The following is a 72,089-nucleotide window of genomic DNA, read 5'->3' on the forward strand; positions in this document are numbered from 1 at the left end:
TTGGTGTGGCGGGACGGAGAAACCCGCCCCTCCAGTAATCAGTGAGCTTTTATTCAGATGGGACAATGACAAGTTCAAGTTGGCAGTTGAACTGCTGCTGAAACGCATCCCTGTCTCCTTGGTCAGTTCCCGAAGCACTGGAAAACTCCTGCTGGAGAAGTCACTTTGGAGTGAAGTCAAAATAACCATTTGCAAAGACGTCATTAATGTTAATTAGAACATAGAACATAGAAAGATACAGCGCAGTACAGGCCCATCGGCCCACGATGTTGCACCGACATGGGAAGTCAAAAACTAACGGCCATCTAACCTACACTATGCCATTATCATTCATATGCTTATCCAATAAACTTTTAAATGCCCTCAATGTTTTTTTTTTATAAATTTAGATTACCCAATTATTTTTTCCAATTAAGGGGCAATTTAGCGTGGCCAATCCACCTACTCTGCACATTTTTGGGTTGTGGGGGTGAAACCCACGCAGACACGGGGAGAATGTGCAAACTCCACACGGACAGTGACCCAGAGCCGGGATCGAACCTGGGACCTCAGCGCCGTGAGGCGGTTGTGCTAACCACTAGGCCACCGTGCTGCCCTAAATGCCCTCAATGTTGGCGAGTTCACTACTGTTGCAGGTAGGGCATTCCACGGCCTCACCACTCGTTGAGTAAAAAACCTACCTCTGACCTCTGTCCTATATCTATTACCCCTCAATTTAAGTCTATGTCCCCTCGTGCTAGCCACCTCCATCCTCGGGAGAAGGCTCTCACTGTCCACCCTATCTAACCCTCTGATCATTTTGTATGCCTCTATTAAGTCACCTCTTAACCTTCTTCTCTCTAATGAAAACAACCTCAAGTCCATCAGCCTTTCCTCATAAGATTTTCCCTCCATACCAGGCAACATCCTGGTAAATCTCCTCTGCACCCGTTCCAAAGTTTCCACGTCCTTCCTATAATGAGGCGACCAGAACTGTACACAATACTCCAAATGCGGCCGTACCAGAGTTTTGTACAGCTGCAACATGACCTCATGGCTCCGGAACTCAATCCCTCTACCAATAAAGGCCAACACACCATAGGCCTTCTTCACAACCCTATCAACCTGGGTGGCAACTTTCAGGGACCTATGTACATGGACACCGAGATCCCTCTGCTCATCCACACTACCAAGAATTTTACCATTAAATCGTACCAAGAAGTACGAATCAGTTTGAAAACTTTAATTCCCAACTTCTGTAGATTTATTTTCTAACATCTAAACATGCCCATTTTAAACCTGAAACAGGGGACAGGATTCTCTGAGCCTCCCGACGGCTTGGGGCTACCCAAAATCGTGATCGGCGTGTGGGCGGTGAATGGGTGTTGATGCCGGAATCCGGTGTGACGCCGCACCCGCGATTCCCTGGTCCTTGGAGAATCGCCGCAAATCAGGCGTGTGCAGTCTACACTGCGCGAGTTGGGTGCCGTTGACAGAGGCCCCCATGGCAATTCTCCAAGGGCAACTGGCCGAGTTCCCGATGGTGTGGTTCTAACCACATTTTGCCTGTCAGGAACAGCCGGTGACGAATGCAGACTCAGTCCGCGACCACCCTGGTGGAGGGGCGGGAGATCCTTCAATGGGGGGGCCTCACGGACAGTGAGGCAAGTGATCGGGCGGCACCAATCTCTGTGGGTACGCGCGATCTCGGGGGGGACCTACTTCGTCCATCATGGTCCGCATTGTGAGTCCACCATGTCGCACGGGGCAGCCGCTACAGGCCGAAGCCGTGCACATGCGCAGATTCCCAACCTGAAGTGCATGACCCCGTATCCACAGCCAGAGCTGTGGGAAGCACTCCGTGGCCCTGCAAGCCCCCTGCAAATTGGAGAATCACCTGGACTTTCTTAAGAGAAGTCCAGAGTGAAATGCCCGTGTTTTGACGCTGGCGTGGGGACATAGCTCAATATTGGAGAATCCCGTCCAGGGTGTGTTGGGGCCTGGTTGTACTTCTGCTTTAAAAATCACTGGGTGGGATTCGCCATCAGCCGATGCTGAAATCGGGAAATGTGATTGGGCGAAGAACTGGTTCCGGCATCGAAATTGCGGCGGACGCCGAATACACGCTAAATCGCAATTCTCCGTCTCCTCAACAGCAGCGTCAATGCGTTCTAGAACGCAAGTACAATAAACACCATTGGCATATCACTAGCAGGCCCGACCTGGTAGTCTCCAGGGTGTCTGCGAATCTCCGCCCCCAATGGCCGAATTCCTGATGGCGCGGTTCACCTGTGCTTTTAAAAACTGTGAAACAGGCTCCATGGCTACTGAGGGAGAGAGAGAGTGTATGCAAAGTGTTCATCATTGGCACAGTTTTCTGATATTCGTGCCGCTGGCCAGGGGGCCTCTGCCAGGTCGGGGGGAACGTAATGTTCACTAATTGCGTATCATGATTTCGATGTCAGACAACAGCGAATCCTGCTCATTGCCTTTAACAAGAAGAACGCCCACTCTCACAGCAAGAATACACTTATAACTTGTTTCTTATCAGGTGGTTTCTTACTTGGTAATTTACAACAAGAATTTAAAGTAATATTTTTATTTTGCATTTTAAAGAAAAATTATATTGCTTTGAACTTTTGTGGGCAAAGGAATTAAGGAGCAAAGATGGTTAAATGGGGTTGAGATACAAATCAGCTATAATCTAACTGAATGGCAGCATAGGCTTGCTGAGTTGAATGGCTTTCCTTTTTGAATATTAGATTTAACCTGTAACTGCTTAAGGTTTAAGAATTTTGCTTCAAACTATTTTGAAATTAATCTAGGCTTTTTCAGTCTTTGAACATCATAATGTATCAAACTATAAATCACTACTGCTGAATCAACTCTGATTCTTTCAGTTAAACAGGAATTTATTGCAAAGATGGAATTGTTTGCCCGAGCGTAAAACTGAAAAACTCTAACAAAGCTCTCACCATTAAAATGGATTACTTTTTATGTGCCAGGCTTGCTTCTGCAACCTAATAAGGCTCCATTGCACCTCATTAAATTCTTTAACGTTTTCATGTGCGTAAAACTATGCCTCCACTTTTCGTCATTGCAACAGGGTTTTTTTTAATGATTTTGTCACGCTGCCACATCCTTCCCTTGTTTACTGCTTTTGTGTCACTTGCTGGCAATCTTTCAAGGAAAAGAAAGGAAATGCGATTTCACACCCTACAGAGCTTATTGGCAATTGTGAGTTCTATTCAGCATTTGATAAACGATTATGTCAGTTCTGCAGACCCACTGGTTCCCGCACTTTCATCGGGCTCCATCTCCAGGGGTTAAATCTACAAAGGAATGTTTGAAGTAGCTGAAAATGAGACGCTTGTTTCCCTCGTACCGTTGTTGAGCAGATCATACACATCAGGGCAAAGCTTGATATGATTCTCAAGGCCCACTATTTACTAAACTAACAGCAGAGGATGGCACAACGTGCAAAAGGTCCCATTTCCTTCAACCTCTTAGATGATCTGCAGTCAAGCAGGTACATGTTACTCTTTATTGTGTGTCAGCTTCTCAAATGAATGGCACTAACTGCAGATCAAAACGCAATGCAGTTAATGGGGTTACTTTTGGAGGTAGAGACAGACTTTGGATGATATTGTACAAGGGATGACAGTGAGCTGGCAGCCTACTTAAAATCTCTTGCAATTTTCATTTGGATTCAGGAAAGTGGGAAAAATGTAAGGTGGGCTACTGACTTGCTACCTTTCATTTTAAACAATCACAACATTCAAGGTTATTTTATTTATATACTTCTATATTTTAATCACTCGCAAGTTTTAAATTTAAACATTTATGCAGGAAGGTACAGAAGTTAGAGTCCCAATTGTCTTGCAAATGAGATGCATTGCCAGGGTAGAAGGAACACAATGAATGCAGAGGGGTGAGAAAATCCCACAAATATCTGTGTCCCACCCAGAAAATAAAATCTCTCGCACTTCCTTCTGGCACTCAGTGATAATATTTACTCAGACTTTATAACAAAATGAGGTATGTATGCTTGGGTGTAATATATTGCCTGAGTGGAGTGAAGAAAGTCACAGAGATGAATTACATACTCTCAATAGCCAATACCCAGGGCGGGATTCTCTGTTTCTCTGTTGACGCTGACACAGAATTCTTGGACTTCCACGACAGCTAAACTGATGCCATACCTCGACTGATTCAGCTACTGTTAAGGGGCTAGCACCGGAGCCACGTGGGACACAATCGATTCCAATGACAACAGGTGCCAGATTCGCCGGGTTTGCGATTGACATTCAGGAGGCAAACAAGCTGCAGCCACATATATACACTTCACTCCCCACACACACCACCCCAGCCAACAAGGTGGCAGTAAGATGCACAGCCCCATGTTTCGTGGACGGAGAGCTTGAGACGTTCCTGGATACCATGGAGGAGAGGAAGATGACCTGTACCCAGGCCAGTGAAGGAGGCTTCCAGCCGCTGCCATTCGCTGTGCCTGGGCGCAGATGCCAGATCACGTGAGCGCCATGAGCAACACAGTCCCGACCGACCAGCAGTGCTGAAAACTCTGCATGGCCTCCTCAGGGCAGCCGGGGTGAGTAGGCAGCACTGTTCTCCTGGCACCAACCCCCCCATCCCAAAACACCAGTAACCTGATACCCCCACCACCTGGAGAGTGGCCGAACCCCTACCCTGCACAAAATGCCAGCACCCATACTGCTGACATGGCCGGGTGCCCTTGCCACTGAGAAGACAGGAGGAGGACTGCCAGACCTGTGGCCCCTATCCATGGCACAGCAGAGTACCCTGGATGTGTTCAGTGGCCCGGAGGAAAGGGAGCTGGCCAGAGTGGAGTTTGGCCATGGGCAAGGAAGTGAGACTCCGCTTTGTTGTGGTTCCCCATGACACATGTGTCAACCCCCTCCAACAACACCACTCCATACCACCCTAATCCCTGTCATAATATACATCCAGGTATATAATGGAGTGCAGACAGGCAGCAATTGACACACAGGATGACCAGTAAGCACACAGAACAGAGCAGCCAATCACCAGACAGGACACGACCACTATAAAGCCAGAGGGCACCAGTTTTCCTGCCCTCTCGGGATCCAGCCTCTGAGACAGTCAGAGTTCGTGAGCTAGCCAGTGCAAACACCATGTGGTAGCGAGTAAGTCTGGTCAGGCTAGCATCAGGGGCAAAATTCTCCCCTACCCGGCGGGCAGGGGGTCCCGGCATAGCGGAGTGACGCCAACCACTCCGGCATCGGGCCTCCCCAAAGGTGCGGAATTCTCCGCACCTTTAGGGGCTAGGCCCGCGCCGGAGTGACTCCCGCTCCACCGACTGGCGCCAATGGCTTTTGGCGCCACGCCTCCCGGCGCCAGGGCTGGCTGAAAGGCCTTCGCCGGTCAGCGTGAGTCCGCACATGCGTCGGAGCGTCAGCGGCCGCTGACATCATCACCGGCGCATGCACAGTGGAGGGGGTCTCTTCTGCCTCCGCCATGGTGGAGGCCCTGGCAGCAGCAGAAGAAAAAGAGTGCCCATTGGGAGTAGCACTGAGGGGATGTGATAAGTAAGGTAAAGTCGCCATAGTCCCAGGTGACCATAGGCTACTTCTTCCTTTGAGGGGGGAGCTGACTGATGGTGATTTAACCTGTGGATCACCACATCTCAGGTGAGGGGCAAGGTTGAGAAGGCGGGGCCTTCATGAATAACCTCAGCCAGTGTCGGAATTGAACCCAAGCTGTTGTTCTTGCTCTGCATCACGAACCAGCCATCTAGCCAACAAAGCGAAACCGGCCCCCAATACTTCCGCAGTGATGAGGGGAGCCCCCGACGATTGTCCGGATTGGGAGGGTGGAATCACCAATACTTCTGTGGTGGTGGGTGAGGGGGGAATTCCACTTCAGTGCTGATCGGGAGCCCTTTAAAAAGGTCACCCCGATCTCTGTGAAGCTTGGTGCTGGCTCTATCTGGTCCCACCCCAGGAGAGTGATGGCATAAACCATGCCCACTGATTTTCTTTTTCCCATCAAGGCTCAAGATCAAACTTAAGGAAAAGCCATGGGCAGGATTCTCTGGTCGTCAACGCCGAAATCGAGGTGCTGCCTTCGCGATGCTTCACACCTTCCAAAGCGGCATACTCTCCGAGTACGCCGTGCAACGTATCGACAGTCTCAGGACATTGGCTGAGGCCCACCCCCTGATGTTCCACCCCCCGACCGGCCAAGTTCCCAACTGCGTCGGTCGCGTGTGGTCTCATCTGTCAGGAACTCGGCGTGGTGGCTGCGGACTCAGTCCAGCACCGCCACAGTTGGAGAAGGGCCTATCCACAGGGAGGGGGGGGACTTTATCAGGGGTTGGGAGCACTGTGGAGGGTGATCCGGGGTGCATGAGCTGGCCAAAGGGGCCGGTACCGCAAGTGACCTCTGCCATGTAGCATGGTCTGGCCGCTGTAGGCCACCGCTGTGCGCATGCACGGCCACGGACCCGGCAATTCTCTGGGCCATATAGGCATGCTAGCCATGGAGGACTGGTGGCCGTTTTACACCATTTTCTCTGGCATAAAATGGCACCATTCCCATGCCGGTGTGCGGACATAGCCCCAGAATCGGAGAATCCAGCCCCATATAACCCCGCAAAGGTGAGTGGCAGCTCAGATGATTGGTCAGAATAGAAAGAATGTCGGAGAATGACTAAAAGTTTAATCAGGATAAATAAATTAGAGTATGGAGGGAGTTAGCTAAAAATGCAAAAATAGCAAAACCTACTGCAATCGGAAGAGAGTAGATAAAGTGTGTCCTGGGCCTCGAAAGAGTGAGAATGGGGAATGAGGAACTCTGCCCAGTTTTGGTCCCGTTATTTGAGGAGGGATGTAGTTGCACTGGAGGCAGTTCAGAGGAGGTTCACTGATTCATTCAGAGATGATAGGTTTGTCTTATGAAGAGAGATTGAGCAGATTAGGCCTATACTCTCTCGAGTTCAGAAGAATGAGAAGAGATCAAGTTGAGGTATATAAGATGACAAAAGGTATCGACAAGGTAGTTGGAGAGTGTATGCTTACTCTTGTGGGATAATTGAGAATGAGAGGTCATCGTTTTAGGATAAGGGGTAGCAAATTTAAAATAGATGAGAAGAAATGACTTCTCTCAAAGGGTTGTGGATCTGTGGAATTCACTACCTGTGAGTGCAATGGATGCTGGGACATTTAGTAAGTCTAAGGAGGGGGTTGACAGTTTTTAAATTTTTGAAAATAAATTTTGAGTACCCAATTATGGTTTTCCAATTTAGGGGCAATTTAGTGTGGCCAACTAGCTTGTACATCTTTTGGATTGTGGGGGTGAGACCCACGGAGACACGGGGAGAATGTGAAAAACCACACGGACAGTGACCCGGGGTTGGAATCAAACCCGGGTCCTCAGTGCCGTGAGGCAGCAGTGCTAACCACTGCACCTCTGACAGTTTTTAAATTAGTAATGGATTGAAAGGCTATGGAGAATGGGCAGGAAAGTACAGGTGAGGCTGATGGGAGATCAGCCATGATTGTGTTGAATGGCGGAGCGGGCTCGAGGGGCTGATTGGCCTACTCCTACTCCTATTATCTACTACATTATTAATAGTTACTAGCAGTAATAGCTGTAAATCAAATGGAAGGAAGGAAGGAACTTGATAAAATTACCATCACTGGGGAAGCGGTTCTGAGCAAGACTGATGGAGCTGCTGGCTGACAAGCCTCTGAGTAAGATGGACTTCATCCTTGGGACTTTAAAATGGTGGCTAATGAGGCAGTAGATGCATTGGTGTTAGTTTTCCAAAACTCCCTCGATTCTGGAAATCAAATGATTTGATTTGATTTTGATTTGATTTGATTTTTTGTCACCTGTATCGAAGTACAGTGAAAAGTATTTTTCTGCGGCCGAGGGAATGTACACAGTACGTACATAGTAGACAAAAGAATAATCAACAGAGTGCATTGATAAATGGTACAACGACAAACAGTGATTGGTTACAGTACGGAACAAGGGGCCAAACAAAGCAAATACATGAGCAAGAGCAGCATAGGGCATCGTGAATAGTGTTCTGACAGGGCACAGATCAGTCTGACGGGGAGTCGTTGAGGAGTCTTCTAGCTGTGGGGAAGAAGCTGTTCCTATGTCTGGATGTGCGGGTCTTCAGACTTCTGTACCTTCTGCCTGATGGAAGGGTCTGGAAGAAGGCCATGCCTGGGTGAGTGGCTCTATCAGACTGGAAAATAGCAAATATAATAACTCCTCTATTCAAGAAGGGAGAGAGGCGGTAAACAGGTAACTATAGACCAATTAGCTTAATGTCTGTAATGGGAAGGTGTTAGGCTTGATCACTACGAAGATTATAGCTGGACACTTAAAACAACTCAAGTTCATCAGTAGGAGTCAGCACAGTGATGTGAAAGGGAAATCATGTTTGACCACTCTATTGAAGATTTTTGATGGAGTAACATGCGCTGTGGTTAATGGGGAGTCTTTATTAAGTATTAATAGTTTAGTAGACATTAGCAACATCTAATATTAATTCCCCATTCTCACTCTCTAATGGATGTAGACTCACTTTACCTACTCTATTCTTGTTTAAATACTGGTGGAAACTTGGATTTCCAGAAGATTATTGAAGGAATTATTGTAGGTGGCAACACATTAACCTGGTTAGAGGACTGGCCGGCTGGCAGAAAACAGAGAGTTTGCCTAAATGGGTCTTTGTCTGATCAACAGGATGTGATGAGTGTAGTCTCGCAGGGGGCTGTTCTGGGGCCTCAACCTTCACAATTTACACCAATGACTTAAATGAGGGGTGTATCATTTGAAGATGACATATAGATAGGTGGGTGTGAAGAGGTCATAAGAGTTTGCAGACAATATGAATATATGAGTGAGTGGGCTAAAATCTGGCAGGTGGAGTACAATGTGGGAAAATGTGAAGTTGTTCACTTTGGCAGGAAGAATAAAGAAGCAGAGTATTACTTAAATGGAGAATGGCTGCAGAATTCCAAGGTGCAGAAGGATCTAGACTTTCTAGTGCATGAGTCACAAAACGTGAGTCTGCAGGTGGAGCAAGTAATTAAGAAGGGTAATGAAATGCCATTCTTTATTATGAGAGGAATTGAACATAAAAGTGGCGATGTTATACTTCAGTAATTAGGAGCATTGGTGAGACTACAGGCAGGGTGCTCCATTTGGGAGACTGTTGATGCAGGAACTGAATTGCGTGCGGTTCATGTTCCCATTGGGGGCACTATTTGGTAAGAGATTCAGGATATGCAAATAGGCCAATAGTCTGTGGGAGTGGATTCAGAGCAATTCCTGGTGGAACAGGCATTCTAACCTGCTGGGGAAAATGTTTGCACTCAAGAATCTGGCAGCTGGAACTGTTTTTAAGCGCTCAACATATCACACACTCACTGCAGCCACCAGATGGCTCACAGAAGACCTGACACCCATGGTTGAGAATCCGATGTGGACCTACAGTTCCATGCCAGTGGGGAATGGAGGGAAACCCTCTTCCTCAAAGTGGGCCAGATTCAGGCCTGCCCTCCTGAATATCACCTGGGAGGTGATGGCAGAGGCAGTCAGCGCTGCCAGCCTCACCAGGAGGAGGCAACTGGTGATCCAGAGGCGTGGGGGTCACTGCTGAGGCCTCTGTGCTGAGAGGGCAGAGAACAAGGCAGGGTTCCAAAGGTCACAGTGCCGTTGTCCTCTGGTTGGGGTGAATTCTGCTGATCTCCTGCTTCCTCTGCAGTGAGGCCGCATTCTAAGGAGTGGCAACATCTGGTGGGCACCTGATTGAGCTTGGCCATGCCCATCCCCTTGACACAGTATGAGGGTGTCCAGAGGGGTGGCCTGGGTGGTCTCCCAGATGACCAGAGACTCTTTGTGCATTCAAAGGACACAGGCAGCACTCAGCAGTGTGAGTAGCCACCAAAGTGGTGTGTTTAAAAGATAGGCTGCAGCAATGGAAGTCCAGCCAAGCCACCCCAATTCCAAGGGCTAGCAGGAGCGGGTGTCCTCCTCCTCCACAGGGTGCCATGTCCACGAGGATGTGGCACAGGTCCGGACTGTCTGTCAGCTCATGGAAGAACCACTAACTCCTGTACACTTTGGCACATCACTGGCCTACCACTCTGGCCCCCTCCTCAACCTGATGGGCGGTCAGGTCTTCACAGTGTGCGGATGCCCCTGCACATGTGGTGCTGCCTCCAGCCTGCAATGGCCTTGCTGCCGCCTTGGGCGTTTACCCGCCTCAGCTGTGACAGGCATGGCAAAGGCAGCCTCCGCAGGATCTACGCCAGCAAACATTTGTACCTGGAAGGAATTGGAGAAGAAGAGAGACTGATAATCCATGAGGGCCCTCAAATTCCCCACCCTTACCACGATTGTCCCGCCTTCTCTCACAGAGCCATCCAAAGAGCCAGTTGTGCTGAGAAACCTTACTCTGCACACTCACTCCTGGCCAGATCAGGAACCCTAGACCCCAGACCTCTGCCAGAAATGTTAGGGAGACCGCGCTCAACTGTCCTCCGCTCATCCAGATATTTCAATTTTGGCTGCGCGAAGATCCTCAGTGGTGAAGCCCAGCTTTTTAGTGTTTGATTGCTGCCAGTTGCCGCTATGTTGCTGATGCTGCTCGAGTTCAGGCACACTGTTCAGGGATCACATGTTGCGGGACATCCAGTCCGCTAAGCATCCTCTCAGATATGGCACCTGTTCCTTCGAGGAGGCTCTTTAGAGTGGAGGAGCATGAAGTGCTATCATGACTAATGAGGCAAATCCCTCATTCGAGTTGCCTTCAGCTGCGAAGTTAGAGGCTGCTCACAGTCAAAGGGAGTGAAATTGACTTTCAGGAGAGAAGTTGCAGCAGGGCTCTGTCCTGGAGAGTTTGGTAGGCCAGGCAGACTGCAACTGTAATTGCCCTGTTTTGGGTCGAAAGAATATTTAAAGATGGCTTGAAAGCCTCACAGATGCTAAGCCCTTCACCTCCCCTGGCCCTGGGGCAATCATCGACCTGGACCCCTGCAGCCCCCCAAACAACCTCAACCCCTCTGAAGGCCCCTCATCCCCCTCAGAGCACCGGGGTAGCAGCTCCGGTGCCCTTGAGCTGCAAGCCGGAAAATGGAAAGGGCATCTCACCTCTTTACTGCCCCATGATAGACATTGCTGCAGATCCCCGTTTTTGTAGAGGAGTTTTAAACAACGCCCACGTGACTTCGTGCTGGGCAGTCAGTTGACTCTCAGGAGACTGATACATTTGACTTCAATCTCGCTAATGAGATTGAAATGAATGGAAATTATGCTTACTGAGCTTCTCGTCATTTTTGGGTGAGATCCAGATCTTGCTATCGGGAGTGGGCCGGGTGAATTGGAAAATGGCTCATGCCCTGCGTGAATCTTGATTTTAGCCTTTCCCACGATTTGCCTAAGCACCTTGATTGGCGCTGGGTGCAATGAGATAGTTGAATCGCACCCGTGGTCGCCTTATTTAAGGAAGGATGTAAATGCATTAGAAGTGGTTCAGGGCAGAATTTGGAGATTGATACCTGGAAGGACCAGGTTGTCTTATGAGGACAGGTTGGGCTTGTTTCCACTGGAATTTAGAAGAGTGAAGGGTGACTTGATTGAAGTGTGTAAGATCTTGAACAGCCTTGAAAAAGTGGATGTGGACAGGATGTTTGGTCTTGTGGGTGAGTCCAGGATTAAGGGACACTGTTTTCAAATGAGGGGTTGTCCTCATAAGACAGAAATGAGAATTTATTTCTCTCAAAAGAAACAAATGAATCACCCCCAGGGATCTGTGCATTTTTGCACAGTCAATAGTTACTAATTATTTTGTTTCAAAATATATATTTTTCAGGGGATGCGGGCTTCACTGGATGTCCAGCATTTTTGCCCATTTCTAATTGCCCTTGAGAAGGCGGCACAGTGGCACAGTGGTTAGCACTGCTGCCTCACAGCCCGAGGCTCTCCAGTTCAATTCCAGACTCGGTGACTGTGTGGAGTTTGCACGTTCTCCTGTGTCTGTGTGGGTTTCCTCCGGGTGCTCCGGTTTCCTCCCACAGCCCAAAGATGTGCAGGTTAGGTGGATTGGCCATGCTAAATTGTCCCATAGTGTCCAAAAGGCTAGCTGGGGTTACTGGATTAATGGGATAGGGTGTAGGCGTGAGCTTAAGTAGGGAGATCTTTCCAAGGGCTGGTACAGATTTGATGGGCCAAATCGTCTCCTTCTGCATCGTAAATTATGATTCTATGAAGGTGGTGGTGAGCTGCTTTCTTGGATGATGCAGTTCATGTGGTGTAGATACACCCACAGTGACATAAGGAAGAGAGTTCCAGGAATTTAAGCCAGTCACTGTGAGGAACGATGATATTGGTCCAACTCAGTAGGGAAACTTGTAGATGGTGGTGTTCCCATGTATCTGCTAAAGCACAATTTATTCAATTTCAACATAATTAATATGTTTTCTAACTTTAATACATTAATTTTATCCCTGAAATTATAGACGAATTTCCTTATTTGATGCTCTTTTCATTTCAGTCTAAAAACCAAGCAGTTTTGTGCACATGAGTGACCTTTTCACATTGCCACATAATACTGCAATAAAGGCAATAATTTCATGGAAACAGAAACACAATGTGAGTCTACTGCATCAAAGTTATATTTATATATCAAGTGCTTTTGGAAATATTACTTTCCAATCTTTCTTTAATGATTAGAATAAATGAATGAATCACAACCATGTTCAGCAGAGAAAGAATACAGAGAGCATTCATTAGCCCACCAGGCAATAGCTGAAAAGGTGAAGCTGGCTGGGAAACAGATCTTAAGTGGCCACTAGCTGGCTGCTTGAAGGCCTCAATTGGGGCAAGGAGCAGCTTCTCCTCTGAGGTCTTGCCCTCCCCAACATAAAATCGCTGTGTGGTCGGGGCAAGTGAGAACCTGGAGGGAATCCCATCCCTGCAATTTAATGCTCCCCCCGCCTAAAAAATGAGTTGGTGAGGAAACATAAAGTTCAGGCCTTAATAGGCACGATTTTATGGAAACGTTTCTAACCGTGGTAGCGAGTGGGAACTGCTGCAAGGCTCCCGACGCTTGACCTAGCGAAGCCGTCACCAGTATCAACCGTTAATTGGTCCACTTAACGATGCCCCAAGGCCTTCACACTGCAAATGATGGTCTCGCCGGCTGATTCGCTGGGACCGCACCCGCCAATCCCCGTCAATAAGGGAGCAGTACTTACACTGATCCTGCAGAGCAAACTCCACACAGCTTGCAGCCTTGTTACTGAGGAGAGCGGACCCACGATTCGGGGGTGCCGGCCCGGCCAGATTGTTGGATGCGGTTGAGTCCAGACGGGATGCCCTGTTACACCAAGGGGCTTGGAGGGTCAGCCACAGGGCAGTCAATGTCGCCTGGGAGGAGCAGGCAGCTACCGTCAGCTTGGGGAGTGTCACCAGGAGTACCGGCACCCAGTGCCGAAAGAAATCAACAACATCCTCTGGATCGCATGTTTGGGTTGATACCGACTGCGTCCTCCACTCGTCCCTCCCCCTCCCCAATCCCGATGATGTGCCTCTGGCTCCGCTCCCACACAGCACCATACCACCCCATCCATCCCCTCCAACCCCCCCATACCGTCTATCCCGTCCCCGCGACCCCCTCCCACTCCTCCCATGATGAACAAAGTTTTCTACTCACGATGCTCCCTCTGTGTCCTTGCAGGAGAAATTAGCCCACAACAGATGGGAGAGGAACCCAGATGGGTGGCATGATCCCAGAAATCAGAGTGCTCACCCCCTATTAGGAACGGGCCTTGGAGGTCGCAGGGGTGACCAAGGACAGATCAGTCACTGAAGTAGAGGTTGGCCAACGTGCAGAGGTGAGGATCCACCGACCCCCACCCAGATGACCTGTCACATGTGAGTTGTTAAGACCAGAAGGAATGACCCATTCCTCCCACTGATCACATGTCCATTATCGCACAGGATCTCAATCCGACAGTGCCAGCCCATCCAGGGTGAATCCCCTCTACACCCCTCCTCTTCCCCCCCCCCCCCCCCCCGCCTCCCATGAGAACACCTTAGAGGGGAGTGTAATGTTCTTGTCGGATGGCTTAATTTATATTACAAGAACACTTGTAGCGAAAGCTGTAAACAATTTATGAACATGAACAGTGGGCCAAATATAAACAAAACAGATGAACAGCAGTATGAACATGCACAAGCAACCTCTCTTTTCCAGGTTTTCAGTCAGTCTGATGCCACCTGACTCTAACATTCACTTATATACTAATGAGACGCCTAGTGGACAGTCGATGAATTACAACACAACCATGATATCATTACGTCCCCTTTCCTTTGAAGGAATAAATTAATAGTGTCATGAGTAAACATTAGCCTGTGGCTCTAACAGTATCATTTTTTTTATTTTTAAAAGTGGTTTAACAAATATATATATATGGACACACTGAGAGATCTGGGGCAGCACGGTGGCACAGTGGGTAGCAGTGTTGCTTAACAGCACCAGAGTTCAAGGTTCGATTCCCAGCTTGGGTCACTGTCTGTGCGGAGTCTCCATGATCTCCCCGCGCCTGCGTGGCTTTCCTCCGGGCGCTCCTCCCACAAGTCCCAAAAGACGTGCCATTATGTGAATTGGACATTCTGAATTCTCCCTCTGTGTGCCTGAACAGGTGCCGGAATGTGGTGACTAGGGGATGTTCACAGTAGCTTCATTGCAGTGTTAATGTAAGCCTACTTACGACAATAAAGATTATTTTTATTATTATCCAGGAGCGCAGGTTCACAGATCCTTAAAAGTGGCAGCACAGGTGGAAATGGTGATTAACAAAGCATACAGCATGCTTGCCTTCATCGGATGGGGCATTGAGTATTAAAGTTCGCAAATTATGTTACAGTTATATAGAATGTTGATTAGGCCACATTGGGAATACTGTGCCCAGTTCTGGTCAACACACTAACAGGAGGTCATGGAGGCTTTGGAGAGAGGCTACAGAAAAGGTTTACCAGGATGTTGCCTGGTATGGAGGGTATTAGCTATGAGGAATGATTGAATAAACTGGGACTGTTCTCCCTAGAGAAATGGAGGCTGAGGGGCGACCTGACAGAAGCTTATAATATTATGAGGGGTATAGATAGGGTGAAGAGTTGGATGCTTTTTCCCAGCGCAGAAATACCAATTACAAGGGGGAACAAGTTCAAGGTGAGGGGCGAAAGGTTCACTGGAGATATGCAGGGAAAGTTTTTTACACAGAGGGTGGTAGCGTCCTGGAATGCACTGCCAAATGAGATGGTTGAAGCAGATACGTTAATGACCTATAAGACTTATCTGGATAGGCACATGAACAGACGGGATATAGAAGGATACAGGCGGTTGGTCTAGATAGGACATGTGGTCGGCGCAGGCTTGGTGGGCCGAAGGGCTTGTTCCTGTGCTATACTGTGCTTTTATCTTTGTTTATATATATATATATATATATACACAAGAACAGCGAGCATAGTATGTACAAATAATCCAAATCTACAAATTGAGTCGAACAGTTTTTCTTCTGACTCTGGTTGATCTTCTCAAAGTTTGACCTTGCTGCTCAGAACTTGTAGATTTAATGTTCTCCATGACATTCTCATGCTCAGGAACTGCTGGACTATCTGACACTGCAGCTGATGTTGATTCTGATGTAGATTTCTCATCCATCACAATGTTTTGAAAGTCGCCTCTGGTTTTCAAGAGTGCACAATGATTTCTTTTTACAACCAATCCATCCTCTGTCTGTACATGCTACTTCTTCAAGTACAATGGCTTTTCTCGACCAATTGCCTGAATCATCTACTCTCACAATGTCATCACTACTCAGAGGTGCTAAAGTTCCAGTCACCCTGGGCGGGATTCTCTGACCCTGAGGCTAAGTGTCGACACCGTTGTCAACTCCGTCGGTTTCTCGATGGCGTCAGCACGCCCTCAGGAGCAGTGATTCTGACCCCTACAGGGGGCCAGCACGGCACTGGAGCGACCCACGCCGCTCCAGGGGCCAATCCCTGTCGTCAGATGGGCGTCGTGGGTCTGCGTATGCACACTGGGACCAGCGTCAATGTGCGCATGCGCAGAGGGACCGGCACGATTGCTGCGCATGCGCAGTGGCTTCCTGTTCCACATTGGCCCTGACGCAACATGGCGTAGGGCTACAGGGGCCAGCGCAGAACAAAAGAGGCCCCCAGACCGAGAGGCTGGCCCGCTGATCAGAAGGCCCCGATCGCAGGCCAGGCCACAGAGGAGGCTTCACCTGGGGTCAGACCCCCCTTCCCCCCACCATGCCACTCCCGAATGCATCCAAGCCGAGGTCTCGCCGGGTAAGAGGTGTGAACGGCGCCCGCGGGACTCGGCTTTTTTAGCGTCACCGCTCGGCCCATTTTGGGCAGAGAATCGCCGGGGGGGGGGGGGGTGCCTGTAGAGCGGCCCCCGACCAGCGTCGGGGTGGTATGGTGCGATTCGCGCCCGTCCTGGTGATTCTTCGGCCCGGCCCTGGGGTGAGCGAATCCCGCCCCTTGTCATAGAAGTGTATCTGTTTTGCTTTAATGTTTTGCATTTCCTGAATACAATTAAATTGTCCTCCTTCTTTTCCAAGTATGGAAATGTGGGGCGGGATTCTCCCCTACCCGGCGCGACGGGGGATCCCGGCGCAGGGGAGTGGCGCCAACCACTCCGGGGTCGGGCCTCGGGAGAATTCCCCACCTTTGGGGGGCCAGCCCCACGCCAGAGTGGTTGGCACCAGAAGACTGGCACAAACAACTGGTGCCAGCGGTAGCGGGGCTGGCCGAAAGGCTTTTGTCGGTCGGAGCATGCGCCGGCGGTGACGTCAGCGCCCAGCTGCCACTGACGTCACCACCGGCGCATGCGCGATGTGGGTTTTTCTTCCGCTTCCGCCATGGCGGAGGCCGTGGCGACCGCGGAGGATAAAGAGTGCACCCAGGGCACTGGCCCGGAGTCTGAGCGAGGCGCCCCGATTGCGGGCCAGGCCACTGTGGGGGCACCCCCCGGGGTCCGATCGGCCCACGCCCCCCCGAGGACCCCGGGGCCCGCTCATGCCGCCGATCCCGCCGCCACCAGAGGTGGTTCAAACCTCGGTGGCGGGAGAGGCCTCCCAGCGGTGGGACTTTGTCCCATTGCGGGCCGGAGAATTGCCGCAGGGGCCTCGCCGATCGGAGTGGCGTGATTCCCGCCGCTGCCACTTGGGTCGGAGAATTTCGCCCGTGGTATGCAATCTTCTATTCATGAGTAACTCTGCTGGCGATCTACCATGTGACAATGGTAATGCTTTGTATCATGATTTTGTGAGATATAGATCAGATTGGCTGTTCACTGCTTTCTGTAAAGGTTGTTTTACAATATGTACACTTTTTTTGTAAACATCTTTGGGATCCATACCTATACAAGCATCACTGTTTGATTCACACACACCATAGAATTTATCCCATTGGTAGGTTCTTCTATCTTCTTGATAACTTTTGGTTTCGTATCTCATATGGGTGGAGGGTTGTAGTGGATAGTCGCATTTATATGTTGCTCTTAGATAATTTTATAATAGTGATTTAATAGTTAGTGGTTTTAGTAGTTTTCATATTGTTATTTGACCTAAGTTAATGTTTAACAATAAACATTTAACTAGTCATGAACTAGACATTCTCTAGTGCATTAATTCCATCCACACAGACACCAGAATGTAACACATACCATACTTCATATATTTAGAAATTTAAAACTTTTGAGGGATAAAAATATAAATATATAGACAATATATATATATGATAAAGGCCATTCATTTTACAGTTTTCAGAATAATGGGCAGAAAAGTAGAATTGAATTCACAAAACACCAGCAAACGATGCAGAACACCATTGGTTAAAAAGAGAATTTCACACCTTCACTGTGAATCAATGACATTGCTGCTCCTCAAGGAAAGAATAAACACTCCAACATTTTTGCCATATCTTGCAGCTCACTGCGAGCAACACCAGAGGAGATCAACAAGCCTTTAAATAAATACATCTGCCCAAATTTGAAGTGTTGAGAAATGTTTTTAGCTGGCAAACCTTACTCAAGACTTCCCCTCTTTTATTTCTACAAGCACAAGGGCATATTTAGAAAGACTGTGCTGTTCCTTCGAGCATTTTGTTAACTAACAATGGAGACAGGCACGTTGCCCAGGATTTGCCAGCCGTGACCTTGAATGCTCAGAACACCATGGGCAATGAAAGCCCGAGTTTCTCGTATATGCGTTGTGGACTGTGGTCTCTCCTCTGGTGCTTCTCAACTGTAGTTCATCAACTGCCCTGCCCCCAGCCCATCTGAAGAAGAGAAATAACAATGATGGAAAGTGGGCACTGGGGGGAAGTCTTTCAGATGGAGGTTATAACAGGCGAATAGGGGCAAATGTTTTAAAATGCTGCTGTGTGATTTTATTTTTGCTGAGATATATTACCTATGGTACGTGGAGAACACAAGGTAAAGAATTCAAACTATTATACCTCTGGTGGGTGCCATGCCTTCTTAGATATTTCTGGAGCTGTGTGAAAATTAGGGAAGATTGCAAGTGCTCACCTATCAGCAACATTAAGCTCCAAAAGTAGCCGCATTACATAGAACATACAGTGCAGAAGGAGGCCATTCAGCCCATCGAGTCTGCACCGACCCACTTAAGCCCTCACTTCCACCCTATCCCCATAACCCAATACCCCATCTCACCTTTTTCGACACTAAGGGCAATTTAGCATGGCCAATCCACCTAACCTGCACGTCTTTGGACTGTGGGAGGAAACCGGAGCACCCGGAGGAAACACACGCAGACACGGGGAGAACGTGCAGATTCCGCACAGACAGTGACCCAGCAGGGAATTGAATCTGGGACCCTGGCGCTGTGAAGCCACAGTGCTAGTCACGTGTACTACCATGTTGCCCAAAATTAGCCATCGGCGAGAATGGTGACACGGGCTCAAAATATCGCAAGAGTTAGAGGGTTGGATTCTCCCTGGGGCTAGGTTCTCACACCGGCGTAAAAACGTAGGCGTTGCTCTACCAAGTTTCCTGAAACAAATAGAAGCCGATCCTTACCTATTCTGAATTTTCCCAAAAAGGGGCCATGTCGGTCTCGGACCGCGGAGGCATCGAGAAGATGTAGGCCCCCCCGATCGGCCGTGCACCCGAGGATCCGTCCGGTCCGTTGTCTCCCCTCGCCACCCATAAGGCCTCCCCCGGTTCCCGATTTCCCCGCCCCCCCACCAGGGCGGCCGCAGGCTGAGTTCACAGCCACCACGCGAGAGTCCCGACCGGCCATAGCATGTTCGTTCCACGCCGTCGGAAACTCAGCCAGATGGGGCCGGAGGATCGCTGGGCGAGCCTGTGGCACTGCCCCCCCCCCCCCCCCCCCAGCTGCGCGGAGTAATTCGCGAACGCGCGGATATTCAGGGCCCGGAGGATCGCCAGACCAGCGCTGGGACCCATTTCGTCGGGAAAGTTGATTCTCCGCCGCTGCACCAAACGTAATTTCAGCGCGGGGCTTTGGAGAAGGAAGCACAAAGGGCAAGAACCTTTTGTAATACATTTTATTACATTTACATAAAATGAGAGACACCAGCACTGAATATTCATACCTCACCATGTGATGTCAGCAAGGCTTACAATATCTGTACAGATTCGTCCCTGGTGCGCAAAGGTAAAACTGGACCTGGGGACGGAGGAGATGGGGGGAAGTGAGAAGAGGGACATACCCAGGCAATGCCTTGGCACTACAGGGAGCCATGGCATACCATAAAAGAGATGGATTTAATGAGAGGAAAGGTCCAGGAAAGAATATAGGTACAAATGGTAAAACAATAATTTTGCAGCATGGAAACCAGACTGTTTGGGTATACGCGTCAAAATTGGTGGACACAGATTACAAGTTTGCCGATTCAAAATGGGTGATTGAAAGCGCTGAGCAACCAGCTACTTTTCATACACATATGTTACAGAATTATGAGGATCGGATCGTGGAAATTGAAAGGGTGTCTTAAGAGCAACAGAGTAATTCTGATGAACTGGATGAGGCTATTTATCTCAAAGGGTGGCACTAAAGTGACATACGTGCCAGAAGCGGCCAGTCAGTGAAAGGATGCAACTGGTAGAGCAGGTAAGACCACTGGGAAATATAAAAACTGCTTGAATGTGCAACATAAAGGGGAGGGGTTTAGACCTATGGGTTGGGAACATGAGGTACAAGAATGGAGAGCACAGAAACATAGTGTCATTTTGGACATACCCATAGGAAGAGATCAAGAACTGTTGAATACGAAGATGAGATCACACAGTAGAATACCGGAATAAGATATCAGGCAGGATAACGGGCAAAGCGTAACAACGTTAAGAAATATGGTCCAGACTAGGAGTGCTGCAAGGAGCAGAAGTCCATATGATTGAGAGGTCTTAGTGGCTTCCAACAAATTATATGATAAATTAATAAAAGATGCAAAACAGCAAGAACTGCAAAGTTGGAAAGAATTTGGGGTGTACACTGAGGTCCCAGACAGGGGACAACGCGTTCTATCTCACCCATGGATATGCACGGAAAAGGTGCTTCCTGATGGAAATTATAAGGTCAAAGCCGGGCTGGTGGCACAAGGTTTTAAAGAAAACTTGAGTGACCAAGATGTCAGGATAGATTCATCGATGGCAGGAAAGGTTATTTTGAAGATCTTCTTGACTCTGTTAGCCATGAATGCTTTGAAACGTAAGTCAATAGATATTAAATCTGATTTCTTACAAGGACATTAGCTTCAAAGATATTTTTTTCTTTGTTCTCTGAAAGAGGTGCCAAACACAGAAAGGGTACTCTGGAAGTTAAATAAATGTATACACAGATTGAATGACGCCTTCAGAGTTTGGTATTTCTCAGTGAGGTCGGTTTTAATTAAGTTGGACTGTCTTCAGTTGAAAGCAGACCCTGCAATGTTTTATTGGCACCATGGAGGGAACCTTTCAGATACCTTCAAGGTGCCTGGAGGTAATTTTTTGTGGGATGAGTTTTGTAGAGAATTTGAAAATACAGTTATTAACGGGCTTACAAAATAATTCAAGATTGCAAGTCAGGTCTCTGATGCATTCAAATACATTGGGTTAGAAATTGGGCAAAATGGTTTGCATGTCACTCTACATAGAATCATAGAGTCGTACAGCACAGAAAAGGTACTTTGGCCCATTGAGTCTACACTGACAATAACGTTCCCTAATCTCACGTTAATTCCATTTACCAGCACTTCTCCCATATCTGCTAACCAGCCTACCAACCTTGGTGTCATCTGCAAGCTTACTTATGATTCTCCTCATGTTATTATCTATATCATTTATATATATATAACAAACAATAATGGATCTAGCACTGATCTCTGTGGGATGCTGCTGGTCATGCTTCCAGTTACTCAAACAGCCTTCTACCACCACCTTTTGTGTTCTATTACTAAGCCAGTTTTGGATCCATCTTGCCAAGTTTCCTTGAATTATATGTGCTTCAACCTTCTTAATCAGTTTCCTATGTGAGAGTATCAAAGACTTTTCTAAAATCCAACTACATCAACTGCACTCAGTCACTTCATCATAAAATTCTATCAAATTTGTTAGGCATGGCCTCTCTGTCACAAAGCCATGCTGACTATCACTAATCAATCTATACCTTTCCAAGTGGTGATTAATTCTCACCTCCAGAATTTTCTCCAATAGTTTCTCTACCAGTGACATGTGACTCACCAGTCAGCAGCCTTACTTGGAGAATATTAACCTCACAGCAATTACTCGTCATGGGGCTTCACAAAAGGATATGGCGGCTCTTAAAATGGATAAATGGGAACTCCGTAGTTTAATTGGGCAGCTGAATTGGTTAGCTTGACAAACAAGATCGAACGCCAGTATTGATGTTTTAGAACTAAGCACGAAAATGAACAATCCCAAAGTTGAAGAAATTGTTTGAGGCAACGAAACACAGGAAAGCATAACATTTGAGAATTGTGTTTTGAAATTCTCATCTTTAGGTGATATTAGACAACAGAAACTGATTGCTTATAGTAACGCATCTTATGCTAATCTCTGTGATGGCTTTTCGAGTGCAGGAGTATTTATCATTTTCCTCCTGGGTGAGAAAAGCAAATGTCGCCCTTTGGAATGAGAAACTAAAAAGATATGAAGAGTGGTTAAAAAGTAAATTGGCAGCGGAGACACTTCCCTCATAGAGGAAATAGATATAGCAGGAACCTAACTGAAATTTTGAATGGAATAGGGCATTCGGGAACAGTGGGAGGATTCTCCGACCCTCCGCCGGGTCAGAGAATTGCCGGGGGCCAGCGTCAATCCCGCCCCCGCCGAGTCCCGAATTCTCCGCCACCAGAGATTCGACGGGGGCGAGAATCACGCTGCGCCGGTCAGCGGGCCCCTCCCCTGGCGATTCTCCGGCCCGCGATGGGCCGAAGTCCTGCCGCTGTCAAGCCTCTCCCGCCGGTGTAGATCAAGCCACCTACCTCACCGGCGGGAGCAGGCGGCGCGGATGGGCTCCGGGGTCCTGGGGGGGGCGCGGGGTGATCTGGCCCCGAGGGGTGCCCCTACAGTGGCCTGGCCCGCGATTGGGGCCCACCGACCGGTGGGCAGGCCTATGCCGTGGGGGCATTCTTTTTCTTCCGCGTTCGCCATGGTCTTCACCATTGCAGAGGCGGAAGTAGTGACCCCCTCCCCTGCGCATGCGCTGGGATGACGTCAGCAGCCACTGACGCTCCGGTGCATGTGCGCACTTCCGCCGGCCGGCAAAGTCCCTTGGGCCCCGGCTTGCGTGGCGCCAAAGGCCGTTGCTGCCGGCCGGCAGAGCGTCAACCAATGTGAGGGCTTGGCCCCTAAAGGTGCGGAGACATCTGCACCTTTGGGGCAGCCCAACGCTGGAGTGGTTCGCGCCACTCCATCTCGTTGGGGATCCCCGCCCCGCCGGGTAGGGGAGAATCCCGGCGAGTATCTCTTGAGTGTCACACAGACAGTAGGTCCCTTTGGGAGTATGTCCACTGTATAAAAAGAGTCAATGACAAGAGACCACGAATTAACATAGTGTTATGGGCCACAGTTTAGAGAACAGCAAAGTATATCATGGAGTTCATCTGACCCACGACTTTTAATAGATTTTGGTTATGAGGAACACAAGGGCCCACTTTACAGGTGTGATGCAACAGAGAACTAAAGTATTTTTAAAACAAAACAATTTTTATTCTATGAATCCTGTTAATATTTTATAAACCCACAGCAAACATCTTACCAACTAGCAAAACTGATAACCCCCCAAAAGATACAGTACTCTATAGGTAACCTTTAGTAACTTTCCTAACAACATCCCTAAGCTAAAACATTTTTTAACAAAGACAGTAGGTTTGAATTCTCCACAGAGAACAGTTATCACTTTTAAATTATCAAGTGATCTAAACACTTTGTTTAACATACAGAGATACCAGTATACATCAATTTATTTTGAATGCAGCTCTCCAACTGAAAGTGAAACTACAACACAGAGCCAAAAAGAGTTTCCAGCTTAAAATGAAAGGAAAAAGCAGAATCACATTCCAGCTCCTACCACACAATGACATCACTGCAGCCATTTGATAAAACACACTTTTCTTAAAGGGACTCTCACATGACAATAGAGAACAAAGAACAGAGAACAGGAAGATTGAGAAGATCAATTGGGTTCATAGCAGTTACCAATTATCTGACTGTCAGATGAAAAAAGGGGCTAGCTCAAAGAAGTTATTCGAATTTGTTAAGGAACAGCATCTTTTCTGGTAAGGAAGAGAATACGAAGGTAGATTTTTTTTTATTAAGAAGGGGGAATAAGGTGCACTTATTGTAGAAAAAGAAATATATATATTTTGTATATGGTAATTTATGTCAAACTTCACAATTTTCTTTTCTTTAAGAGGGGGAATCTGTTAGAAATATTACAATCCCAGACCCCAACATTGACTTGGATATTGGACCGAAACCTCAATATTTTAGTTTATTTTGTAAGACTGTCCGGAAAGAATGATTCACTCCAAGAGTGATTGCATGAAAAAATTGGTATTTTTACACAAAACTTTATTATGGATACAATATTAAACTCTTTAACTTCACATCCAAAAAGAACAGTTTACAATTACCCCTTAGCACTATTACTGAATTCCCATTAAACATCAAGAAAAGAAACATACAGCTCTCAATCCAGTTTAAAGCCAGCATGGCATAATGTTATACTTGCTTCACAGAACAGATTTGGGCCCCAGTTTAGAACCCTTACAGACTCTGGCTGAATGTCTTCAATGACTGCTTCAACTTGTCTGTTTCAGCCTCTTTGTCTTCAGGCAAGACTGCTCTGCTTTAAAATATTATTACTCATTTTTAAACTATCCTACTGGGAACAAAAACTTCCTTTACTTGTGGATTTTGTGGAAACCAGATCAGACATCAACTCTTCTCTCCAAAAACGTTATCAAAATGTTTCTCTCTCCATAGCTTCATCCAACACTGAAATCACCTCCCCAAGCTGAAAACAAATTAGTTTCCAGGCAGATTAACTCCTCCGGGACTGTCCCCAGTCAAACCACAGTACATTAGACTGAAAAACACATTCATCGTTCAATTTGGCTGCTAGAATTTCCCACGACCTGCAAAACAGAGTCTTTTTTCTTTAAACAGGACCACTGCAGTCAATCACACTTGAACCCCAGGTGTTTAAGCCTCAAATTGCCCAATACATTCATAATCAAATTTTCAAAATCCTCCATTTGTCACAATGAAAAGTTAATATTCCCCATTGCTCAAGTTAGAATTGGAGCTTTAATTGTTTAATAGACCAAACGTATTGTTTGATGGATGACACACACACACAAATATATATAAATATATATATATACACAAATATAAAGGGAATACAGGTGGCACTGTGGAGTTGTAGGGGAAGTGATTGTTCAACACAATAAAATTGAAGTTGAAGAAGTCAACACCTGCTTCTAGTTCTTATTACAGAGAAACCATTGGAAATTAACAATGCAAATTGGGAAAACTCAATGAAGGTTCTGCCACATAATTTATATTTTAATAGGTGGGATGGAGAATCATCAGAAGGCAGCGTGAATCCCGCACCTGCTGGCCGCCGAATTCTCCAGCACCGGAGATTCGGCGGGGGCGGGAATCGCACCATGCCAGTCGGCGGCCGCTCGCAGGAGCCCCACCGGCAATTCTCCGAACCGCAATGGGCCAAAGTTCCGCCCGTTCTTTGCCAGTGCCGCCAGTGTAAATTAGACTAGGTCCCTTACCGGTGTGACCTGGCGACGTGACCTGGCAGCGCGGGTGGGCTCCGGGGTCCTGGGGGGGGCACGGGGTGATCTGGCCACAGGGGGGTGCCCCCACGGTGGCCTGGCCCGCGATCGGGGCCCACCGATCCACGGGCGGGACTGTGCTGTGTGGGCACTCTTTTCCTACGCGCTGGCCATGTCAGCCTCCGCGATAGCCAACGCGTAGGTGAAACCCCCCTGCGCCAGCGCGGGGATGATGTCAGCAGCTGCTGACGCTCCTGCGCATGCGTGGACCCATGCTGGCCGGCAGAGTCCTTCGTCCCCGGCTGGTGTGGTGCCAAAAGCCTTTCACGCCGGCCGGCGGGGCGCAAACCACTCTGGCGCCGGCCAAGCCCCTGAAGGTGCGGAGGATTCCACACCTTTGGGGCGGGCCGACGCCGAAGTGGTTCATGCTACTCCGTCCCGCCGGGACATCCCTCCCCGCCGGGTACGGGAGAATCCCGCCCAGGACTTTTAACTGGGCTTCTGGGATCTTAACTTCAGCTTTATGATGGATATTTATCACAACTGAACTTTGTTTCTCAGCTCCATAACATTTTACATAGTTTGTTTCTCTTTTTAGCACTCCAGGATTAGAGGAGATTAAAGTGACAGATAGTTATAATATTGAGATCTTTCTGCTCAGTAAAGTTCAGCTACTGTTTGGGTAAATGTGTTGAATCATTGGGAAGACTCAATGCAAGTACTGATGACATCAATATTAGTCTCCTTTAAGATAATGACAAACTAAAAAGCTACTTCCATACTATAGTCGCACACATGCCAGTAAATTAATTCCCATTTTGCCCATAGTGGTCATAGATTTCTGCCAACAATGCCTTGGGCAGCACGGTAGCACGGTGGTTTGCACTTTTGCTTCACAGCACCAAGAATTCCTGACTTGGGTCACTGTCTGTGCGAAGTCTGCACGTTCTCTCTGTGTCTGAGTGGGTTTCCTCCGGCCACTCTGGTTTCCTTCCACAAATCCCGAAAGACGTGTTGTTAGGTGAATTGGACATTCTGAATTCTCCCTCTGTGTACCCGAACAGGTGCCGTGGTGTGGCAACTAGGGGATTTTCACAGTAACTTCATTGTGGTGTTAATATAAGCCTACTTGTGACACAAATAAAGATTATTATTATAATCCAAAGTTGGTACTTATGCCTCTCTCTCACTCAATCATTTAGCAATGAGGATAAAGCAATGGACCAGGTAGGGAATTAACATAAGTTATACATGTTAATACACATGAGGAGCTCAGGAATTCTGAAATGTCTTAAATTACAACTCCAAAATTCTGTGTTTTCAATTTTGTTGACTGGGTCCTCTTTTCGCTTTGTCATAGTCAAATGTTAAGAATTTAATTGGCACGACCTTTTTTTAAAATAAATTTAGTGTACCCAATTCATTTTTTTTCCAATTAAGGGACAATTTACTGTTCAATCCACCTATCCTGCACATCTTTGGGTTGTGGGGGCAAAACCCACGCAAACACGGGGAGAATGTACAAACTCCACATAAACACTGACCCAGAGCCAGGATCGAACCTGGGATCTCGGCGTCGTGAGGCAGCAGGGCGAACTCACTGCGCCATTGTGCTGCCCTCGGCACGACCTTTTTAACTCCAGCTGTGTGAACGATATATCAATTGCCAAAACACTAAGGTGTTTATAGGCAAATCCTTGTTCATTATTAGCATAAAAGATATTGGTCTATTGATTTTAAATAAGCTGAACACTTTGTTAAAATGACAGCCAAGGGAGAATCATGAGGCATTGGCGTGCCAGTCTGCTAATGTATTTGTATGATTTCAGCACATAGGTATTTATAAATGCAAGTTTATAGCTTAATCGTGAAGATTAATGTCTCTGTCACTGTAACAGCGCTAAATCTGTCCTCTGATCCTGCAGGAGAACTTGTCTAGAAAATATTAAACACAGTCAAGCGAGGAGCATGTGTGAGTCGTCATGGCGATCATCAGATATACTTCTTCCATCTCTGTTGGGTCCAAAGAATCACCTGAGGAGCATTAGCAACTCTAGTATATGATTCCAGTTGGTAAACTGGTGGATCAACATTATCAGCATACAGTTGACTTAAATACCGCAATTTTATCTTATTTAAATTCAATTTTCATTTTAATAACTAACAATTTGCTTCAAATTCCACACCATTACAGAATGATAATATTAATTTACCAGCAAAAGCTAGAATGCTAGTGGATATGTCAGGTCTCATTTCGCTTTCTGCTACTAGTGGGTCACATCATCAGGCATGTTTAGTCAGGCATCACTCCCTCTGGCACCATTGTTTTACGATAGAGCATGGCAAATCAAAATATACATTAACACGGAAAGGCTGGGCTCCAGGGACATGTAAATGTCACTCGCCAAATGATTCAATGTCACAGGCTAATGACGTGTTATATCATATTTTTGTTTTGTAATGTGATTATCTCCACGTAACATTACTGAGAGAAAATATGAAAGTATGATGGAAAGAAACAGTGTTACAATGTTCAGCGAGTACCTTTTAGTGAGAAAATGTAATGGGGAATTCCATGATCCTAAGTTCCCTTAAGGTATACAATGCTTAAAGAAGTGCAGGTCAGAGACAGGGCAAAGAAATATTGTAGCTATGGTAGTCTGACCTATGCTCTTGCAAGAGCAGCTGGCAGGCTCACTGGGAGAGAATGATAATGGAAATACCCATTAAAATCTCACAGATGGATCAGTGAGTTTCTCTTACTCACTAGGATGATTCCAGGTTTATCTCAACTCTGCCTAATTAGCTGACCTCAGCTACTGGTACAGCAGAGTTGGCCTTGGTGACTTGGGTTAGGAGGTTGGAATATGGAATCACTGTTGATCACTATCCTATAATTATAAGTAAGTAAAGTTGCCATAGTCCCAGATGACCATAGGCTGCTTTCCCTTTTGAGAGGGAGAGCTGACTGGTGGTGATTTAACCTGAGGATCATCACACCTCAGGTGAAGGGCAAGGTTGAAAAGATGGGGCCTCCATGAATCGCCTCAGCAGGTATGTGAATTTCCCTACAATTGTTCCCTTCGAGTAAAGGCAGGGTTGGCTTTGGTTATGACAAAAAGCCAACTGGCATGCAGTCTCAAGGCCCTCACTGAAATCAATGTCACTTAACCAAAAACACAAAGGGGTATATCCTGCTCATGGAACCATGCCGCAGCAAACTGCTTTCACAAGAGAAACAGAGACCAGCATTTATATAAAAGGAAAAATAGATCTTCAATTTATATAGGGCCTTTCATATCCTCAATACATCTCAAAATGCATTGTAGCCAATAAACAACCTTTTTAAGTATAGACTGGGATTTTCTGGAAAACTCCACCCATAGTATAGTACTTACAAAAGAAACAGCCATTGAACACAATAAAACATCGCAAACAGCAAATAAAGTAAAGGACCAGTTCATCTTTTTTCGATGGTCACTGCAGGAATATTGATCAGGACTCCAGGCTCATTACAATTTGGGACCCTTAACGTCTACCACAGGGGCAGATGGCACGTCGATTTAAAGTTTTGTTCAAAAGACACCACTTGCAAATATGCAAGACACCTTCCAAACTGCACTGAAGTATTCGCTGAGAATATGTGGAGAAGTTTTCTTCAGTGGCGCCTCCCATACCTGTGACATTGACCACCTGGAAGGATCGGGACAGCATTTAGTCAATAAAATGATAATCTCCAACTCCTGCTCCAAGTCACACACCATCCTGACTTGGGCATATTTCGCTATTCTTTCATCGCCTTTTAGTCAAGTTCCTGGAATTCATTACCAACAACATTGGAAGAGCGGGGAGGGGGTTGGAATCTACTTTAAAACATTTTTCTGACCTGTACATAAGAACATAAGAACATAAGAACTAGGAGCAGGAGTAGGCCATCTGGCCCCTCGAACCTGCTCTGCCATTCAATGAGATCATGGCTGATCTTTTGTGGACTCAGCTCCACTTTCCGGCCCGAACACCATAACCCTTAATCCCTTTATTCTTCAAAAAACTATCTATCTTTACCGTAAAAACATGTAATGAAGGAGCCTCAACTGCTTCACTGGGCAAGGAATTCCATAGATTCACAACCCTTTGGGTGAAGAAGTTCCTCCTAAACTCAGTCCTAAATCTACTTCCCCTTATTTTGAGGCTATGTCCCCTAGTTCTGCTTTCACCCGTCAGTGCAAACAACCTGCCCGCATCTATCCTATCTATTCCCTTCATAATTTTAAATGTTTCTATAAGATCCCTCCTCATCCTTCTAAATTCCAACGAGTACAGTCCCAGTCTACTCAACCTCTCCTCGTAATCCAACCCCTTCAGCTCTGGGATTAACCTAGTGAATCTCCTCTGCACACCCTCCAGTGCCAGTACGTCCTTTCTCAAGTAAGGAGACCAAAACTGAACACAATACTCCAGGTGTGACCTCACTAACACCTTATACAATTGCAACATAACCTCCCTAGTCTTAAACTCCATCCCTCTAGCAATGAAGGACAAAATTCCATTTGCCTTCTTAATCACCTGTTGCACCTGTAAACCAACCTTCTGTGACTCATGCACTGGCACACCCAAGTCTCTCTGCACAGCGGCATGCTTTAATATTTTATCTTTTAAATAATAACCCCGTTTGCTGTTATTCCTACCAAAATGGATAACCTCACATTTGTCAACATTGTATTTCATCTACCAGACCCTAGCCCATTCACTTAACCTATCCAAATCCCTCTGCAGACTTCCAGTATCCTCTGCACTTTTCGCTTTACCACTCATCTTAGTGTCATCTGCAAACTTGGACACATTGCCCTTGGTCCCCAACTCCAAATCATCTATGTAAAATGTAGAAATGAGAATTGAAACTTTTCCAGGTTATTTTGTTTTACGAACCCCAGGCTTCCGCTTTGAACAGCTGAACATGATCGCTGCTGTACCTAACTGTGTCATATGAACATACAAACAAACTCACGGCCGAGAGGTCCCAGGTTCGATCCCGGCTCTGGGTCACTGTCCGTGTGGAGTTTGCACATTCTCCGTGTGTTGCCGTGGGTTTCGCCCCCACAACCCAAAGTTGTGCAGGGTAGGTGTATTGGCCACGCTAAATTGCCCCTTAATTGGAAAAAAATAATTGGGTACTCTAAGTTTAAGAAGAAAGAACATACAAACAAAGAGCAGGAGTAGGCCATTCAGCCACTTGAGCCTGCTCTGCCACTCATAGCTGATCTGATAAAACCTCATATCTGTATCTCACCTTCCCCCAGTAACCTATCGTTCCCTTGCTTATCAAATATCTATCCACCTCTGCCTTAAAAATATTCAAACCACCACGTTCCACCACTTTTTCAGGAAGAAAGTTCCAAAGGCTGATGACCCTCTGTGAAAAACAATTGCCTCATCTCCGTTTAAAATGTGAGACCCCTTATTATTAAACAGTGACCCCCACCCCAGTCCTTGATTTTCCCGCAAGAGGAAATGTGCTCTCCACAAGACCCCTCAGGATCTTATATGTTTCAAACTTACCTAGCCATCAGCAGCAATTCCAGGCTAAATGGAGGTGCTTCACTCTGATCTAGGTTATGGCTAATCACCTACATTGGGCAGGCCACATTGTTCACATGCCTGACACAAGACTCCCAAAGCAAGCTTGGAACTCTGAACTTTGTCACAGCAAGCAGTTACCAGGAAAGTAGAAGAAATATTTCAAGGCCATCCTCAAAGCCTCCCTGAGAAATGCAACTTCTTCACCAATACTCAAAAGTCCCTTGCTCGAGACCGCCCAAGCTTGAGAAGAAGCATCCGCGAAGGTGCCAACCATTTCAAACTTCTCAAACAGGCTAGGAGAAGGCCAAGTGCAAAGAGCAGAAGGACCAAATTCTGAGCATCCCACCTTCCCCTCCCCCCCCTCATCAAACACTACCTACCCCTGACCTGTGGCAGAGTATGCGTACCCATTGGACCTTTTAGTCACCTCAGGACCCACAACTAGAGTGGAAGAAAGTCATCCTTGATCCCGAGGAACTGCTTAAGAAGAGTCAAATGAGGCCAGTGGCAGGTCAATGGTGAGCAGTAGGAGAGCAAGGAAGATTGCAGAAGTGGAACAGAACCAGCTCCCACCTGACTTCCCTTCAACGTTTCCTCCCATGTCCAATCATATTCCAGAACGGTAAATTACATAGAAATTCACCTCCTACAATTGCTTAAGAGGTAGAACTGTATATTCAGTCTTTTCATCTTAGTATTCTTAGAGTTGCAATTTCAAACTCCAAGATAATTTACTCTTTCTTCTTTCTTGTTAATTTATTTTTGTCATGTAATCCCAGAGTCTTCAATCAATGCAGGCAACACTATTTTTAACTGTTCTTGGTGTGGTTTAATTTTGTTAAAACCACATTTTATGTTATGGAAGTAATGGATTGCAGTGAGAGTAAGGTTGTCATTTAATCTCATTGTTAAGATGATTTCCATAAGCCATTCAATGTTTGTTCTCATAGTTTGTGACAACATCTGATTAATTTGATTCAACATCAATCTTTTTACTCACTTTCAATCATCCAAAATGCTACTCCTTTCATCAATACAGGGCTAAAACTAATTGTGAGTTTGTTTAAAGCTCTCAGCATATTTTCTTCCTGTACATCTGTAAAATATAAAAATAATCAAACTCCTAGTGGTCATTGTGGTGTTCTTTGTGATTCTTGTTCTCAGGATGGATGTTGTAGTGTTCACAAAGACCATCGAAGCTAAGCTCAGTAACAAAGCTAACATTTATTTACACTACTGAAATTAAGTTTGACCACTTACTCCTAAAGTAAACAATATGCTAAACTATAATCTATACTCGACTACACTAGTCTCAACACTATCTAATACTGTGCTGCACTCTCTATCACTGCCCTCTCTGGCTATCCTCTTCAGCTCTCTCACAGAGAGTATGGGCAGCACGGTAGCACAGTGGTTAACACAGTTGCTTCACAGCTCCAGGGTACCATGTTCCATTCCCGGCTTGGGTCACTGTCTGTGTGGAGTCTGCACGTTCTCCCCGTGTCTGTGTGGGTTTCCTCCGGGTGCTCCGGTTTCCTCCCATAGTTCAAAGACGTGCAGGTTAGGTGGATTAGCCATGATAAATTGCCCTCAGTGTTCAAAAAAGGTTAGCTGGGGTTACTGGGGAAAGGATGGAGCTGTGGGCTTAAGTAGGGTGCTCTTTCCATGAGCCGGTGCAGACTCGATGGGCCGAATGGCCTCCTACTGCGCTGCAAATCCTATGATACTAGATCTGTGAGTCACTGCTTTCTATAGTTCTGTATCTAGCTCCATCTAGTGGTTATCTACATCATTACATTAACCCTTTGTTATCTGTACATTTCCTCTCATGTCACAGTCATTTTATTTAATCCTTGCTTCTTTTAAATCTCAAGATCTTCAATATAGAGGTTCAAGATAAGAGGGGTAAGTTTTTCACGCAGAGAGTGCTGGGCACCTGGAATGTGCTGCCAGAGGATGTGGTGGAAGCACGCACTTTAGCAACATTTAAAAGGCATCTGGATGGGTACATGAATAGGGAGGAAATAGTGGGATACGGTCCGAGAAAGGGAAGAATGTTTTTTCAGTTAGGTCATCATGATCGGCACAGGTTTGATGGGCCGAAGGGCCTGTCCCTGTGCTGTACTATTCATGGTTCTTTGTTCTACTTGTGTAATTACTAATATTGAAATATTGAGGAACTTAACACGATTATTCATTGCAATTTTGAATGTATGTATAGTGTTCAATGATAGATCATTTGCTTTCTGTCTCTATATTAACATCATTTCATTGCTCAGACTAAAGCATGTTACATGCACCACTCACATTTAACATAATGCCAGAATACCCCTCAACAATAATCATTGCCATAAAAAAGAACAACAATCATTGACTTCAATAGAAGTAAAAATGGGGATATATGTTTCACGAGCCTCTGATCTCTCCCATTTTACATTATTGTAGAAAGTCAAAAATATGCAGAATAAATCAAAATTAAGAGAGGTAATTCCCTCTGGTTACTATCTTAAGCAAAATCAAATACATGGCCCCCAAGTGCGTGGGATCCCAGTCCATTGTTAGATCGTATGGCAAACCTGTGGTCACAGCCCCAACTCAATCCCAGGGTTGAGATTGTTTAACATTTCCAGCATTACTGGTTTGGTTTGGGGATGGGCACAACACCCATGTTTCAGGACCTGTTGGTCCAGCTCAAATAACAATAATTAAAGTTGTAAAAAAAAGAGTAACGGATTTAAGTTGCCCCTTGGATCAATTTCCATCGGTAAGCCACATTAGGGGCGAGATTCTCCGGACTCACGACGGTTCGGAGAATAGCGGGCGTCGGAAATTATCACGGCTACGCTGTTCCGACGCCCTCCCGCTATTCTCCGAACCCCGCAAAATGTCGGAGTCGCCATTCCCGACAAACGCCTCCTTCCCGCCCCTGACACGACCAGAATCGCCACTGATAGCCCCCCCCCCGCTATTCACCGGCCCGGATGGGCCGAAGTCCCGACGTCATGGCGCCCTGTTTGCACGTCGTGAAACACACCTGATTTTTAAATTCGTCAACCAGTCGGCCTGGCTCACGACAGCTTGGAGGAGGTCAGGGCACCACTCTGCGCACCGCTCAGCGCACCGCTCAGCGCACCGCTCGAGTCTGGCCACAACGGGGAAGGCATCCCTGAGAACGGGAGGGGGTCCAGAGCGGGGGGAGTGTGGGGCGACGGGGGAGGCAGTGGGGGCGACGGGGGAGGCAGTGGGGGAGACGGAGGGGGCAGTGGGGGCAACGGGGGAGGCAGTGGGGGAGACGGGGGAGGCAGTGGGGGAGACGGGGAGGCAGTGGGGGGCGACGGGGGAGGCAGTGGGGGAGACGGGGGAGGCAGTGGGGGGCGACGGGGGAGGCAGTGGGGGGCGACGGAGGGGGGGGGGGTTAGGTAGAGAGTGAGCCGTCCAACCCCGTAACAAAATGTCTGCCAGCGTGCCATGGTGTGCCGGTCACGAGGACACGGCCGCTGGTTCCCCTGTGGCTTCCGGCCACAGGCCACTGACGCACCCGTGAGGAGGCCATAGTTTACTGGCCGTTGGATGCAGAAAGTGACCAGGGGTTAGGCTGACCGCGTGTCAGCAGCGCGACCAGGCCACCGGGACACACTGGTATCCCATGGCTGGCGGCTGCCGAGGTGTCGACTAACCTCCGTCTAACATGTCCCGTTTCTCTGCCCCCCACCACCCTTCTGTAGGTTAGCACGATGTATGGGAACAGAACGGCGATGTTCTGCGCAGTGGTTGGGGCCGCACTACTGGATTTGGAGATGCAGCAGAATCCACACCCACAACCCGCAGTGGCTGCAGGGCCAGCTGCAGCAGCAGAGGGAAGGGCCGAGGAGTTGCCAGTCGTCGAGCAGCATGGGGGGGGGGGGGGGGGGGAGGAGGAGGAGGAAGAGGAGAGAGTGAGTGTGCAGCCACGGCGCCAGAGGCGACGGCCAAAGCCGAGGGTGTACCGTGTCCGGGTCTCTTTCCTAACAATGCCGGACATCACCTGCAGGAGAAGACTCCGGCTGAGTAGGCAGACGGTGATACATATCTGCCAACTCCTGTCGCACCTCGCCCCACGTGGAACGCGGGGAGGACACGCGATCCCGGTTGCCATCAAGGTGACAGTCACTCTTAACTTCTATGCTACCGGCTCCTTCCAGTCTCCGAGCGGGGACGTCTCCGGGATCTCCCAGTCATCGGTGCACAGGTGCATCCGGGATGTGACCGACGCCCTCTATGCCATCGACGATCGCTACATCACCTTTCCCGAGGACCAAGCAAGTCAAGACTCACGAGCCCGTGGATTTGCCAGTGTGTTCACGTCCCCATGCGCCCGCCTGCTGTGGACAAGGAAGTGTTCACAAACAGGAGGGGGACATACTCCATTAATGTCCAGGTGGTATGCGACCCCCACATGAGGTTCATGAACGTCTGTGCAAGGTTCCCAGGGAGTGTGCATGACTCCTACATACTAGCGCAGTCGTTCATCCCTGCGATGTTTGAGGGACGTCCCCCCTGGCTGAGGGGCTGGTTGCCAGGCGACGGGGGTTATCCGCTGAGGTCTTGGCTGATGACGCCTATACGGAGGCCTCAGACCAATGCGGAAACACGATACAACGAGGCCCATGCAGCAACCAGGGGTGTGGTGGAGCGCTGCCTTGGCCTCCTGAAGATGAGATTCAGGTGCCTGGACCGCTCCGGAGGGGCCCTGCAGTACCAGGCCGACAGGGTCGCTCGCATTGTAGTGGTCTGCTGTGCGCTGCACAACATCGCGATGCAGAGGGGAGATGACCTGCTGCAGGAGGCGGAGGGAGAAGCTAGTGGCAGTGGTGCCAGCACAGAGGGAGGAGGAGGAGGAGGAGGCGAGGGAGGAGGAGGAGGAGGAGGAGGAGGAGCCTGGCGGAGTGGCGGGCGCAGAACGCAGACACAACCCAGGTGCTGGTGATGTCCAGGAGGCGGCACGACGGACCCGGCAAGGACGGCGGGCACGCGACGCCCTGGTGGCAGCACGGTTCACGCATCGCATGTGACGTCCCCGATGAACACCAAACCACCACCTGCATCGCTAGTCATGCAGAGGGTCACCACACAACTGCCACCACCACAACCCCCCCCCCCCCCCCCCCTCAGTGTACACTGCTCCACTTCGACATGACGCTTATCACTGGGTACAGACGGAATGGCACAACACTGATGGCTGTGTCAGAGGGTGTGATAAGTGCCATGTGGAATGATGACAGCCCGCTCTGCGAAGAGCTGTGAGCTCAGAATCGTTAGAGAGAGTCTGACCCATGGCAATAGCTGAACCAACCACCTTGGTGGCCGCTGAGTTCGTCACTGACACTCCATCACGTGCCCGCGTGGGCTAGCTGTGGGAGGGGGTAGGGGCAGGGACTGCACACCCGGCACCGAGGTTTCACCACCCGTCACCCCCAGCGACACTCGGTCACCATCACGATTCCTGTGGCTGTGGAACAATCACACGGTATTACAAGTAAGGTGGAACAGTGCGTTTAATATTAACAATTATTTACAGGTGCCCTAGCCCCTACAACTAAACTGTGCCCTTCACCCGTGCCAACTTACTCAGTGTCTATCTTAGTTGCCTTACGGGCCCTACCACTACGTCTAAGTGACTCCCCAGATGATACAGCAGGAGTGGAGGAGGATTGCTGCGAATCGCCCCCCTCGACTCGTTTCTCCTTGGCTAAGCGTTTCCTGGGGCGACCAGGCCTTGATGGGCCAGGCTGCTCTGCGGGCGTCTCGGGTGACATTGTGCCACCCTGCTCTGCCTGCTGCCCACCCGATGAACCAGGGATGGGACGGGGGGAGGCCGAGAATTCCGGGACGTCCCGTGATGGAGTTAATGGGACGGGCCCCGAAACCTCCTCCTCCCTCGGGGAGCCCGGTGGCCCCCGGGCCTCACTTTGGGACAGAGGTGCGAGCGGGGAGGTGCCCCGTCGCACCACCGACACCTGGCGCTGCCAGTCCTGGAGGCCTGCAACGGTATCCACCAGGATCCGAAGGTTTGCAGAGACGGAGTCCAGGGAGTTAAACATTCCCACCAGGGACTGTGCGACCTCAACCTGTGTGTGCACGACGCCATCCAGCACATGTGTCAGGCGGTTGATGGTCTCCGCGACCGACTGCTGCGACTGTGCTATCGACTGCTGGGACTGTGCTATCGACTGCTGGGACTGTGCTATCGACTGCTGCGACTGTGCTATCGACTGCTGGGACTGTGTCATGGCGTGCTGGGACTGGGCCATGACCTGCTGAGACTGGGCCATGACCTGCTGAGACTCGGCCATGGCCCGCAGGGCGCCGGCAATGTCGTTTTGGCTCTGGCACATTGCTGCCTGTGAGAGGGCAACCCTGTCCAGGGCCGAGGATGACGCGTGCACATTAACCCCAACGTCTTGCATAACCTGACCCATTGCCTCCACCGTGGATGCCACCCGTGCAGTGTCGGACTGGGTCTCTGCCATGAGCGGCACCACTCCCTGCTCTTGGACGCGGTTCGACTCCTCTAACAGCGTCTGCAGAGCCAGGAAGGCAGCCCTCCTCCCGCCATTGTTTCCCTGGGTTTCCTGAGCATCGGCTGTGCGGGTGGGTTGATAAACTCCAGGAACTCAGAAAACGTCTGGGAGCCAGCTGCATCCTGGGCCTGGTCTGGCCTCCGCGAGTCCGGGCCCTCTGTTGCTCCGACCTCCACCTGCTGTACCTGCTCAGCTGTGATGTGCCAACCAGACTGTGCCCCAGGAGACTCATCACTAAATAGGCCCGCCGGGGTGTGTGTCTCTGGGATGATGGATGTGGTGGGAGAAAGCAGTGCCGCAAGCCCGACGCTCTCAATGTTTAGGGCCTCCTCCAGGGTGTGGGGCTGCTCAGCGACAGGAGGGTTGTCCCTGGCCATTTCTGGTGGTGGTGGACTTCGAACCCTCTGTGCGTCCTGGTCCGCAGATTGGGTTGGGGCGGATAGGGCTGCCCGCTGATCGGGCACCCTCTGTTGTGAGGCCCCGGGTGAGGTGGCGGCAGATTCCTGTCTCCGTCTGCAGCCAGACGGCCCTGGTCGTTCGGCATCACGTCCTAGGGAAGAGAATGAGACGGGTTATTTCGATTTGCTCGGCAGGCCGCTGGACGGTCCCAGTGGGCAGGGTTTGTGAAGGGACAGAGGATGGGGGAGGTGTCCCAGTGGGCAGGGTGTGTGAAGGGACAGAGGATGGGGGAGGTGTCCCAGTGGGCAGGGTGTGTGAAGGGACAGAGGATGGGGGAGGTGTCCCAGTGGGCAGGGTGTGTGAAGGGACAGAGGATGGGGGAGGTGTCCCAGTGGGCAGGGTGTGTGAAGGGACAGAGGATGGGGGAGGTGTCCCAGTGGGCAGGGTGTGTGAAGGGACAGAGGATGGGGGAAGGGTGAGTGTTTGTCAGGGAGGGTTGTCTCACTTGCTGCAGTTCCGCCAACCTCGCATTGCGCGATATCGGGTGGCAGACCCCCCAACAAGGTCCAGGGCCCTCTGTTCAAAGGTGCTGAGGGGGTGCAGGTTGGGCGAACCCCCTCCAGTCTTGTGCCGCTCACGGTGGTTATGAGCGGCCTTGGCCTGTTGGGGGAGGGAACATAGGTAGATCATTACAAAACGGTAGGTATCAGCAGTCCGTTCAGATACTGGCACAGTTTGGGGGGGGCAAGTTGTCATAAGACGATTGCATCTCTCCTCGGGGCCAGAGCGCTGGGTCTGCGACAACTTTGTGAACCATCCTCAAATAACTCTGCCCCAATCCCTCTCCCCCCCCCCCCCCTCTCCCGTGCCGGGGGGGCGGGGGGGGGGGTGCTTAAGTTAAGGGGGAGGGATGGTTGTGACTAGGGGGCACCCTCATGGCACTTACCCTGGCAGACCTGGTGAGGTCGTGTAGCTTCTTCCTACATTGCTCAGCTGAGCGAGGGGTCTGCCCCACAGCACTGACTTTCTCTGACCTACGACTTTCCGCGGGTGCGGAGAATTTCGCCCTAGGTGCATTTAGATGTAGTTCTGCCAGGATCTCATCTTCGTACACTCCATCTGATCATACATACTACTGGGGGCAGGCGGGTGGGATGGGGTGGGGGAGGGGGGGGAGCGCGGCGAGGCAGTAGAACTGACAAGATTTCTGACGGACAATGTTGTACTGTCGGTCCCTTCATCTAACACCGGAACAGGAAGTTGGTGGTGGGACGGGTGGTTGGGTGAGGACGAGAGGAGTCAGTGAATTTGAGAAGTGCCTACAAACTAACTTCCAGCTGAACTCTACTTCATGAGGAATTAGATACATTGCAGAACTACTGGGTGCCACCTCAGATTCGGGCCTTTCCATTGTGGCTGTATTGCTGCAACAGTCCCATTCCCTCTCTTACAAACAATAGTAGCAAACATCTTCCCACTATGTTTAAAATGCCACTAACACATAGAAGCAAGAAGATATTCCACTACATTATTAATGTCACAGCATATCTAAAAGTAGCACCGCAGTTTTGATTTCAAATATACTTGAGGTATTCACTTTTAACATGATACTTGGAACTTGATATTCTACAATAAATGTATTATTTTGTTTGTCATTTTTCAATATTGGGTATTGCATACAGGACGGAATTCTAAAAATTAATGAGGTACTTGTTGCTATTATTCTCTCGTGTATTAACCTGCACCCTCTGTTCTGAAACTGAGCCTTGGTATTAGTTGGTATTTCTTCCTGTTTTCTTTTCTCAATGAGAGTAAATAATGTGTTGGCTGGCAATATCCCCTCTCCTCCTTCACATCAGTGAATTTGACAGCTGCACACAGTCATAAATACAGGTATTTCACAAAATAACCTGAGGTGATAGAAGGAAACTTATTTACACAGCGAGTTGTAATCTAGAATCTCTGCCTGAAAGAGTAGTGGAAACTGATTCAATATCATCTTACAAAAGAGAACTGGATAAATACCTGAAGTGAAACATGTAAGGGACTATGAGAGCAGGGTAGTGGGATGAATTTAGATAATTCTCCCAAAGAACCAGCTCACACAAGATTGCCAAATCCTTTCATGTTGTATCATCCTATGATTTCATGGCCTATAACGTCTCATCACCGATGAGAGTCATATCCAGGAGATACCCCGGGATATGCGCTGGGGAACTCACCCCCCCCCCACCCACTTCCCTCCAAACCCTCCAACTATACACCCTACCCACCGACTACCCTCCACACACCCCTGGCTAAAAACCGCCTCCACAACTATCTTCTCGCCCCAGACGAACCTTTCTCTCTCTGACTATTGCCAACTATGCTTTGGCCCCTCCCCATAGCTGCCCTCCTGAAATCCTGGCTACCATCCACCCTGCCCACCTGACTACCCCCATTTCTAACCCCCCCCATCCAACCCCCACTTGAATGACCACCCAAACCCTCTGCCCTCACCCCAATCCACCAACCATTCCACCCTCAGCCGACCACCTGACCCCCTTCCCTTATCATTTACTTTACACATTTATCTTCTCCCTGGATTCTCAAAGTGGCTGAGACCTTTAAATTACCTGCTTCACTGAAGCTAGTCCTGTAAAAAGTGGATGTGTCTTCCATTCGTCCAACTCTGCTGCACTTGACTGAAGGTCTGGGGAGCCTGCTGCATTACACTATTCCCTCCTGACGCAAGTCAAAAGGCCGGATGAGAATGGTGCAGCTGCATTTCAGTGTAAGTAAGTCTACACAACTGTAGAGTACTGGGCACCCTATGGTGCAACACATCCCATGTCTTATAGATGTCCAGTGCAACATAAAAATTGGTATCCATAAAACTCCTAGAATCATAGAATTCCTTGTGCAGAAGGAGGCCATTCAACACATTGAGTCTGCACCGACCCTCTGAAAGAGCACTCGACTTAGGCCCACTACCCTCCCCTATCCCCATGACCCTCATAATCCCATCTAACCTACACATCATCTTGGGTACCCTCCAATCAACTAAACCCCCCTGGCTACCAGTCCTGAGTAACATCCTACCCCCTCACATAAACAGAAGGTTTATCTCAACCCAAGCCTGCTGCTGCACAAGAAGATGACCAATCCATCTTCTGCTCACCTCCCATCATGCCGGACTGTAAGGCTAAGACCACTGTACCAAGGAATAACAGCAGACATCCAATGGAATGGAACCAAAATGCTTTCATCACAGATCCCACAGCCAAAACATGCCATGTCAGCATTGGACTGTCCTCAACCATTTCCTCACTGGACAAGACCTTTGTGCAGCAAATCGGCACAAGTGGGGCCTTGCAGGGAACCGAGACTGTAGCTGTGGTGCACCCCTATTAATTTTTTTTTTTTTTTTAATTTAGATTAGCCAATTATTTTTTCCAATTAAGGGGCAATTTAGCGTGGCCAATCCACCTACTCTGCACATTTTTGGGTTGTGGGGGCGAAACCCACGCAGACACGGGGAGAACGTGCAAACTCCACACGGACAGTGACCCAGAGCCGGGATCGAACCTGGGACCTCAGCGCCGTGAGGCGGTTGTGCTAACCACTAGGCCACCGTGCTGCCCTGTGCACCCCTATTAATGACTCACATCATTGAAGGCTGTCCCCTGACAAAATTCAGCGGAGGGTTCAGAGAGCTTCATTTAGCCACTGCGGAAGTTATTGGCTGATTTGATGATTACTGCACATTCTAAAAGAAAAGTGTAAATAAAGTGTAAGTAAAAAGGAGCACAGTGGCAATCCAATAGGGATTTTTGAATATTGCTGAAAAGAGAGATACGTTTCCAAAACTTTTCATCGGGACAAATATAAATATGTCAAATTTCAAACTCTCACCACAATTTATGCTTGAGGAGTAAAGGGTGCTGATTAGTTGGCAAATCGACTCTAATTGCCTTGGAGAAAGTGTTAGCCTTCAACAATAACGTCTGCGTGAATCAAACTCCAATGCTTTACTGAAGAACAATCTTGATATATTGACTCAACAGTTTATAATACAACTGTCTGTAGATTACATTCAAGGGCAAACATGCAAATGACATGCAATTAATATAACCTGGTCCCTAGATTACTGAGTAACCCATTTTGACTTGTCTGATTGTCTATGGAATTTCAACCACCCCCAGAGTTCTAACTTTCAAAAGAGGTAAGCCCTATCTTTGAACTCAGCGGCTTTAGATTGCATGTTCTCATCTGCTGTTTTATCTTCTAGTCATAGATTATCCCATAGCTCTCCTCTTCTTTAGCTGACAGCTGATGTTGTGGCTTTTTCTCTTATCCTGGCTAAAGGCACAATCTGTACCCATCATGAATGTGCAAAAAAACTGTCATGGAAAGTATCATAGAAAGTGCTGGTTACCTTATGACTGTCAAATCCCAGTGAAAGCAGTTTCCCATATTAGGTGTTTTAGTCTCCGAGCAACTAAACAATTTATCTAGCTCAAAGTCAACTTTTGACACAGCACTTACAACCAAGGGAAACATCAGCATTCTGTTTCTCAGCTTTCTCTGTTCGCAAGCATCAAGATTCCAACACAACCCAAATCCTTCGTATTGATCTCTGGCGAGTGCAAAGTCTGCTGGGATACTTAGTCATTTAACCTGCTTTAAAATATTCTATAATACCTTCTTTTGAGCGTGAGTGGAGCCATTCAATTTTCATCTGGGAAATTTCACTTTCTCCCTTAACCTTCTTTCTGGCTTTGCCTTATATCAAATTGAATTGTCCAAACAAACATATTTCCCCAGTGTTTCCTTTTCATTTCATATCATTTGTTGATATTCATCCATGAGCTCCCCATGTATTCCACACTTGGGAAATCTCTCTGCTGACCTAACCTCTTGATTTCCTCTTTAAGTTTGCAAGGGCTTGTTCAAGCAATGCATATGTGATAAATAGTCAAAGTTTTATTTGGCCATCATCTTGATAACTGTAGTAATCCACGGGAGGCAGGAGTTCCGTCACCACACCAATATTTATTTACAATAACGATATTACAGGAGCAGCTACAAACAGTGCTGCTAGCAGTCCAGTCAACTTAAGACTGCTCACAAAGCCTACACAGGTGATTATATGGGCCCCCTCAATGAGCTATCATTGAGGGAGCTCATACTCCAATTGGCCAACCAACAAAGCCAATTGGAGTTCATTACAATAACAGACCGAAACATTATGAATACAACAAACAGAAAGCTACAGTGTACCTTATTGACAGTAAATCATGGACTTAACAGATTCTCCAACTCCATTTTAGTCTTTATCATTTTTTGTTAATTCTTGTTAATTATTATTTTTCCATAGCCACAATTGCATTCTTAATTCAAAGCAATGCAAACCTGAACTGGAGAGCTTTGCTCACCTGTCCTTGCCTAAGCCTGATGTCTCAGGAAGTGGTTATCAACAACAACTTATATTTATATATTGCCTTCAGGATAATAAAATGTTCTAAGGTTCTTCACAGAAGCATAATACAAGATAAGGACTCATGGAGTTGGGCTCATGGAGTTGGGGGTTAATATATGAGCATGAATGGAGGATTGGGTAACAAGCAGCAAGCTAAGAGAATGGATAAATGGGGCATTTTTCAGTTGGCAGGCTGTTAGCAATGGATAACTGCTGGAGCGTCAGATATTTACAATGTGGATACCGGACTAATCGATCAGAAGGTGACAAAATTGAGGGAGAACTGGGAAATAGGGCCACTATGGCTCTGAGGAAGAGCAGACAGGGAGATGTTGCTGAAAACAGCAGGACTGGTGGCCTGAAGTGCATATGTTTTAATGTAAGAAGTATAGCAGGTAAGGCAGATGAACTTAGAGCTTGGATTAGTACTTGGAACTATGATGTTGTTGCCATTACAGAGACCTGGTTGAGGAAAGGACAGGATTGACAGCTAAACATTCCAGGATTTAGATGTTTCCAGCGGGATAGAGGGGGATGTAAAAGGGGTGAAGGAATTGCGCTTCTGGTTAGGGAGAATATCACAGCTATACTGCGGGGGACACCTCAGAGAGCAGCGAGGCTATATGGGTAGAGATCAGGAATAAGAAGGGTGCAGTCACAATGTGGGGGGATTACTACAGGCCTCCCAACAGCCAGCGGGAGATAGAGGAGCAGATAGGTAGACAAAGTTTGGAAAGGAGTAAAAGCAACAGGGATTTTGTGATGGGAGACTTTAACTTCCCCAATATTGACTGGGACTCACTTTGTGGTAGGGGCTTGGACGAGGCAAAATTTGTAAGGAGTATCCAGGAGGGCTTCTTAAAATAATATGTAGATAGTCCAACTAGGGAAGGGGCTGTACTGGACCTGGTATTGGGGAATGAGCACGGCCAGGTAGCAGAAGTTTCAGTAGGGGAGCATTCGGGAACAGTTACCACAAGTTTTAAAGTGCTGGTGGAAAAGGATAAGAGTGGTCCTAGGGTGAATGTGCTAAATTAGGGGAAGGCTAATTATAACAATATTAGATGGGAACTGAAGAACATAGATTGGGGCGGATATTTGAGGGTAAATCAACATCTGACATGAGGGAGGCTTTCAAATGTCAGTTGAAAGGAATTCAGGACCGGCATGTTCCTGTGCGGAAGAAGGATAAATATGGCAAATTTCGGGATCCTTAGATAACGAGAAATATTGTAGGCCTCGTCAAAAGAAAAGGAGGCATTTGCCAGGGCTAGAAGGCTGGGAACAGATGAAGCCTGTGTGGAATATAAGGAAAGTAGGAAGAAATTTAAGCATGGAGTCAGAAGGGCGAAAAGGGGTCACGAAAAGTCATTGGCAAATAAATTAAATGAAATGAAAATCGCTTGTTGTCACAAGGAGGCTTCAAATGAAGTTACTGTGAAAAGCCCCTGGTCGCCACATTCCGGCGCCTGTTCAGGGAGGCTGGTACGGGTTAAGGAAAATCCCAAGGCTTTTTAAATGTACATAAAAAGCAAGAGGGTAGCCAGGGAAAGGGTTGGCCCATTGAAGGACAGGGGAGGGAATCTATGTGTGGAGCCAGAGGAAATGGGTGAGGTACTAAATGAATACTTTGCATCAGTATTCACCAAAGAGAAGGAATTGTTAGATGTTGAGCCTGGAGAAGTGTGTCTAGAGAGCCTGGGTCACATTGAGATCCAAGAAGACGAGATGTTGGGCGTCTTGAAAAATATTAAGGTGCATATGTCCCCAGGGCCTGATGGGATATATCCCAGAATACTGAAGGAGGCAAGAGAGGAAAATGCTGAGGCCTTGACAGAAATCTTTGACTCTTCCCTGTCTACAGGTGATGTCCCTGAGGACTGGAGAATAGCCAATGTCGTTCCTTTGTTTAAGAAGGGTAGCAAGGATAATCCAGGAAACTACAGTGCCTTACGTCAGTGGTAGGGAAATTATTGGAGAGAATTCTTTGAGATAGGATCTACTCCCATTTGGAAGCAAGTGGTCGTATTAGTGAGAGGCAGCACGGTTTTGTGAACGGGAGGTCGTGTCTCACTAATTTGATAGAGTTTTTCGAGGAGGTCACAAAGATGATTGATGCAGGTAGGGGAGAGGATGTTGTCTATATAGACGACTTCTGTAAGGCCTTTGATAAGCTCCCTCATGGCAGACTGGTACAAAAGGTGAAGTCACATGGGATCAAAGGTGAACTGGCAAGATGGATACAGAACTGGCTAGGTCATAGAAGGCAGAGAGTAGCAATGGAAGGGTGCTTTTCTGATTGGAGGGCTGTGACTAGCGGTGTCCCGCAGGGATCAGTGCTGGGACCTTTGCTCTTCGTAGTATATATAAATGATTTGAGGAAAATGTAACTGGTCCGATTAGCAAGTTTGCGGACGACACAAATGTTGGTGGAATTGTGGATAGCGATGAGGACTGTCAGAGTATACAGCAAGATTTAGATCCTTTGGCGACCTGGGCCACGAGATGGCAGATGGAGTTTAATCTGGACAAATGTGAGGTAATGTATTTTGGAAGGTCTAATACAGGTAGGGAATATATAGTGAATGGTAGAACCCTCAAGAGCATCGACAGTCAGAGAGATCTTGGTGTACAGGTCCACAGGTCACTGAAAGGGGCAACACGGTGGAGAAGGTAGTCAAGAAGGCATACGGCATGCCTGCCTTCATTGGACGGGACATTGAGTATAAAAATTGGCAAGTCATGTTGCAGCTGTATAGAACCTTAGTTAGGCCACACTTGGAGTATAATGCTCAATTCTGGTTGCCACACTGTCAGAAGGATGTGGAGGCTTTAGAAAGGGTGCAGAAGAAATTTACAAGGATGTTGCCTGGTATGGAGGGAATTAGCTATGAGGAGAGGTTGAATAAACTTGGATTGTTCTCACTGGAACGAAGGAGGTTGGGGGGCGACCTGATAGAGGTCTACAAAATTATGAGGGGCATGGACAGAGTGGATAGTCAGAGACTTTTTCCCAGGGTAGAGGGGTCAATTACTAGGGGGCATAGGTTTAAGGTGCGAGGGGCAAGGTTTAGAAGAGATGAGGTAAGTATTTTACACAGAGGGTAGTGGGTGCCTGGAACTCGCTGCCAGAGAAGGTGGTGGAAGCAGGGACGATAGTGACGTTTAAGGGGCATCTTGACAAATACATAAATAGGATGGGAATACAGACCCCGGAAGAGTAGACGATTTTAGTTTAGACGGGCAGCATGGTCGGCGCAGGCTTGGAGGGCCAAAGGGCCTGTTCCTGTGCTGTACTTTTCTTTGTTCTTTGTTCTTTATGTCTTAGACAAGGAAATAGAGAGTAATGCATATAAGGTTTGCTGACAGTACTACGTTAGGTGGAAATCCAAGCTGTGAGGATAACACAGAGGCTGCCAAGAGATTTAGACAGGTTATGTAAGTGGGCATTAAGGTGACAAATGTGGGTGGCATGGTAGCACAGTGGTTAGCACTGTTGCCTCACAGTGCCAGGGTCCTAGGTTCAATTCCCGGCTTGGGTCACTGTGCGGAGTCTGCACATTCTTCCCGTGTCTTCATGGGTATCCTCCGGGTGCTCCCGTTTCCTCCCACAGGTCCCGAAATGCATGCTATTAGGTAATTTGGACATTCTGAATTCTTCTTCTGTGTACCCGAACAGGTGCCAGAATGTGGTGACTAGGGGCTTTTCACAGTAACTTCATTACAGTGTTAATGTGAGCCTACTTGTGACAATAAAGATTATTATTATTATTAGATGTGTGATGTGTGAAGTTATTCACTTTGGTGGTAAGAATGGAACAGCAAAATCATTTTTAAAAGGCAAGAAACTTTTAAATGTTGGTGTTCAGAGGGATTTGGGCCCATTTGGAGAAGGAACACAAGTTAGCATGCAGATTCAGAAAACAATTAGAAATGCAAATGGATGTTGACCATTATTGCAAGGGATTTCGAAATCAGGAATAAAGAAATATTGGCCAAAATTCTCTGACCATTCACACCGGCGGGATTCTCTTGCCCCACCGGCAGCACATTCCCGCCCATGGGTTTCCCGTCGTCGTGAGGTAGCTTCAATGGGAATTCCCACTGATAGCAGTGGGAGCAGGGAATCCCACTGCCATCGAATGGCATGCTGCCTCCCGTCGCCGAGAGGCCGGAGAATCCCGCCCATTATTACAATTGTACAGGGCTTTGGTGAGACCACACCTGGAATATGTGCAATTTTCAGCTCCATATTTAAGGAAGGATGTACTTCCATTGGAGGCAATACTGTGAAGGTTCACTCGATTTGTCCCTGTTAAGAGAGGGTTACCCTCTGCTGAGAGACTGAGTAAATGGGTTTATATTCTCTGCAGTTTAGAAGATTGAGACGTGATCTCATTTAAACATACACATTTATGAAGTGGTACGTCAGGATAAATACTGAGAGGTTGTTGCCCCTGGTTGGGGAATCCAGAACATGGTGGCACAGTCTCAGGATAAGGTGATGATCGTTTAAGACTGGGATGAAGAGAAATTCTTTCAATTAAATTGTCTATCCCAGAGGCTTAAGGATGTCCCATCATTGAATATATTTATTGTTGGGATAGACAGCTTCTTGATCTCTCAGGGAATCAAAGGATATGGGGAGCGGACAAGAAAGTGGAGCTGAAGCCGAAACTCAACCATGATCGTATTGAAAGGTTGAGCAGGCCCAATGGGCCACATGGTCTACTTCTGCTCCTATTTCTTATATTCCTATGTTCTTATTATAAGAAGGAAGCATGGTGGCACAGTGGATAACACTGCTGTCTCATGGTGCCAGGGGCTCAGGTTCAAATCCAGCCTCGGGTGACTGTGTGGAGTTTGCACTTTCTTCCCGTGTCTGTGTGAGTTTCCTCCGGGTGCTCCGGTTTCCTCCCACAGTCCAAAGATGTACCGCTTAGGTGGATTGGCCATGCTAAATTGTGCCTTAGTATCAAAAAGGTTAGGTGGGGTTGCTGGGTTACAGGGATATGATGGGGCATGGGCCAAGGTAGGCTGCTCTTTCCAAGGGGCAGTGTAGACTCAATGAGCCAAATGGTCTCCTTCTCCACTGTAAGCATTCTATAAAAACTAAAACTATTACCGAGCCACAGAAGGAGATATAAGCTCAGGTGACCAAAGAGGCAGGGTTGAAGAGTGTCCTAAAGGAGGGATGCGGGTGGAGAGGTGGAGAGGTGCAGGGAGGGTATTACAGCCAAGAACCTAGGCAGTTGAAGGCACAGCCATCAATGGTGGAACAAGTAAAAGAGAGGATGCATAAGGGAGGATTAGATGAGTCCAGGTATCTCCGATGAAGGGGACGAGGCCATGTAGGAATTTAAAACAAGGGTGCAAATTTTAAAATCAGGATATTGCATAACCGGGAGCTAGTGTCAGCCAGTGAGTTCAGGGATGATAAGTGGCTGGATAATGATATCACATTCTGGTTACAGACTGTTAACACTTGAAGAGAAATCCAAACACCTTGTTTTAACCAACAGAACTATACAAGATTTCACTTTTTCTTTAACATAGCAAAGTTTTATTGTACATGGAACAGATTAGTTAAAATGAGCACTATTAAATTAACAATATGGTTTACACTGCATTGGTTATGCACTCTGCTTTACTCCTTACCTCCCCCAACAATTCTCTTGTAAGACATATCAATCTAAAAGTTATTTACTTCTGCAGAGAAGAAGTATGAGTATGCCACATGAGTATGAGGTTCCCTGCTCACGAGCGTGAATGGCAGGAGCTGAAGGCCAAGCTTTCCACGGCCCCAGTGTTGGCTTTTTTCGATCCGACAAAAGGGACCAAAATCTTTGCTGATGCCAGTCAGTCGGGCATTGGTGCCGTGCTCCTGCAACGAGATGAGGCCTCGTCATGGGCCCCCGTTGCGTATGCGTCGCGGGCGATGACTCCAACAGAGCAGTGCTATGCACAAATCGAGAAAGAGTGTCTCGGCCTTCTCACAGGAGTCGTGAAGTTCCACGACTACGTCTATGGGCTTCTGCAGTTCATGGTTGAATCAGACCACCACCTCCTTGTAAATATTATCAAGAAGGACCTGAATGATATGACGCCTTGCCTCCAGCGTATCTTACTCAAGCTGCGCAGGTACGACTTTCAACTGATCTATACCCCGGGCAGAGACCTTGCCATTGCCGATGCTCTCTCAAGGTCGATCACAACTCCATGTGATCATGACGGCTTCATTTGACAAATAGACGCTCACGTCCAGTTTGCAGCCTCTCATTTACCAGCTACGGATGCACGTCTGATGCAAATTCGCCGCGAGACAGCAGCTGATCCACTTCTGCAGCTGGTGATGCGCTTAATGTCGGACGGGTTGCTCAAGGGCCAATGCCCGCAATTTTACAACGTCCGTGATGACCTGGCGGTTGTTCTGATATTCCTTTTATTTAAAACAAACCAAACGCCCTCTGATTTTCTCACTTGAACAAATAAACCTAAATGACTATAAACCCAGTGCAACATCTTTAATGCAAAACGCAAATCCCCAAATTTTCCCCCAATTCTGGGTGCACAAACATAAATGGAAATGGACACTCTCAACATTTTTATACTTTCATACAACTTAAAAATATTAATCTCTGTAGTGGGTTTAAGTCAAAGTGACAAATAGTACACAATATTCTGAGGTCATGTGTATAAGTAATAATCATGTTGTTTAAACCTGTACAAAATCAAAAATGTGACTCACAATAACTCGCAAATAAAATTGATATTTTAACTGTGTAATTGAATGGGTAGTTAAATGAGTTACAATCTTGGCTATACATACATTAGAAAATACATCATACATCAGAAAATCCATCAAAGACAAAACTACAGATGTGAAACACTTATAGTTGTTAAACATTCATAGATAAATACACTTCCACACATTCACACCCACTTTAACACATAGGAACCCAGGGAATGTAATAGAACCCAATCAGGGCTTGTCGTATCCCTTTTACTACTTGGATAGGCCTCTTTGGTTCTTGAGGAGATTGATTTATGCCAGGCCGGCCTGATTCTGGATCCTAATCTGCCTGCTGAAAGGAGAGGTCTACCTTTATACTATTCAGGTCCCTTCAGCTGAGCGTATTCACCCTTTGTTCTTATCTCTAGTCCTAAATTGTCTCATTATTCTAGTTCTGATTCAGCTAACTGCTGATGCTGTGAATTATTCTTTAGGGATGCATCCCTCAGGAACAATTATCTTGTTATATTTATGGCCGTCAAATCCTATAAGTGAGAGCAGTTTCCCATGTTGGACATGTGGGTTGACTTACAGCCAAAGGAAACTCCAGCATAAGCTTCCTATGTACACAAGAACCGGCTGCAAGATTCCATCTCTCCTCTCTCTTTCCGCATACTGCTCTCTGGCTAGATTGTGAAATGCAAAGTCCACTGGGATATTTGGCCATTTACCCCACTTTAAACTATTCTAATAATGCAGTTCGAAACAACTTTCCACCCATAGGACAGTAAACAAATGCAATAGACACACGGTAAAAATTGTTGATCTGAATTCAACTGATAACTTTAAAAGGCAGCTCGAGCGTTTAGTACAAAACAAGGTCATTTGGCCGCTAGATTAATTTAAATTTATCTCTCTGCCCACTTGTAATTTCATTTGCTTCAAATCTTAATTCAGTTTTCCCTTAAAAGTTGCAGTACTCTGTGTTAACCATTCCCTGTAGCAAAACATTCCTGTCTCCAAGAACTGGTGCGTGAATAAATATATCCTCATCTCTCCTCACCCTCCTACCTATCCAATCATACTCAGAAATTTTCCACAGTTGTTTCTCTTCCCACTCAAAGCACACAGGCGGGATTCTCCATCGGCCGATGCCGGAAGAGGGAAATGCAATTGAGCGGACAATCGGTTCCGATGCCGGAATCTTGGCGTGTTCCGGTTTCACGCCAAATCGCAATTGTCCAGCACCTCGATAGCGGCGCCAATGCGTTCCAGAACGCACCTACTGTAAACAGCCCTGGCATATCATTAGTGCCATGATCCAATATTCCCCGCAGCCTCCACGATTTTCCATCTTCACCAGGGTGAATTCCCAATGGAATTTTGTGCAGTGTCCCACAACACCATCCCTGTACACCAGCCCCCACCCTACCACCTCCCTGCACCCCATCTCCCACCCTACCACCTCCCGCACCCCACCCTCCATCCCACCACCCCCGCAACACGCCCTCCGCCATACCACCCCCTCCAACCAGCCGACACCAGTCGCGGGACATCAACCGGCCACCAAGGGCAACGGCCACTGTAGCCCCTACGGGGGGTGGGGTATCATTTGGGGGCAGTAAAGTGTACCCCTGGCAAGAGCAGTGCCAGCCGATGGTACCCTGGCAGCAGGGATATGCACCAGGGCCAGAGGCTCCCGTGGCTCCAGCCACCGATGGGGCCAGGGGTGCGGTGCGGAGAGGAGTAGGGGAGGAGGACATGCTGGGGGCAGAGCCTGTAGTGCCAACTGGTGGCACCATGTAGCCACTGGACCTGGCTGAGCACAGGGGTACACACCATGCTAACATGTCGGCCTTTCACCCCCTGAGACAATGGATATTGGAATTCAACCAGCAATGGTGGCATTCGTCCTAGTCACCGCAGCCCTGGGTCGTGCCCTGCGGCTGTATGAGCTGGAGCTGCTCGAGGAGGATGAGGAAGCTGTGGCAGTGGAGCGTGCAGCAGCAGAACAGGAGGCACTGCTGAGGATGAAGAGCCAGCAGCCCAACAGGCTGAGGTGGAGGAGGTGCAAAGGAGGCACAGCATGAGGCCTGTCATTCGAGGATCTGCCAGGCCGAGCATACCGTCGAAGACTCCAGCTGAGCAGAGGGACAGTGTGACATATCTGCCAGATCATGGTGTACCTGGCACCGTGGGGGAAAGGGGGAGGACACCCGCTCCTGGTTTCTGTCGCTGTGACGGTTGTCCTGAACTTTTATTACATGGGTCTTTCACAGCGCTGAGTAGGGATTTGTCCAGATTCCACGCCATCATGGAGGCCCTATATGCCCAGTTGGCACAAATATCTCCACTTCAATGTTGACCGAGCCAACCAGGATGCTCGGGCAGGGGGTTTCACTGCCATCGCCGACATGCCCGGGTCCAGTGAGTGATCAATGGGATGTATGTCGCCCGACGAGCATAAACTGAAATGGGTTCCACTCGATGAATATGCAGCTGGTGTGTGACCATGAGCTGCATATCATACATGTCTGCGTCGGATATCCGGGCAGTGTGGCTTCATCCTGGCACACTTGACGATTCCTGAACTCTTCGAGACGCCCCCCCTCCAGCTGGGGGGTTAGCTCCTGGGCGACAGGGATTACCCACTGCGGTCATGGCTAATGACACATATCCGACAGCCACAGAGCGAGTCCGGGACCTGCTCCAACGTTGTCCGTGCCGCAACCAAGGGTATGATTAAACAGTGGTTTGGTATCCTAAAGATGCGGTTCAGGTGCCTGGACTGGTCTGGGGGGGGGGGGGGGGGGGGGGCCTCCAGTATGACGCTTGTGTGGAGGTCCATTGCGAGGTGTCAGCACTGTGGCGTTGCCTCCATGGGTGGTGGAGCAGGGCACCACCAGCTTTTGCAATTTGGTGGTAGCTCAAATTGTTGCCACTCAGAATTGGTTCCACATTGGAGATGTTGGTGGAACGCATGAATGGACTGAAGAAGATGACCAGGTAGATAGACTGGATCAGTGAGCCTCAGCAACAGGGGCATTACTGAATTCCTTGGGTGGAATTCTCCAATAATGGGGCTATGTCCCCATGCCCGCAAAAAAACCCATGCGAATCACTCCGGACTTTCCTGGAGAAAGGGTGACTTTCCGATTTGCAGGGGGTGATCAGGGCCCCGGAGTAGTCCTCACAGCTCCGGTTGCCGGTACGGGGCACTGGACTTCCGGCTGGGGGTCCCCGCATGCGCACGGCAGCGGCCTGCATCGGCCACCCCGAGAGACATGGCTGACCCACACCGTGGACCGACACCAAGAAGATAGCCCCAGCAGCCCCCCCCCTCCCCCCACCAGATCATGTGTGCCCGCTGATCAGAGGCCATCAATCAGTAGCCTGGCCATCCTGGAGCCCCCCCCCCCTCCCCCCCCCGCCACCGTGAATGGTAAGAATGTTTCTGGAGTGTAGAGTGAGAAAGGAGTCATCAGAGGATTTCCTTGGTTTTTAATTGCTACCATGCAAGAACAGAATGCTGTTAATGGCTTCTCAAAAGATATCGTGAAAGACATGAGGGTATATTTGAAATAAAGTGAATTGTCTCCTTTCGAGAGAAGGAATGAGAGTCCCAGGGAAGGGAAGAGTTCAGAGTGCTGCTAAAATGAGAAGACAGAGCTGATTCTAGTGTTATACAGAGATAGAGAAATGAAGTTGCACACTGTCCCTTTTTACCCTGATCAGATCAATTCAATCTTTTTCTGCGTTGATTGTTTTCTTTATATTTTTCATGCAATGTGGGTGTCACTAGCATTTGTTGCCCATCACTAATTGCCCTTGAACTGAGTGGCATGTTGGACCATTTCAGAGGGTAGTTAAGAGACATCCACATGGCTGTGGATCTGGAGTCATGTGTCAGACAGATCAGGTGAGGCTGGCAGATTTCCTTCCATAAAGGTTTTCGCAAACAACTGGTGATAATTATCTTGTTCATTATTACCGAGACTAGCTTCCAATTCCACATTTATTAATTGAATTTAAATTTCGCAAACAGCCTTGGCAGGATTTGAACCCATTACCCCAGAGCATTGGCCTGGATCACTGGATTACTAGACATTACCACTTTGCCACCATTTCCCCTTGGAAACGTTGGAAATCTGAGATTGCAAAATGTTCAGCATGCATTCGCGTTTCTCTATTAGTAGAACAGTGTTCTTTGAACTGATAAGCACAGACATCTGTGTCCAAGTCCGTTGGATGCTTAGTTTAAGAATCTTCTTCCCCGCACTGCATAGTGGCACAGTGGTTAGCACTGCTGCCTCACAGCTCTGAGGTCCCAGGTTCGATCCCGGTCCTGGGTCACTGTCCGTGTGGAGTTTTCACATTCTCCCCATGTCTGTGTGGGTCTCACCCCCACAACCCAGGGTATATTGATTGGCCATGCTAAATTGCCCCTCAATTGGAAAAATAAAATAAAAAATTAAGAAGAATCTTCTTCCCATTAGTGGCAGAGAAAATGTCTTTCCTTACTTCTTCTATTATGCCCTTGGAGGAATCAAAGAGCTTGTAGACTTACTTCTTTTCAACAATCATTGCCTCGTAGCAGTACAACACAGCAATCTTCAATAAGTGTATGCAACTTCTCTCCATGAGGTGCAGTCACACATAAAGTGAATTTCTGGAGCCCTGCCAGATATCCTGTCCTACAAGTGGACAGAGTGCCAGTTTCTGACACAATCAAGTGAGCCATCTACCCATCATTACATGTAATTGAGGCCCAATGGTCAAAATCAACCCAGACCTCACATTGTTGGTGTTGGACAGACTGATCACTCAGTCACCTTCCAACCCATTACCCAATCAAAATCGATTGTTAGTTGACATTCCTCCTTCAGTGTATGTTTCCTGTTCTGATATTGATTAAATATTGAAAGGACCAAAGCTATTGTTTTCAGGTTCCTGCTCTAAACTCCATTCCCTAGCTGTCGGCACCATCCTTCTCCTTGACTACAGTCTGGAATTAAGCCAGTCTATCACATTAGATCGTGAAGTGAGCTTTCAACCTCATACTCACTTCATCATTAAGACCATCTATTTCTCCTCTATAACATCGTCTGACTTCACCCTTGTCTCAGCTCGCCTGTTCATCCTGAACCATCCGTTCATTCCTTCATTACCAACAGAGCCAACAATTCAAATGCACTCCTTGCTGGTCTCCCACATTCTACTCTCTGGAAACTTTAGGTCTTCCAAAACTGTGCTGTCCACATCTTGAATTGCAGCAGAACATGTTCCCCTGTCACCTTGACACTAACTGACCAAATTAGTTCCCTGTCAAGCAATGCCTAGATTAAAAATTCTCAACCTTGTTGGAAATCTCTCCGTTGCCTCATCCCTCTCTATAATCTCCTTCAGTCCCACAACCGTCTGAGATATCTCTGCCCCTCTAATTTATGAATTCCCAATTTAATTTGCACCGACATTGGTGGTTGTCCCTTCAGTTGTCGAGGCACCAAATTCCAGAATATCCTCACTACACCTGTCTAGCTCAATTTCCTGCTTCAAGACACTTCTTAAAATCTACCTCTTTGACCTAGATTTGGGTAATCTGATCTAATTCTGCCTTCTGTGCCTTTGGTGTCATACATAGCTTCATAAGGTGAACTGACTTGGTACATTTCATTACATTAAAAGCACTCTATGAATGTAAATTGTTGGTGTTGATTTCTGCTTTTCCCAGCCAGACAGATGGAAGCCTGTGTTCTACATTCCCTGCAGAGCATTTGGGGCCTATGGATTCTCAACACAACAGGTATGACAATTTAGTGATTTACAAGACAGACTAACAAAATTGTTGATTGCTTTCAGTCTTTGAGAAGTAACTTCAATGTCGAATACATTAATTAATATGTTAATCACCAATCATCTCAATGTTTTTCTTAAATTTGCACAAAATTGCTTTATATTTAAATGTAATACTTTCCCAAATCTTATCAGCCGTACACAGGTGAATTTAATGACGGATTGGGGATATTTCAGAAATTTACATCCTGACATAGTCTGCCTCTGAGCGCTCTTGCTAGAGGAGGGATCTGACTATGGTCTATCCACCTAATAGGACCGGCCCCTCCTACCTTGCCCTCTCCTCATCTAAGACTGAAGTTCAACAAGTGCCTGGAGGTCTCCTTTAAATTTTGGCATGTTTCCTAGAGCTCCAGGTGCTCGAGGGCCCCAGCTGTGTCAACAGGCCACCCTATGGTAGGGGTCCCTCTGCAGAACTGATGGCCTGGCAGCTGTGGACACACTTAATTTTCAAACATTTAGAAGTGCTCAGGTGACCTTGCAGTTTCTCTCCTACAGCCGCAGCACTCTCCTCTCAAACTGAGGCTGTTGGTTGTCCGTAACCTTGGGTCCTCCAATTGGATCTCCAAACCAGCATCATGACTTTACGCCATTCCGCTAACTTTTCCCCCTTCCCTTGCACATTGTTTCTATTCAGGTATTAATCTAATACCTTCTTGAATACCTCGATTGAACCTGCCTCCACCACACTTCCAGACAATGCATTCACACAAAGTGTGACAAAGTTTTTTTTCACATCACATTTTCGTATTTTGCAAATCACATTAACTCCGTGCATTCTCATTCTTAATCCTTTCACGGGTGGGAACAGTTTCTCTCTATCTGCTGTGTCTAGCCGCCTCATGATTTTGAACATCTCTGTCAAATTTATTCCTCGCCTTCTTCTCTTCTTGGAGAATAATAACAATAATAATAATAATCTATATTGGTGTCACAAGTCGGCTTACATTAACACTGCAATGGAGTTACTGTGAAAATCCCCTAGTTTCCACACTCTGGCGTCTGTTCGGGTGCATTGAAGGAGAATTCAGAATGTCCAATTCACCTCACGGCAAGTCTTTCGGGACTTGTGGGAGGAAACCGGAGCACCCGAAGGAAATCCTCGCTGACATGGGCAGAACGTGCACAGACAGTGATCCAAGCCAGGAATCAAACCTGGGACCCTGGCACTGTGAAGCAACAGTGATAACCACTGTGCTACCATGCTACAGTCCCAACCTCTCCAATCTATCCTCATAGCGGAAGTTTCTCATCTCTGGAACCATTCTTGTAAACCTCTTCTGCACTCTCTCCAATGGTTCACATTTTTCCAATTGTGTGAAACCCAGAACTGTACACAACATTCCAGCTGAAGCCTAACAAGTGTTTGTTTAAATTCAGCATAGCCTCCTTGCTCCTGTACTCTAGCCCCCCATTAATAAAGCCCAGAATGCCATATTCTTTATCAACTGTGCTCTCCATCTGTCCTGCCACCTTCAATTATGTATTCATGTATACCCCCAGGCCCCTCTGCTCCTGCACCCCTTTAAAAACTTTACCCCATCTTTTATATTGTGTCTCCAGGTTCTTCCTACCAAAATGCATCACCTCATACTTCTCCACCCTGAACATCATCTGCCACATATCTGGCCACTTGCTGGTACGGTGGCACAGTGGTTAGCACTGCTGCCTCACAGCGCCAGGGACCCATGTGACTATCTGTGTGGAGTCTGCACATTCTTCCTGTGTCTGCGTTGGTTTCCTCTGGGTGCTCCGGTTTCCTCCCACAGTTCAAAGATGTGCAGGTTAGGTGGATTGGCCATGCTAAATTGACCCTAGGTGTGGTTACAGGGTTAGGGTGGGGGAATTAGGCCTAGGTAGTGTGCACTTTCAGAGGGTCAGTGCAGACTTGATGGGACAAAGGGCCTCCTTCTACACTGTAGGGATACTATGATTCTATGATTCACCGACTTGTGCTGGGTGAAAATAACTTTTCACCCAGCACAACACATGTACGGAGAACTAATGGGCTGGTAGACACGAGTAATGATAATCTGCCTCCAGAGCAGATTATACAGCTGTCTGTGGTAAATTAGAGGCTGAAGCTCGAGTTGTTGCCTTGTGTGTGAGGGAATCAAGGTAGTTGCTGAAAGCCCAGTTACAAAGCGAGCAAATGTGAAACCTCCAATAGTAAAAAAATGGTGCGCGGTTTTGATATTGTGGGACCCATTGATGAAAATGTAGAGCGAAGGAGCTCCTATGTCGAGTCTTTTGACTCTTTGTGCTGGCAAAGAAAACAGCTGAATATATTATGGTGCTCACTTTCCTGATTGTGAGGGAAGTAAAAATGTTTTGTCTCCTCTGTAGTTTAGTGGAATCTGCAAAGCCAGACATTAAGACATACAAGCAGATCCTAGATATGTGGCAAGCACATTTTTAGCCAAAACACTTGGTTATTACAGAGCACTTTAGATTCCATCAAGAAACCAAGAAGAGGGGGAGTCAATCGCACAATTTGTGGCTGTGCTTAAAAGATTTGCTGAATATTGTGCGTTTGGAGATGTGCTGAATGATACTATTTAGGACAGACTGGTTTGTGATCTACGCAGCAAACACTGCCTTGACTCAACATTGACTGGTTTAGCAAACATGATATGGGCCCCGAAGGTCAACAATAAAGCTCGTAAATAAAACAGCCATAAATCTTAAGTTAGTGATATTAAAATCTTGATTTATAATTGGCTTAAATGCAATTCAATTATTTGATGCAAGTTTATTCAAATTCAAAGTACACTATTAGAAACAAGTTAATCAATGTTGATGAATGCTGTCCTGAGTCAAGGCAGTGTTTGCGATCGGGGAGTACTGTATTCAGCTTTCACATTTATAGTAGAAATCTAGTGCTAGGAAACATACAGTTAACAGTAACCTTTTTAAAAACTTTTTAATTTAATTTACTAATTAATTGACACAATGTCAATTAGAGGGGTGCAGTGCTCTGACTGTGAGATGTGGCAGGTCCGGGAGGCTTCCAACGTCCCGGGTGGCTTCGTCTGCAGAAAGTGCACTCAACTGGAGCTCCTCACAGACTGCATGGTTCGGTTGGAGCAGCAGTTGGATGCACTTAGGAGCATGTAGGTGGCGGACAGCGTCATAGATAGCAGTTATATAAATGTGGTCACACCCAAGGTGCAGGCAGAGAAATGGGTGACCACCAGAAGTGGCAGGCAGTCAGTGCAGGAATCCCCTGCGGTTGTCCCCCTCTCGAACAGGTATACCCCTTTGGATACTGTCGGGGGTGATAGCCTATCAGGGGAAAACAGCAGCAGCCACAGCAGTGACACCACGGCTGGCTCTGATGTTCAGAAGGGAGGGTAAAAGCGCAGAAGAGCAATAGTCATAGGGGAGTTTATAGTCAGGGGCATAGATAGGCACTTCTGTGGACGTGAAAGAGACTTCAGGATGGTATGTGGCCTCCCTGGTGTCAGGGTCCAGGATGTCTCCGAACTGGTAGTGGGCATCCTGAAGGGGGAGGGCAAACAGGCAGAGGTCATTGTATATATTGGTACTAATGACATAGGCAGGAAGGGGCATGAGGTCCTGCAACAGGAGTTCAGGGACCTAGGCAGAAAGTTAAAAGACAGGACCTCTAGGGTTGTAATCACAGGATTACTCCCTGTGCCACGTGCCAATGAGGCTAGAAATAGGAAGATAGAGCAACTAAACACGTGGCTAAACAGCTGGTGTAGGAGGGAGGGTTTCCGTTATCTGGACCACTGGGAGTCTTCTGTATAAGAAGGACGGGTTGCATCTAAACTGGAGGGGCATAAATATCCTGGCCGCGAGGTTTGCCAGTGTCACACGGGAGGGTTAAAACTAGTGTGGCAGGGGGATGGGCACCGGAGCAATAGGTCAGATGGTGAAAGCATTGAGGGAGAACTAGGGAATAGGGCCAGTATTGCTCTGAAGCAGAGCAGACAGGGAGATGTTGCTGAACACAGCGGGTCTGGTGGCCTGAAGTGCATATGTTTTAATGAAAGAAGTATTACGGGTAAGGCAGATGAACTTAGAGCTTGGATTGGTACTTGGAACTATGATGTTGTTGCCATTACAGAGACCTGGTTGAGGGAAGGACAGGATTGGCAGCTAAACGTTCCAGGATTTAGATGTTTCAGGCGGGCTAGAGGGGCATGTTAAAGGGGTGGTGGAGTTGCGCTACTGGTTAGGGAGAATATCACAGCTGGACTACGGGAGGACATCTCAGAGGGCAGTGAGGCTATATGGGGAGAGATCAGGAATAAGAAGGGTGCAGTCATAATGTTGGGGGTTTACTACATGCCTCCCAACAGCCAGCGGGAGATAGAGGAGCAGATAGGTAGACAAATTTTGGAAAAGAGTAAAAACAACAGGGTGGTTGTAATGGGAGACTTCAACTTCCCCAATATTGACTGGGGCTCACTTAGTGCTAGGGGCTTAGATGGGGCAGAGTTTGTAAGGATCATCCAGGAGGGCTTCTTAAAACAATATGTAAACAGTGCAACTAGGGAAGGGGCTGTACTGGACCTGGTATTGGGGAATGAGCCCGGCCAGGTGGTAGAAGTTTCAGTAGGGGAGCATTTCGGGAACAGCGACCACAATTCAGTAAGTTTTAAAGTGCTGGTGGACAAGGATAAGAGTGGTCCTAGGGTGAATGTGCTAAATTGGGGGAAGGCTAATTATAACAATATTAGGTGGCAACTGAAGAACCTAGATTGCGGGCCGATGTTTGAGGGTAAATCAACATCTGACATGTGGGAGGCTTTCAAGTGTCAGTTGAAAGGAATTCAGGACCGGCATGTTCCTGTGAGGAAAAAGAGGCATTTGTCAGGGCTAGAAGGCTGGGAACAGATGAAGCCTGTGTGGAATATAAGGAAAGTAGGAAGGAACTTAAGCAAGGAGTCAGGATGGCTAGAAGGGGTCATGAGAAGTCATTGGCAAATAGGGTTAAGGAAAATCCCAAGGCTTTTTACACATACATAAAAAGCAAGAGGGTAGCCAGGGAAAGGGTTGGCCCACTGAAGGACAGGCAAGGGAATCTATGTGTGGAGCCAGAGGAAATGGGCGAGGTACTAAATGAATACTTTGCATCGGAATTCACCAAAGAGAAGGAATTGGTGGATGTTGAGTCTGGAGAAGGGTGTGTAGATAGCCTGGGTCATATTAAGATCCAAAAAGACGAGGTGTTGGGCGTCTTGAAAAATATTAAGGTAGGTAAGTCCCCAGGGCCTGATGGGATCTACCCCAGAATACTGAAGGAGGCGAGAGAGGAAATTGCCTTGACAAAAATCTTTGGATCCTCTCTGTCTTCAGGTGATGTCCCGGAGAACTGAAGAATAGCCAATTTTGTTCCTTTGTTTAAGAAGGGTAGCAAGGATAATCCAGGGAATTACAGGCCGGTGAGCCTTACGTCAGTGGTAGGGAAATTACTGGAGAGAATTCTTCGAGACAGGATCTACTCCCATTTGGAAGCAAATGGATGTATTAGTGAGAGGCAGCACAGTTTTGTGACTGGGAGGTTGTGTCTCACTTGATAGAGTTTTTCGAAGAGGTCACAAAGATGATTGATGCAGGTAGGGCAGTAGATGTTGTCAAAATGGACTTCAGTAAGGCCTTTGACAAGGTCCCTCATGGTAGACTGGTACAAAAGGTGAAGTCACACGGGATCAGGGGTGAGCTGGCAAGGTGGATACAGAACTGGCTAGGTCATAGAAGGCAGAGAGTAGCAATGGAAGGGTGCTTTTCTAATTGGAGAGCTGTGACTAGTGGTGTTCCGCAGGGATCAGTGCTGGGACCTTTGCCGTAGTATATATAAATGATTTGGAGGAAAATGTAACTTGTCTGAATAGTAAGTTTGCAGACGACACAAAGGTTGGTGGAATTGCGGATAGTGGTGAGGACTTTCAGAGGATACAGCAGGATTTAGGTCGTTTGGAGACTTGGGCGGGAGATGGCAGATGGAGTTTAATCTGAAAAAATGTGAGGTAATGCATTTTGGAAGGTCTAATACAGGTAGGGAATATACAGTGAATGGTAGAACTCTAAAGAGTATTGAAAGTCAGAGAGATCTAGGTGTACAGGTCTACAGGTCATTGAAAGGGGCAACACAGGTGGAGAAGGTAGTCAAGAAGGCATACGGCGTGCTTGCCTTCATTGGCCGGGGCATTGAGCATACAAATTGGCAAGTCATATTGCAGCTGTATAGAACCTTAGTTAGGTCACACTTGGAGTATAGTGTTCAATTCTGGTCGCCACACTACCAGAAGGATGTGGAGGATTTAGGGAGGGTGCAGGAGACATTTGCCAGGATGTTGCCTCATATGGAGGGCATTAGCTATGGGGAGCGATTGAATAAACTCGGTTTGTTCTCACTGGAATGACGGAGTTTGAGAGGCGACCTGATAGAGGTCTACAAAATTATGAGGGGCATGGATAGAGTGGATCGTCAGAGGCTTTTCCCCAGGGTAGAGGGGTCAATTACTAGGGGGCATAGGTTTAAGGTGCGAGGGGCAAAGTTTAGAGTAGATGTACGAGGCAAATGTTTTACACAGAGGGTAGTGGGTGCCTGGAACTCGCTGCCGGAGGAGGTGGTGGAAGCAGGGACGATAGTGACGTTTAAAGGGCAGCTTGACAAATACATGAATAGGACGGGAATAGAGGGATACAGACCCAGGAAGTGTGGAAGATTGTAGTTTAGTCGGGCAGCATGGTCGGCGCAGGCTTGGAGGGCCGAAGGGCCTGTTCCTGCGCTGTACTTTTCTTTGTTCTTTGTTTGTTATTTAATTTTTTTCAGCACTAGGGAGCTGAACTCTGAGAACAGCCACCATTTTGAAAGTGAGCTTATGGGTCCGTCTCCCCCAACCTCATCCATGGGCAATGTCACCCTCCATGCACATGGGCATATCTCACACCTCCCAAGTGAGGACAGACTACTACAGGGTCTCTAGAGTTCCCTGTGGGCCCCACTCTTCAGGAATCCCATGTCCCTTTATCATCCTCCCCAACCTCCCAGAGGCCCCTTCTTACCTGCCCCTTCCCCCACCCTTCATATCCTCCTCCACCCTCCTTTCATTGGCATGGCCTCCCTTAGGTCCTGACCCTTGGCAGTGCCAGGCACCAATGCACTGCCACCCTTGCAGTGCCAAGATGCCTGTGACACACACACACACCATACACGGTTTCTGAAGTGGAGCCACCACCGGGAAGGGGGTGGTGGTGCTGGGTTGGGGGGGGGGGGGGGGGGGGGGGGGGGGGGAGCCTGCACAAGGCATGCAAGAAATCCATCAAATATTTGCTCCCTCTAGAGGACTGAATTGATATTTTAGGCAGGGGTTTCCCTGCAGGCTTCTGAATGCTGACGTTGGAAACTTTGCGTTAGCAGCTGATGGATGCAGAACACCGTGACCCTTAACTTCACAATCTTTCTGACACCTGCCCAAGACCCACCCATGTGTCATGAACAGCACTTTGAAAAATCCTGTTCCAACATACAAAATAGCTGCTGAATCAACACTCCGAAATCTTGAGATTCATACTTCTTACAGATGTGCAAAGTTCTGTTGCTGAATGTTAGTGTAAAGAAATGGTATGTTGAAGCTGCAGAGTAATTCTGAAGGAAGATAAATCAAGCTGCAAGTACCAATATGAAGCAAGAACAAACCAAGACAGTATTTAAACAACTAAAAGGAGGAATGAACTCAGAGCTTTAGCTTTGACAAAGGATCATCTGGACTCAAAACGTTAGCTCTTTTCTCTCCCAACAGATGCTGCCAGACCTGCTGAGATTTTCCAGAATTTTCTCTTGGGTTTCAGATTCCAGCATCTGCAGTAATTTGATTTTAAAAGGAGGAATGTCAATGCTGCAAAACAAAGCGACTCACAGTCAGAGGAGGAATTGCCACTGAATGTGCTAGCCAATGTGCTGGTAATGTATACTGATACTGGTTCACTCCACTGCTGGATGGACAGCCAGTAAGGATGCAAGTTGCCACTGGGGCAGCAATCTCAAGGGTGCCAGAGTCTGTCAACAAGGAGAAACGTAAACATCCCTTAAGGCCGTTAAGGATGGTGAAGACATCATGAGCGAAGTGGTTCCACTGAAGAGTCGCATTGAAGTAGCTGTGCAACTTAATGGGCATACAGAAGTTCGTAAAGGGAAACTATCCAGTGTTGATGGGTTGATCATGGTTGGAGAAGATTCGACTGAGCTGGGTCGAAGTCAACATGGTGACCAATGGAGAATCCGGCTCGTGAAAATTTTAAAGAAGCCCACTGCTGTGTTCGATGGGGAATTAGGAAGCATGAAAGATTTTACAGTTAAACTTAAAATAAAAGAAGGAAGCCAAGCAAAGTGCTTAAAGGCATAGTATGTACCATTTACCTTTAGGCCAATGGTGGAGGTTAATTTAGAGAAACTTGTGAAGTCTGGAGTCTTGGAACCTGTCAGTGTCAGTGAATGGACCAGGCTGATAGTTCCAGTATCAAAAAAGATGATCTGTAAGGATTTGTGAGGTCTTCAATGACACCATAAATCCAGTGTTATGTGCTGAACATTACCTATTCCCTCACATTGATGATTTGTTTGTGGGATTGGCAGTAGGCGAACATTTCAGCAAAATTGATCTGAGCCAAGATTACTTACAGATGAATGTGGACAAGATGTCACAGGAACCTCTGGCAATTGTGACACATAAAGACTTGTTTTGGTGCAGAAGATTGCTGTTTGGTATCACATCAGCTCCTGCATTGTTTCAAAGAGCAAATGATGAATGGACTGAGCAGTGTCCAGTGCTGTCTGGATGACACCCTAGTCACTGGAAGAGATGAAGAGGAACACTTTCAAAATCTGGATGCCACTTTGCAGAGATTGGAGGACTATGGTCTCAGATATAATAAGGTCAAGTGTGGGTTCTTCCAATCCACCATTGAGTATTTGGAACATATAATTGACGTCATTGGCCTCCCGCTGCCTCAGGAAGGCAGACAGCATTGTCAGAGACCCCTCACACCCAGCCTTTGTCCTCTTAAGACCCTTCCATCAGGTAGAAGATAAAGAGGTCTGAAGACCCGCACATCCAGACATAGGAACAGCTTCTTCCCCACAGCTACTAGACTCCTCAATGACTCTCCCTCAGACTGATCTGTTCCCTGGAAGAATACTATTCACCACACCCTATGCTGCTCCTGCTCATGTATTTGCTTTGTTTGGCACTTGTTCTGCACTGTAACCAATCACTATTTGTTAATGTACTATTTGTCAATGTACTCTGTTGATTATTCTTTTTGTCTGCTATGTACATACTGTGTACGTTCCCTTGGCTGAAGAAAAATACTTCTCACTGTACTTCGGTACATGTGACAATAAATCAATCAATCACAAAACTCCTTCATTAGTAAAAGCAATGACAGAGGCATCTTCACCTCAAAATATTAACCAGTTATGTTCCTTCCTGGATTGTTGAACTACTATGAAAGATTTGTCCCAAACTTGGCAACAATTCTGGAACCACTGCATAAACACTTGTGGCAGAACAAAGAAGTGGAATTGGTCGGATCGATGCAATAATGCTTTTGTCCAAACCATCAAGTGTTACTTAAATCTGAAGTTCTCACAAAGTTTGATCCTACGCTAACCTTACAGTTAACTTGCGATGCATCTCCCCATGGTGTAGGAGCACATCATGTCATCGGGTGAAGAAAAATCCATTGCTTTTGCTTCTCGAATCTTGAGCAAAGCTGAAAGTCACTATGTCAAGATTGAAGGAGAGGCATTAGGGATCATTTTTGGAATAAAGAAATTCCGTCAATTCCCGTACGGGAGAAAGTTCACATTGTTAACGGATGATCGTCCATTAACTACCATTTTTGGATCACAGACTGGAATTCCATCACTTACCATAGGTAGAATGCAAAGATGGGTATTGCTTTTGTCTACATATACTTATACCATTAACTACTGTTACGCAAGGGGGATATTAGGTATTTGGGTCCAGAAATTAGATCCAAGGTGTAGTGGACAATTTAGCGGTTAAATAGACTGAGGGGAAAAAAACATGCTAGCATGGAGTCAGAGGGACATGGCCACACCTTCAGGACATTCCTGTCTGACCAGCCATTAGCCTATTACGGAGTCTGATAGCCTCTTTGTCCGTCAATGGGAGGTTAGTTGCATATCAATAGCATGGCTCTGTTATATTGTCTAAACGGGAATGGGCCATCCAACAGCCAAGATAATGAGTCAAGTCTGAAAATCACAGAGACCCTTTGATTGAGGGGCTGGGTAGAGCTTAGAAAGAGTGAAAAATAATTATGTTTTGAACAGATAGAGGAGAAGTCTTTGGAAAGCAACCAAGTTCATGAAAGTTGCGACCGAGGCAGCTTTGGAAAATGGTATTGTAAGAATTTCCCTGACAGAAGAAAAGAGGCTTCATAAATGCAAGTATAGCCTTTGTCTCTCTGTGTAAGTGGCCTGAGAGCTGCATGTTCTGTTAAAGTGATGATTAATGGGAACTAGTGAGAAAAGGGGCGGGATTTTCCCGTACCCAGTGGGGCGGGGGGTCCCTGCGAGACGGAGTGGCGTGAACCATGCTGGCGTCGGCCCACCCCAAAGGTGCGGAATCCTCCGCACCTTCAGGGGCTAGGTCGGCGCCGGAGCGATTTGCACCCAGCCGGCTGGCGTGGAAGGCCTTTGGTGCCACGCCAGCCGGGGGAAGGGACTCCGCCGGCCGGCAAGGGTCCGCACATGCGCGGGTGCGTCAGCGGCGGCTGCCGTCATCCCCGCGCATGCGCAGGGCGGGAGTCACCTACGCTTCGGCCATCACGGACGCCTCATGGCCGACGCGCGGGAAAAGAGTGCCCCCATGGCACAGGCCCGCCCGTGGATCTATGGGCCCTAATCCCGGGCCAGGCCACCGTTGTGGCACCCCCCCCGGGGCAAGTTCGCCCTACGCCCCCCCCCCCCCCCCCCCCCCCACCCAGGACCCCGGAGCCCGTCCACGCCGCCAGGTCCGGCTGGTAAGGGACCTAGTCTGATCCACGCCAGCGGGATCGGCAAAAAACCAGCGGGCCTTTGGCCCATTGTGGGCCAGAGAATTCGGGCAGCCCCGGGGCCCATTGAGTCACACCGGTCCCCGCCATTCTCCGGCGGGGGGTCTGCATGTAATCTGTTATTGTTAGGGTTGAAGTTTAAAATTTGAAATATTGTTTTCTTTTCTTTTGTTTCGATAAAGTTTGTCTATAAAATAACCATGCCATATTTCTTATATTAGCAGTCCTGGAATGAATCAATCTTCCTGCACTGCCTTAAAGCTTAAAAACGTTGCGGCTCTGATCTAGTCTATTAGCCACTGTTTTTTAAAAAATAAATTTAGAGTACCCAATTAATTTTTTCCAATTAAGGGGCAATGTAATGTGGCCAATTCACCTACCCTGCGCATCTTAGAATCGTGGGGGCGAAACCCACGCAAACACAGGGAGAATGTGTAAACTCCACACGGACAGTGACCCAGAGCCGGGATCGAACCTAGGACATCGGCGCCGTGAGGCAGCAATGCTAACTACTGCACCACCGTTCTGCCCCTCTTAGCCACTGCTGAGAGCTGACCAGGTGTCCAAAACACTACCAACAGTCGGGTCTACATGGTAATGAAGATGGACTTTCAAGATGACCATGGCCAGGTAGTTAGTCAGGCTGCTCAAATGGAAATATCTCCTACTTAGGCAACACACCAATCACATCTAAACAAGTGAGGAGACGCACATTCTCAGAAATGTTTCATCCAAACTGTGAAACAAACCTTGAGGGCAACCAGGGAACAAGATTCACTGATCAAATGTCTTATGTTCCTTCTGGTGTATAGGAACATTGCACATTCCATAACCAAGATCTTTCCTGCATTACTAATGATGAAAAGACAATTATGTTCCGTGCTCGATCTTCTGAAAACTATAGAAACTATTGAAACTTCTGAAAATTAAAGAGATTGTGCAACAGCAAGCACAAATGAAATGGTGAGAAAGCAAGGCAGAGTAGACAGTTTTCTACCAAAGACAAATAGTGTTTGCTCAGAATTACTCCACAGGGGAGAAATGGGTGCCTGCCACAATCCTTGCACCGACTGGACCTGTCTCTTATATGTCATAATATACACACAGGTATATGATGGTGCACAGACAGGCAGTGATTGACACACAGGACGACCAGTGAACACACAGAACACAGCAGCCAATCACCAGACAGGACACGGCCACTATAAAGCCAGAGGGCACTAGTTTTCCCGCTCTCTCGGGATCCAGCCTCTGAGACAGTCAGAGCCCATGAGCAGCAACTAGAACATACACCATGTGGTAGTAAGATAGTCTGGTCAGGTTAGCCTCAGGTCTCCAGTCAAGTCAGTATCGTGTCAACCCACAGTTCAAGTATGTATAATAGTTAAGAGTTCAATAAAATCGAGTTGCATTTCTTCAAGTGTTGGAAGTCTGTCTCTCTCACTACTGCAGTAAACGCAGTCCTCGCAGACTCAGCTTACCCAACACATCATGGTACTAGTGAGTCATGCTCTAGTTTGACGGACCTACCTTGAGATAATCTACCTTTGACCAGCGATCAGCCATCTGGTAACATGGACAGCGTCCGCCCTCCCCCGCAGCTCCGCATCGCCGGCAACCTCGGTGCAAACTGGAAGGTTTTCAAGCAGAAGTTCCAACTATATCTTGAAGCCACCGACCTCGAAGCCGCGTCGGATGCCAGGAATATCGCCCTCTTCCTCTCTACAGCAGGGGACCACGCTATCCACATCTTTAACTCCCTAACCTTTGCTGAAGGCGAGGAGAAGACAAAGTTTAAAATAGTCCTGCTGAAGTTCGACAGCCACCGTGACATCAAAGTCAATGAGAGCTTTGAGCGCTATGTGTTCCAGCAGAGGCTTCAGGGTAAGGATGAACCTTTTCAGTCCTTTTTAACCCATCTCCGCATCCTCGCGCAATCCTGCAACTACGGCTCCATTTCCGATTCCATGATCCGCGGCCAGATCGTATTTGGGGTCCGCTCCGATCCCCTTCGCCAGCAGCTCCTTAAAGTTAAGCAGCTCACCCTTACCATTGCCATCAAAACCTGCATTCGCCACGAGCACGCTAACAACCGGTACTCCCATATCAAGGTGGCAGAAACGGCATGGCAAAACCCCCACGATGCGGAACGGGTGCAGGCCATCAAACAGCTCCAGGGCCTGAGTCTGGGTGAGGGCAGCCATTTCGCACGCTTTTCCCGGGTTCCTGCGCATACGCGCCACGACCAAGGGGATGGCGAAGCCAACGACCGCACTGTGCGTGCGCGGTGGCGCATGGAGTGTCCTGACGTTGGCGCCATGACGTGCAACAACTGCGGCTCTGCCCATTTAAAGCAGCAATGTCCCGCAAAATCTCGACGCTGTCTCCAGTGTGGCAAGCTTGGCCACTATGCAGCCCTCTGAAGACTCCGACATGCTTCCAGATCCCAACACCGAGGGCCTCATATCCCCATTACGGGTGGGCATCATTACCACGCACACGCTGCCTTTAGCAAAGATGGTGAAACAACTCCCAGTGATGAGCATTGATCCAGATGATGCGTGGTGTGCCACCCTTATGGTCAACAAGGCTTGCGTACGCTTCAGGCTGGACACCGGCGCTTCAGCAAACCACATTTCAAAGTCTGACCTTGACACCGTCAAGCCAAGCATTCTTCCATCGGCCTGCCAGCTCCTCGACTATAATGGCAATGCCATTGCTGCCAGTGGCTCATGCTAACTTGCGGTGTCCCATCGTTCTTCAAAAGCGACGCCGCGTTTTGAAATTGTTGGAACCAACAGAGCTTCCCTGCTCAGTGCTCGGGCCTGCAAAATCCTGAACCTTGTGCAGCGGGTTCACACCATGTCGTCCGCAGAGGCAACGGCCTCGCCAGATGCCAACTTCCAAGCCCAACATGATGACATCATAGCATAATACCACAGCATCTTCGAAGGCATGGACACGCTCTCTTACCGATACAAGATACTGCTGAAACCGAATGCCACACCTGTGGTCCATGCACTGCGTCGGGTGCCGGCACCCCTTAAGGACCGCAGAAGCAGCAGCTGCAAGACCTCCAGGACCAGGGCGTCATTTTTAAGGTCACGGAACCCACGGACTGGGTTAGCTCCATGGTTTGTGTCAAAAAACCGTCATGTCAGGGGAATTTCACATTTGTATCAACCCCGTAACATCATGAGGGAACACCACCCTGTACCTAAAAGAGAAGAGCTAACCAGCGAAATGGCTCATGCCAAGTTTTTCACGAAGCTGGATGCCTCCAAGGGGTTTTGGCAAATACAGCTGGACGCGAAAGCTGTGCACATTTAACACCCCGTTCGGTCGCTACTGGCATCATCTCCGCCTCAGAGGTGTTTTACCGCATAATGGAGCAAAGGATGGAGGGCATCGAGGGGGTGCGAGTGCATGTCGATGATATAATTATCTGGTCCACAACTCCTCAGGAGCACATCAATCGCCTTAAGCGACTGTTCCACAGGACCCACGAGCATGACCTCTGACTCAATAGAGCCAAAGGCTCGTTCGGTCAATCAGAAATCAAGTTCCTTGACGACCATATTTGGCAGTGTGCAGCCAGATGCAGACAAGGTGTCAGCGATCAATGCCATGAAGACCGCGGAGGACAAGAATGCGGTCCTCTGCTTCCTATGGATGGTCAACTTCCTTGGACAGTTTATCCCCAACCTTGCATCACACACCACAGCTCTCCGCAATCTCGTTAAAAGAACTACGGACTTCCAGTGGCTCTCTGCTCATGAGCAACAGTGGCGTGAGCTCAGGGCGAAACTCACCATGGCCCCGGTACTGGTGTTTTTCGACCCCGCCAAGGAGACAAAGATCTCCACCGATGCGAGCCAGGATGGCATTGGGGCAGTACTCCTCCAGCAGGACGATTCCTCCCCTGGGCCCCAGTCGCATATGCCTCTAGAGCCATGACACCCACTGAGCAACGATACGCTCAGATTGAAAAAGAATGCCTGGGCCTCCTCACAGGGATTGACAAATTCCATGAATACATGTATGGACTCCACAGATTCACGGTCGAGATGGACCACAGGCCATTGATTCACATCATCCAAAAAGACCTCAATGACATGATGCCACGGCTACACGTATGCTCCTCAAACTCCACAGCTATGATTTCGACCTGGTGTACACCCCGGACAAAGAGCTCATTGTGGCCGACGCATTCTCTAGATCCACCACCATGCCATGTGAGCAGTCGGACTTTGTCTGTCAGATAGACACTCAGGTGAAGTTTTGTGCCTCCAACTTTCCGGACACTGATGAAAGGGTCGTGCAAATTCGTCAGGAGACGGCCAGGGATCCTTTACTCCAGTGGGTCATGCGACATCTCACGGATGGTTGTAAAAAGGGGCAGTGCCCCCAATTTTATAATGTAAAGGACGATCTAGCGGTAGTGGACAGCATACTAATGAAGCTGGTCAGGATAGTAATCCCACAGAGCATGCGAGAGCTGGTCCACGGCCAAATCCACAAGGGTCATCTGGGGGTCGAAAAGTGTCGCCGTCGAACCCGAGAGGCAGTATATTGGCCAGGCATCAGCCAAGATATCGGCAACACGGTCCTCAATTGCACAACGTGTCAAAGGTTCGAGCCGGCTCAGCCTAAAGAGACGCTACAGCCACATGAATTGGCATCCTCCCCATGGTCCAAAGTTGGTGTTGACCTCTTTCATACAAAGGGCCGAGACTATGTCCTCCTCGTGGACTACTTTTCCAACTACCCCGAGGTGGTCAGACTCACTGACCTCACATCAGCAACAGTAATCAAGGCATGCAAGGAGACTTTTGCCCGGCATGGCATTCCACTTACAGTTATGACTGACAATGGCCCTTGCTTCTTCAGTCAGGAGTGGACGGATTTTGCCCGGCTGTACAATTTTAGGCACGTCATTTCAAGCCCCCACTACCCCCAGTCGAATGGGAAGGCTGAAAAGGGGGTCCACATTGTTGAAAGACTGTTGTGCAAAGCTGCTGACGCGGGTTTGGATTTCAACCTGGCACTGTGAGCCGAC

The sequence above is a fragment of the Scyliorhinus canicula genome, chromosome 7 (assembly GCF_902713615.1).
Source record: "Scyliorhinus canicula chromosome 7, sScyCan1.1, whole genome shotgun sequence".
NCBI lineage: Eukaryota > Metazoa > Chordata > Chondrichthyes > Carcharhiniformes > Scyliorhinidae > Scyliorhinus > Scyliorhinus canicula.